General features: G+C 54.5%; 3 protein-coding genes across 4 annotated transcripts; 2 read left to right on the forward strand and 1 right to left on the reverse strand.

Moving 5' to 3' along the window:
- The first annotated feature begins 12,022 nt into the window (after positions 1–12,022).
- LOC134525730 (uncharacterized) lies at positions 12,023–24,173 on the forward strand. The gene is made up of 6 exons (XM_063356861.1): positions 12,023–12,156; positions 14,052–14,175; positions 19,671–19,755; positions 20,265–20,364; positions 20,558–20,744; positions 21,867–24,173. Exons 1-6 carry the CDS (start codon positions 12,023–12,025, stop codon positions 22,212–22,214), a joined length of 978 nt encoding a protein of 325 aa, XP_063212931.1. The 3' UTR covers positions 22,215–24,173.
- A 17,348-nt stretch (positions 24,174–41,521) lies between these two features.
- Positions 41,522–46,001, reverse strand: LOC134525501 (green-sensitive opsin). Its single transcript, XM_063356411.1, has 5 exons — positions 45,641–46,001; positions 43,643–43,811; positions 42,219–42,384; positions 41,866–42,105; positions 41,522–41,653 (listed from the first exon to the last, which is right to left on the reverse strand). Exons 1-5 carry the CDS (start codon positions 45,999–46,001, stop codon positions 41,522–41,524), a joined length of 1,068 nt encoding a protein of 355 aa, XP_063212481.1.
- A 9,526-nt stretch (positions 46,002–55,527) lies between these two features.
- Positions 55,528–64,995, forward strand: LOC134525628 (promotilin-like). 2 transcript variants are annotated; one of them, XM_063356655.1, is made up of 6 exons: positions 55,528–55,555; positions 57,050–57,120; positions 60,797–60,922; positions 62,437–62,559; positions 63,949–64,057; positions 64,873–64,995. In XM_063356655.1, the coding sequence occupies exons 2-6, from the start codon at positions 57,088–57,090 to the stop codon at positions 64,878–64,880; spliced, it is 399 nt and encodes a 132-aa protein (XP_063212725.1). In that variant the 5' UTR covers positions 55,528–55,555; positions 57,050–57,087; the 3' UTR covers positions 64,881–64,995. The 2 variants fall into 2 exon arrangements, with proteins under 2 accessions (XP_063212725.1, XP_063212726.1); XM_063356656.1 differs by lacking the exon at positions 55,528–55,555 and adding an exon at positions 56,528–56,603.
- The last annotated feature ends 3,215 nt before the right edge of the window (positions 64,996–68,210 follow it).

A 68,210-nucleotide genomic window follows, 5' to 3' on the forward strand; every position in this document is an offset into this window, starting at 1 on the left:
GTCCCGGGGCCACCAGCGGCTCACTGAAGCCAAAATGCACAAACAAACCAAACCTCCTACAGGAGTTTCCATCGTTGTGAACGTCACCGAGGTCCCCGCGTACCCGGGGACAGCGGCTGGCCACCCCCCTGGCGGGGGGACTGAGTGGTTATAAATAGAGACAAGGCTTTGCAGAAAGCAGACTCAGGCCGGTTGTTGAAATGATCTTATTGCAAGTCTAGTGCAGCCTTACATTTCTCCACAAATTATTTATCAGGATAAATAATTATATATTAGGGCCATAGTGGATGCAAATGATTTAATTAATAATACACGCTTCAAGAGTAATTTGCAATTTAAAGTGCTGTATAAAAGCCTGGTATTAGCAATACTTATTTTTATTTATTAATTGCTGGCTCTCAAAATCTCCGTGGTGAATAATTTCCCATCTCTTTCATTTTTTATTTGTTTCTGTGGCTCTGGGGAGAGGAAAGGCGACCTTGCAGTGACCTTGTATGGAAGGTGGTGGACCGGGGGTCCCTGGCCCTGGCGCGCTCTTGGCTGGGCTGTGACTTACTGGTTTTAATTGTTGCTGGAGACTTGGGAATTGGAGCCCGTGGCCTTCTGAATAGTTCTGGTTCACTGTTTTTAGCTTGTACCTCTTACCTGGGAATGCCCCGCTGCTCTCTTGAACTGCGCATTTGGCTAATGTTTGGTGAAACTCTTTCCAAAATAGGGACGCGGTGCTTGTGCCCATTCCTTCAGCACAGCAAAAATGAACCCTGGGTGGGATTTACAGCCTCGGAAAGCCCCGCCGCCTGCCTCGCAGCAAGTGCAGTGCTCCAGAAGCTCAGCCTCAGCTTCCCCCTCCGCTAATGCATGGAGACCAGGACTCCAAACTCTGCCTTTCTGGTCTGGGAAATGCAGCCCCCCCCAGGTATTACATCTGCCTTTGGTGCTGGAAGGGTCTTAACTGGTTTTCTCACGGAGGCAGAAAGGTGCTGAGCACTGGGAGGGCCATGATGAGGTCAGAAGGGGCAGGAATGGGTGCTTTTTCCCTTTGCAAGGCGTCTGAGAGCCATTCTCTCTCCTGGCATCCCGCGGGCAGGCTGCCGGGAGCTGCGTGGCAGCTTTGTCCTCTTTCTGCTATGGAAGCGCTTGGTGTAACATGCGCGTCCTGACACTTCGCTGCCTGCTTCTCAAAAGCTGGCAGAACCTGGTGGGCGCTGGGATCCGCGGCATATGGTGCGAGTCACTCCCAGTGCACCCAGCAAAAGCAGTCCCGGGGAAATGGGTCGGGGAGCGGAGGAGGAGGGGAGCGGTGCCAGCCCTGCCGGAGCCGACCCGTTGGCAGCCGCCGCCGGGAAGCCGTGCAGTAACCGCGGCAGTAACGCAGCCAGGCGGGGAGCTGCGGGGCGGCTTCGTGAGTGGGTCTGGCCACCGCTTTTGCTGTGGGGCTGCCAGGGGTTTTGCCGAGTCCCTGGGGTGGGAGCCCACCTTGGCAATGGGTGCCAGCCACCACCAGGTGCCAGGAGGTGCCGGTGCCTCTGGGTGCTGCAATGTCCCTCTGCTTGCAAGGGTGGCACCCACTGTTGAGGACTGTGCCTCCGAGCATCCCACCCCGCGGGCAGAGCAGCAGGCTGAGGATGACCCGGCCTTTGCAAGCCGTACGTGCAACCAAGACCCCAAAAAAGTCAGATCCAGGTGCTCAGTGTGTCACGAAGTCCCACGGCCTCTGCAGCACTGCTCTCTGCAGGAGCCGTAGCTGCCGCTGTGCGGAGGATCGGTGCCGGCTCGGCGTGGGAGCACGGTGGGACTGCTGGAGGGTCGGTGCCGAGCACGGCGGTGGCGGCGATGCAGCTGCTGGCCCATCTGGCAAAGCAGCTGCCGGTGGGAGCTGGGGCTTTGCACGCAGACGGCTGGAAATAGAAACTGGGGAGAGAGGAGGCACCCGGCGGCGTGAGGCCGGCTGGGGAGCTGGGGGGAGGCGTGTGGACATAATCCAGCCATGCTTCATGCTGGTCTGGTGCTGGTGATGTGCTGACCAAGCTGGTGGCCTTGGGGGTGAGCGAAGTCACCCCAGGGCAAGCAACAGCAAAAAAACTCTTGGAGTTTTGGCAGATCATAGGGTACCTGGCTGCTTCTCGGTGTCCCTTGGGTCTTCTTGGTGACTCCTGGTGGGGTGGAGGGGGATGCGATGCTCCAGGCAGGGTGATGGTGGGACCAGAAAGAATCTTTGCAAACATGTAGCTTGGACCTGGGGCATACCTGTGCGCCCAGCACAGCACGCTGGGTGAACTGGCCTGCCCGAGGAGCGTATGGCAGGCTTAACGAACCTGATGTGGGTGCATGGGTTAAATAGCCCTGGTCTGGCATAAAGTGTTTTAATGCTGTTTCTGTGTTGGCAAGTTAAAAATGGCGCATCCTCGTGTTTCCAAAGCCCTGGCATGGACACAGCGCTGCCACTCGTGCCCTGTTGGGGGCCAAAAGCCATCCCTCACAGGTAAAGATTTCCACGCGAGCAGGGTGCAGAGCTGCAAGTGTCTCGGCAGGGGCTCTGCAGGAGGCACAAAGCCTCGGGGAAACACATGCATGGCGCACAGTAACATCCTGGCTTGCTAACGAGGATGCGGGACTGGCAGCGGACCCAGATGCCCGACACCAGCCCGTTCATCCCGTCCCCTCGGCAGCTCCTTCCCCTGAGCCGCCGCAGCGCATCGGGGCACATGTGCTGTATCATGGCATGACGAGGACCCCCGGCTCACCTCCACGGGGCACGGGGGGAACATGGCGGGCAACAGGCCTGTCAAAGCGCTTGGGGTTAGGGCCCGTCACAGCCGGCGCGTTGACGTTTTCATTTCAGACCGCCGCCTGCCGCTCCTGCTCGCGGCCCCGGGAGCTGGGGCTGGGACGCCACGGGCTGTCCCCACTCGGGGCTGGGACGCCACGGGCTGTCCCTGCTCCACAGCCCGGCTGCCCGCGGGGCGCAGGCAGGGCAGGACCCTTCTCTGATCCGAGTCCTCGCGTTTCTCAGAAACTCAGCTCTGTCAGCTCCTGTCTTACAGGGCGATTTTTTTCCTGCTGTCGGCAGGTCCATTAATCCTCCAGCAGCTGAAGCACGGTGTGATTTTCCAGGCGGAGTTGGGGTTGTGAGGTCCTGATGGAGCCTGGAGGGATGTGTCTGTCCAAGACTATCCAGATCCAGAGCTCCAAAATTCCAGAGACCATCCCCAGCCATTTTCCAGGCAGCGCGGAAGGTGATTTGCCTCCTGCCGCCGCTCCAGCTGCTCTAGGGAGGCCAGAGATTAAGGAAAGTCTCTTTTTTTAAGGTAAGTTGGCTTTGCCTGCCCTAACTTTCCAAAGTTGGAAGCTCAGTCAGATTTTTATAGGGATTTGTCTTCTGCAGCCTGTCTTCTAGGAGCTGGGATCTCTTGGCTGGATCCTCCTTGCAATTTGTCATCCCAAGTATCGTTTACCCTCCAAAGCCACGTCTTGTTTTTAATCAGTCTTCACCATTCAGGCACGCTGCAAACTGCTCCCTGGGTGGCAAAGTGTTATCCTTCTTAATGAGCGGGACTTGGGGGACACGGGAGAGCAGAGCAGCCCATTTCTCTTCATCACCACCGATAGATCAGAGCAAATCAGTTTTGCAACAACTTTAATAAATTGATTCAATTTGGTGAGCCAAAAAAAAAAAAAAGAAAAAGAGGGAGATTAAAAAGAAAAGGAGGAAATAACACGGGATGCTTCCAGCAATTGTGGTGGATGGTAAATCTCTTCTTTATTACTCCTTTATTATTTCTAGAATCTGAAGTTTAAATAATTAAGTAGAATAAATGGTGGATGAGTATTATTTTCAAGTTTTATTTATTGGTTCGCGAAGGACAGATGTGCACAGAGACCCAGGCGTAGAGGAAGCTAATTTCTCCAGCGGTGTAAATCAGGGTGAGATCATTAACGTGAACACCATTTAAAGGAGATTTACACCAGCTGAGCATCCAGCCTCCTAATTTTAGGTGGAAAATATGGAAGACTACACAGATTGTAATAATTTTTTGTCCTGTCTTCTGTGCGATTCATTTATTTTCCAATTTAAAAGCGCATCAGGTTTGGGTTGGTTTTTTTTTGTAATTTAAATACATTTGTTGACAGTGCTGCTCACGCTAAAGGTCTTTTCGGGAGCCTGAGACTGGAAAAGCTCCGTGTGCCGGCGGGTTTGTGCTCGCAGCATCCGTGAGCTGGTGCCCTGGCAGGGGAGAAGGTGCTGCATCGCGGCCGGTGCCGGACTCCCGGTAGCCACACGAGCCACCAAATCCCGGGGGCTGCTGGAGGCAGGTCAGGGCCGGGAGCACCGGGGGCTCTCGCTGGGGCAGGCTGAGAAGGTCGGGGGCGTTTGCAATGCCTGGGCAAGGATTTCCCAGCGCCAAAGGCTTAATTCCTGCTCAAGTCTGATGTGCAGCTTCTTGATAATACCCACCTTAACAGCATATTCATTCTCTTAAAAACCCCAGCGCACCCTTCTGTGCAGTCCCGAGTGCCAGACTCCCGAGGCACCGGGTTGTGTTCAGGGGTGAACATCTCATCGTGCCTTCGCTGTTCTTAATTGCGGCTTCAATCTCAGGTCACCGCTGATCCACCGCACGCGCGGGGTGGTCTCGCCTTCCACAGGGGATCTCTGGCACAGCGATATTTTTGGCAGGCGAAGGAGGTAGAGGCAGTTACAGCAAGAGCAAGAGACCTCAGAGAAGCAGAGGCATGTGAGCTGGTGTAACAGCGGGGCCAATTAAGGAGACCAGGAATTAAGTCAGTCTGACACCTGTAAGTAAATTAACCCAAAGGAAATACGACGTTACATAAAATTTCTGCTACGCGGGGAGTGACATACGGATAAAGCAGCCCTGTGAGCAGATAAATAGGTGGTTCTCTTCGTTATCCAACGTTGCCCGTGTGTTAAAACCAATTAGGACCCACCACCGGTGCAGTTGTAGCTGGTGGTGATGGGCACCGGGGCGGGAAGCACTGTCAGTTTTCAGGAGTCCCCAGCTCAGCTCACTCCGGGCGAGTTTCGTCACGACAAGTCGCGGCATCACGAGGAGGAGTTTCTCGTGCTCGAGAGAGTCCTGAAACACAAACGCCAGGAAGGCGAGGCTGGGTGTGCGGCTCCGGCTTTTATGGCTTCATTCTCCACTGATGAGCTTGGATGGGGTTGTGGGAAGTTATTTTGTTCCAGCGAGATGGGGAGAGTCTCAGGCGTCGGGCGCTTGGCTTGGCTCCCTTCTCATCTATTACCAGCCTGGAAATGAAAAACCTGGCTGTGATTTGTAGCGACTGCAATGGAGCAGAAAAGCTGTTGACACCTCTGATCCATCGCCGTTCTTCCTTTTATTTCTGTGCTCTCCGGCAGGACTGGCAACGGGTGTTTGGGGGGTGCGAGAGAGGTGGCGGTCGTGGCCTTTTCAGCTCCATCAGTAGCGCTTGCACCACACTGGGCTGCGAGGTTTGTTTGGGCAGAGTGAAGAAAAATTCGGGAGTTTATAAGATGTTTCAGAGGAGCGCCTGAAATTTGGGAACTGCCATCGCAAGGGTGCGTTTGCTACCAAATGAAGGAGGATGCATTATTGCCCTCGGAGATGTGTGGGTCTCGTTATCATCCTGCCTGGAAAGCAGGAGGGTGGGCTGCGTTCCTGTCTCTGCCAAAGTATGTCAAATTAATCTATCTAGCAGCTTCTCTGCGAAAATTTTTACCCAGCTTTGAAATGGGGACAGTCATCACCTGCCTTTTTTTAGAGGAGGTTCATGTGTTTAGGAGGAACGGTGCGGGGGACTGAGTTTTGCTCCCACGCCCGCAGCACGGGTGAGATTTGGTCCTTCAAAATGTCACTTGATAAACAACAAGTAATGATAAACACTTATTGTTATTCTCCCCCTTTTATTTTTTTCTCCCCTCTGTGGGAGTAGATGATATTGCTAAGTGACCGAATGCTCATTTGACCCTTGAAAATGCAAGAGTCATGTTTAATTCATGTCTTTTATTTATAGGTTTGGGCTCCTCCGGTTTCTCTCCTGCGATGCGCGGTTGCTGCTCCGGAGCAGAGGGAGGATGCTCGGCCGGAGCGTCTCTCGAGGAACAGCCTTGGGGATCACACCGCGGCAGGAACGCGATCGGGCACTGGGTCACCTCCCTGCAGGCTGATGAGGGCTTGTCAGAAGGTAAACGTGGGAAGTTTTGCAGCCAGATCGCATGGTTGGTTTTGGTGGAGCAACAGCAGCTCGCTGCCCACCCGCCTGCCATCGAATCGAGGGTTTTCCAGTGGTATCGCCATCAAGCAAGTCCCTCCAGGAGACCAACCCAGCAGGATGGGGAGGAAGGGGGCCGCGTCTCCCTGTCTCTCTCCCCACCAGCCCCACGGTGTCCTGCTGAAGTGGGTTGGAGCAAACTGTGCTGGGGGGAAGCTCTGCCCCGGGACCGCGGCCCAGCACAGCCGCGCAGGGAGCAGAGTGCGGCGCAGAGATGCGTCAAGCTGGGAGACCATTAACCAGATTAATGAGGACGTGGATCTAAAAGCCTCATATCGATGATAAAAAGGATTGAGAGGCGCTGGACAGAAACGACGTGGGCAGGGCTGGCTCTGGCGCGGCCCCTGGGACGAGCGCTTGTTGGTAGCAGGGAAAGACGGTCCTGGGACGTGATGCCAGGGGCACCCGAGCAGAAAGCAGGGACATAATCCTTTCTCCCAGCACAGCGCTGGGTAAACCACTGTAATGCAGATAGCTGTGGGCAAAGCATCGCAGAAAGGAAATGGAGAAGCAGCAAAGGGAGGGAGTTGCAGCCTGGGGGAAGATAAAGGGTTTAGAAAGGATGGCTGTGAAGAAAGCGATTAGAGGAAATTAAACACGGACAGGCTGGAGGTGGAGGCTGGGGAGGGGGAATCTGGCCACGCTGGTGCGAGGGCACATTGCGGAGCGGGGGAATCGCTCTCATCACTGAACCGTGCAGGCACTGGGAAGAGAGAACGGCAGTAGACGGAGCAGGAGGCTTACGTGCGTCAAAGGCCAGCCAGGCGCTCCGGCACTGGGACCAGTTCTGGGCTGAAACCAAGCAGCACAAGAGCAAAGGGGTTGGAGGAGGCAGGAAGGTGTTAATTCCTGCCTGGTGAAGCCCTAATGTGTACACTTCGTGAATCCAAAGGAGCTTTTCGTAGAGCTCTTCTGCCTTTGGTTTTTCAACCTAGCGATTAAACATCCAGCATGGATGTGCCACTTCCCTTGGACAAACCTCTTGCAAGGGACAGACAACCTGAGGCATCGTTAGTTGCCTTGAACTTGGCTTCTTCAGCTGGGAAAAGCTACGGGAGATGGATGTATCGTCCCCAGTACTTTGGTGCGCTGGCTTGAAGCTTGCCTTGTCCTAGAATATCGGAGGATGCTGGAGAACCGATCCTTGTCGTACAAACATTGAGGGCCGGACCGGGGTTTGGGGACAGGTGAAGGTGCTCTCGCATGTCCCAGCAGTGCTGTCAAATGTGCTCCTGTTGCTTTGAAGAGGGAGAGGATGAGACTGGCTCCCGCATGCGCTCCGGCTCACTGCTGCTGCTCCTGGGAGGTACACAAGGGCACGATCCTAAAACTTGCTTCCTAGAAATTGCTGCCAGCCTGTGGGAGCTCTGACAGAGGCAGCGTCCCACCGTGCTGTTGTGCTGATCACCGGCGGCTGTGCCACATCTCAAGAAGGATGAAGAACAACAAGGAGAGTTGAGAAGTTCACCGTGAGCCTTGTCTGAAAAAGATGCTGCTGGGAGGGGAAAGCGCCAGATCGTGGTTTGACCCCTGGTTCTCCTCTCCCACTGCCCCTTTTCTTCTTAAAAAATAGGAAAGAATTAAACCCCATCAGTGGCTTTTAAAAGCCAACTGAAAATGTCCTTTATTAAATTACCACCTTATTGATCTAGCAGTCATCCGAAAGGGGATTGATTGAGAACTTAAACAGACGCGCAGCCGGGCCAGACGTTCAATTAATGTGCATAAACAGGCAGTGGAGAAGCAATTTTCAGAATAAGTCAAGCAAAAGATCAGTCCTGTTTTGCCTTCCATGCCAAAGTTGCTTCTGTATTTATTTTTATGTTATTTCATCTTTTTTTTTTTTTACCCCGTCCCTCTTATGATAAGCATGTCGTCGAGAGGCAGCACTCAAAGCCCAGCTCACACCACGCATGGAGCCATTGCTCCCTTATTTCGGGCCTTGGAGAGGACATGTTTGCAGAAGGGTCGAGGAAAGCCATGTCGTCTCAAAGGACTCACACCTGAGGGTGTTTTTAGCAATGTAAATCCCAGGTTCTCCATTAAATGCCTACAGAGAAGGCAGTATGCAGGAGACCCGTCACCTGCTTTGAGTATGCACGTGTCTGGTGAACCTTGAGTTCTTCTTTTTCCAAGTCTGGGGAAGATTTGGGGGAAAAAAACGTCTTTATTGATTGTTCCCTTCCACCTCTTCACCATATGATAGTTCCATCTGGCTGCCAGGGGCAAAGCAACTGTGATGGATCTACAAATGTTCAGCTTCGCCCGTGGACATGGCTGGAGCGTGGCACAGAGGAAACCATTTGAAGAAAAATCACTGCTCTGTGTCTGGTTGCTCTGTGAGTAAACCGCAAGAAATACTCTGGGTGTTTGGTTTTTTTTTCTCTAGACTTAGCAAAAAATCCTGATAAGAAATTCTGGTCTCCGAAGGCCTCCAGCCCAGCTCCGCTGGCTCTGCTTCTGATCTCTCATAAGCCAGAGGTAGGTGGCATCACCCCATGCACATAAAGGGGATCACCTGTGGTTTGAAGCGGCCTAAGGGGACCGCAGAGCCCGGCTGCCGAGTCCCGGCGTGTGGGGAAACCTGAGCTAAGGCGTTTCGTGGCTCCAGACAGACCTGAACCACGGACATGGTGAGCTGGAGGTGCTGAGGTTTCCCTGTGCCTGATGCACCATCAGTGCAAACCTGCCGGTCCTTCCCTGGGGAGCCAACGGGACTTCGCAACAGTGACGCTGGGGACCTTGGTTGTACTGGTGGACACACTGGGGCAGAGCTGGATCCCAGTCCCCTCCTCTGGTTTCTGTTCATTCAGCCTTTGCTAAGCAGCGGCTGACACTCCTGCGTCTCTGTCAAGCAGCAGAATGGGAATTTGCTGGGGTGAAGGACTCTTGATCTACTGCGCTCGGGGAATACGGGCTCAAAAACATCCGTGTGAGCTCTTCCACCTTTCACTCTTGTCTTTGTCCTCTGCTCCTCCTGGTTGGGCGGATGTGGGGTCCCCGAGATGTCCATGGTTTGGGCACACGGAGAAGGATGCTTTCCCCTCGCTGACCTGTCTCCTCCTGCCCTGCCAGACTCAGCCGTCCCCTCGTGCTGCTGCTGCTGCGCCATGCGACAACGTGACTTTGTGCATCTCCTGCGGGAAGGGGGGACCGTGTCCTGACCTGGCATCACCAGTGAGTCACCGCGGCAGATAGCCTCCCCTTTCCGTAACGGCATGGCCCCGGCGCTCGCAGCTCCTTCCCCAGTGCCGGCGGGAGGGAACGCACTCCGAGCTAAAGCCATAAATAGCAGGAGCTCGTTGCAAAGGCTGGGACCGAGGCACTTTTCCTGTCTGTTACGTCTCGGGAAGCCTTTCATTATGTGGATGGAGAACTGTTATTCCTCTTCCCCTTTGCCAACTTGGGGATTTCCTCTCCCGGCTGGACTGTGCTGGTCAGAGAGCTGTGCCGTGCGGAGGGGTGAGGGTGCCCTGGGGTTTGCTCTCCTCCTCCTCCTCCTCCTCCCTGAGGAAACACGGTTGGAGCCGCTCATGGCACGGGGAGGAGAGGACAGGAGGAAGGGACGAGGTGGGGCCCGTGGGAGGAGAGTTGAAGGGATTCGTTCAGTCCATATTTGTTCAAGTCCAGTCACTTAGGAGCCAAAAAAGAGCTGGTGGGGCAGCAGGAGCGCAGCCCCTCACCAAGGGCTCGGGTCGGGGTGGAGGGAGGGTGGGGGGCGCGGGGGTCCCGACCCATCTCCCCTCTCCCACAGGGCCCATAGGGAGCGGCGGAGAGGAAAAGGAGCTGGCGGCTCTTTTTCCCTCTCTCATCTGTTCGATACAGTGACTTTTGAGGAAGATAAATTATTGAATGGGTGAAATCTTCTGTGAAGAGTAATAAAAATGTATCTTCAATTAGAATGTGCTGGGGCTTTTTACAGCACCTGAATGGGAGCTGCTCCTGCGGCAGATAGAGACCTCTCATCTCCTTTTCCTTTTCTTTTCTTTTTCTTTCTTTTTTTTTTTTTTCCTCTTTTTTTTCTCCCCAAGATCGTTGTTCCTTCCCTGCTCAAGAATGAGCTGTACGGGAATAGACCCGCACCCCAGCAGCAGGCAGGAGCCGTGCCAGCGGGGGGGAAGGGATGATCTCTTTTAAACCAAGAACTGGCCAGCAGTGAAAAAGGTATTTTTTTTTTTTGGGGTGTTTGTTTTTTAATTTTTAATAGCTCTGCTTTTTTGATTTTTGGAGCCAGTATTTTGGTTTAGTGCATTGCTTTGTCCCTCGTAGTACAGGCTGTAGCTTAATGGGATTCTGTGTTAATAAAAGAATATTCATTCTCTGTCTCTTACTTCTTCCTTTGGTCATAGTCAAATGAGTAGAGCATGTCATTAACGGGCTGGGGGCACCGGAGCGTGCCTGGGTGCGATGGGGCCCCCATCGCTGGTGCGATGGCTCACTCCGACCGATGCTTGCATTCCTTTTCCTTGTGTCTTTACAGCTGTTGGGTTTTTTTTCCTTCCCCAAAAGGTGGTCCCTGCAGCATTCCCACCCTTCCGGGACAGAGATGCCGAGCACTTGGCTTTGTGGTCTGCTGCTTCGCCAGGCGGCTCCCGGGATTCACCCAGTCACCTTGGGCAGCCCGAGGCGTGGGACGGTGAGTTCTGGGGCGCTGGTTTCGATGCTGCCCATCACCCAGCAGCCCGGCAAAGGTCTGTGGCTGCAGGACCACCAAGAAAAGTCACTGCTGGAGGCAAAACCCTCTGCCAGGGTCTCCTCGGGGTGCTGAGATCATCCCAACTGCTCCTGTGATGGCGAACAACCAAACCGCTTCCCCTCCTAAGGGTAAAAGCACCAAAGCTCGTCCGGAGCGGCGTCACAGCCCCTTCATGACTGTGAATTTGGGGGCAGGGGGAAAGAAGTGATTTATATGTATAGTTGGGATTTTATTTGCATTTTAAATCGCACTCTCTGCTAAACTAATGGACCCCCTATTTATAGATGACTCCAACATAAAGTGACTGCTAATTACTACAATTAATATAGCGTTAAAGGCTTGCCAGCCAACTCCACTGCAACTTGTATCGCCTACTCATTTTCAATTAAGGCACATTGACAAGTAAAATACGCAGTTATTAAGAGCAGAGCCCTGTTGTGTAATTACATTTTTTCTAAGGTCATCAATCTCCTGCGATATTCATTTTTGCTCCCGATGGCCGGAGTGGAGACAGTTTTGAGGACAGCCCATCGGGGGACATTTAGGGAAAGCAAAAAAAGGTGGGCTTTTTTAGTTTCATGGTGCCCTCAGGTTGAGGTGTGCACATCCTTGGAGGGGCATCCTTGGATAACCCATAGGACCATCGCATCTGTGGCCAACGGGTGCCCTGCTAAGCACGTCCCTGCCGTGCTGCGCCCCTGGGTGCTCTGCCTGCCTGCGAGATCTTTCTGTGTTAGGGTCAGGCAGAAAAGCCCTATGTTTGCGGAGCTCTCAAGTCAGCACTATCCCACTTTAATCAAGTTTCTGCGGTTCATCCCCACATTTATTATTATTTCCTGAGCTCTTTGGAGACACCCAGGCTGGGCTGCCTCTTGAATAGGGCTTTTTCCTCCCCCGTGACCAGGGCGCAGGACGGGAAGGGCTCCGGGCCGTACCCTGTGCACTTTTTGGGGTCAGAGGGAAAGCAGAGGAGCTGGGGGGGATGGAGTCCCCCCTTTGCTTTCCTCGCTGGGGAGCCAGAGTCCCCTCCTGGGCCAGGGATTACGGCGAATGCCAATAAAAAGGCTGAATCCTCAAGTTGGGTCTGTGTACATTAATGCAAGCCCCCAGCGGCACCCGTCTCTCCTGCCCTGGGTCCAGGCCTTGCTTGTTCGCTGGTTTGTGTACTTTTTGGCTGAGTGTTGGTAAAGGCGCTACCAGCCATGGATGGGGCAACCGCTCTGTAGAGCAAAAGGAGAATAAATAAAGAAAAGTCAGTATAAAAAGAGGCTTAACTGCAAACAAGCAAGCAAACACCCAGAGCAGCGAAGGAGCATCGGCTCCCTAATGCCTCCAGCAGCAGCTGGTGAAATCATGCGCAAAATATTGCAGCATTAGGGCACACGCGGCGACAAGGTGTAGCGCTGTGATTATAATAAAGACAGACACGGGCCTTTAACACTTTCAAGCTGATGCTTTGATTGACTGCCTGCGACGCGGTGCTGGCAAAGCGGCTGGAGCCTGCTGATTGCCGGCGTCTGCCCGCTGCGGGCAGCGGGGAAGGAGGGCTGGGGCGGGGGCCGGTGCCTGCACGGGGCTCCCCCCATCGCTGGCTGCCCACTGGGTGAGCTGCCGGGCGGAGCTTGGATGTGCTGTGCGAGGCTCAGGGTCTAACCCAGCTCCCACCCATCCCACAGGTGTCCGGGAGCTAAAACTGTTGAGCTGTTCCTCACCCCCCTGCAATAAAGTCCCTCGAAGGCTTTGCGGGTCTTGCCTGGTTTACGTGTGGTTTTTGGCATTCTGGGAACTGAAGCTGCTTCTCTGAGCTCTGTCTCCTCCCTTTAGTCCGCGGTTTGGGTTTTGTCTCTGGACGCTGTGGAGTTCTGCATCTCCTCCGACTCCCTGGGCGCTTTCTGAGCCAGAACCGTTCGCCACGGCAGCTGCTCATCTGTGTCTAGCCGGGTATTACAGCGCTCCGCTGATTCCATAACTCCAGGGTTTAAGCACCCAGCATGGCCCTTAGCACTGAACAGCATAAATCTCCAGGTCCTTGTTTGCCTCTGGCTTTATTGACACAGGGAGGAACGGCCGGGGCCACGTGTGAGGAATGAAGATGTCCGAGGAGCCCTGTGCGGAGGGATGGCCAGCAGCACATGGTGTTTGTTTGGGCTTTGGGACACCTTTCTGCTGCTCCCTGGAAGGGGATGGCTTCTGCCTTGGATGGCAAATGCAGGAGTAGGACCTCATCCAGCCCTGGCTCACCAGATGGGGGTTTTTGATGTTTAGATCCTTGCAATGCAGCGGGAATTTGTAGGGACTGCACCGTGGGGTAGGACTGCTGTACGAACAAGGCTGGCTGTTCTGGTGTCTCCCCTGCAAACGCCGTGTCCTGCAGAGATGTCCCGCGAGAGCCGGGCATGTGGCTGTCAGCACAGCTCAGCAGAAACTCCCCCAAACCCCGTGGCCCTTCCCAGCCGGCTGCCCCCTCCGCTCCCCATCCCCAGCGCAGTCCTGGTGTTCCCATGGGCTGGAGCAGCCCAGCGGTGGGCACACGGGGCTGTGGCCGTGGTGGCCGTGCTCTTCCCTCGTGCCCTCTTGAGGTTGCCGTGAACTATGGATGGGCCCCGGAGAGGAGCAAGACGGGCCCGGCATTCCCCGTGCTGGGACAGGTTGCTCTCTCGTTGGTTTGCCCGCCGTTTTGCCTTCTGCAGTAATCCCCTAGCTCCCCTCTATCCCTCCCGTACACACAAGCACGTTTGCTCTTTCATAGACGGGAACGGAGTCCCTGCATGGGCTGTAGCAAGCCTGGCTCTTGAGGTGGGGGCAGCCAGACCCGAGCGAGAGGGGCAATGCCACCCGGGAGCACGGGCACGCATGAGGACCGTGCCCTGGTGCCCGAGGAGGCAGAAAGCCCGTCCAGCAGCCCAAGGGGTGGTAGGGTGCCCCATCCCTCCCCATCCCTCCTGGATGTGTCCCTTCTCGCTGCTTTGTAGTAGCTATGGATAAGGTTTTCTCAGATTTATGGCGCTTTTGAGGAGGTTTCTAGGAAGAGATGCCTTGTGCCCGCTAAATTACCAACATCTCTCTCTCCTCTCCCCAGGGCTCAGCTCCATGGCTTGACTGACACAAAAGCGTTCCAGCGTCAGAGACTGAGAGAGACAAACGAGCAATTTGCCAGGAAATTATCCTTTGGGATTCCTCGTCTCTCCAGTCGGTTTAATTGGGTGAGCTCAGGGTGGCTTTAATTGCTGTGCTCAATGCGCAGCTTCACCCCCTCCTCTCTTTTTTTGTCCCCCATCTCTCTCCTTCTCCCTCCTCCTTCCCGGCACCATTTATCTTCCTGCTCCTACAGTATCTCCCCTTCTTGTTTTTTCCCCAATATCTCTTGGAAATGGTGACAAGCTGAAAGCTGAAATGCAGTTCGAGTCCCTCGCGGCTGACAGGTTCTTTAAGACTTTCGTGCTTCCCAGAGGGTGATGAACTGGCGCAGAGGTGCCTTGGATTCGCCTGGGGGATTTGCGATGGCTGCGGCAGTGAGTGGCAAAGCATCTGTTGGTGGTTGTGTGCCGTTTGGTGAAGGTGGTGATGTCTGGAGGGGTTGGAGGCTGTGTTTTCACATGAGTCACCCCTCCTGCCCGTGTCCTTTGGGGCTGGCATCTCCCAAATGTGCCCTGGCATGGGCTGAGGTTGCAGCAGAGGTTGTAACAACCCGGTATGGGACTGGGAGCCCCTGGCTGTGGCTGGAGCATGGAAGATGCTCCCTTACCCCTGCTCCTGCTTCCCAGTTGCTCATAATATTCTCAAGGGGTTGGAGACCATGTGGGGTTGGTGGTCATCAGGTTGGCATATGGCAACTGCAGTGCACAAACTACACCCACTCAGTTGGTCTTGGCTTTTGCTTGGTCTCATCCCAGAATTACCTTCAGGGCATTTGCAGGGTCAGATTCTCAGCGGTGTGAATCAGGAGCATCCTGGAGCGCTCCCTGCTACGGGAGGGTGGTACAGCAAAGGGCTTGCCTAAACGGCGCTGGGGAGGCCCGCAAGGACATGGGGGGATGGAGGCAGTTGAAGTCCATCTTCCCCTCCTTCCTCTGTGGCCTGGGGGCCTTCTACTTGTTGCCAACATCTCCCTCCTCTCTCCTTTGCCTTCGCCAGAAGACCCCCCCCTGCTCCCCCCGCCCAGCCTGGCTGCAGTGCTCCGCTGCCCATGAAGGCAAAGCTCATTGCCGGGGAGTTCGCAGCGCGTTTCAGATCCGTGTCTGAATTTTATGTAGTGTTTGGAAATGAGAGGGAATAAGCAAGCCCACTCCGTGGCCGGCAGACGCCAGATTTGTGGCTCGCTCGTGGTCCCCAAGGACGCAGCACGAGCATCCAAGCAGCACATGCAGCACTGTGATGAATGAGGGATAATTTAAAATGGCAGCTGAAGTCCAAATTCTGTTTGTAATAAATACATAAACCAGTTAAAAATAAATTGATTAGCCAAGGATATCCTCTTAACACTCTTTAAACTCTAACATCTGTTTGTAATAAATAATTCAAGCGGTAGATATTAATGAGGAGGCCAGGCACGGTGGGAGAGAAGGCTGCTCAGAAGCTCCGCAGAGACGCGGGGCTGCCAAGAACCAGGGGCCGGAGGCGCGGCGGTGGCTGCGGCCACGTCTGTGTGCTTTCCTGGGGGCTCGCCCCGTGCGTGGCAGCAACACGCGTGTCCAGCCGCGTCCCCGTTGCCAGGGGTGTGATTGCAGAGCAGAGAAGCTGCGCGGCAGCACACGTGTGCTTGGCGTGCTCCCGCCCGGCACGGCACAACCTGGTCCTTGCGTGCGGCCACACGCAGCCCCGGCCTACGTGGTGCTGTGTCCCTGCTGACCGCGGAGCTTGTTGCATTCGGTACGTGCGCACTGTGGGCGCGGTTGGTGTGGAAGTTGCACACACATGTGTGTTCTGGCACATCCCTGTCCTGCTGTGGGATCCGGGGGAGCAGGGGGGTACCCAGCCTCCCTGCCCGGGCTGGCCGGTCCCCCCAGCTTTGCCTCCGGCAGCCCTGGCTGTGGGCAGCAGAACTGGCTGTCACAGCCTGATAATTGCCGGGTTTCTCCTTTTTTAATCAGTGCTAACAGCTGCTGTGCCCAACGCACGAGGGGCTGCTCCTGGCACTCGTCGTGAGCCGTCAGCCCAGGAGCGTCTCCCCGATGAGTCGAGGAGCCAGCTGGAATCGGACCAAGGCTGAGAGTGAGTAACGCGCTGGGGGGAGTGGGGGGCACCCGCAGCTCCAGATTGGAGGGACGGGGATGAGGGATGGACCCTCTGGTACCCAACCAGGCTGCTCGTGGTCCTCCAGCTGAGCCAGTGCTGATGGCGTCGCTCTGTCTGTGGGAAGAGCAAGTCCTTCAGCGTGGATACGTCAGGAGAGGCTGCACAGCTCCCAGTTCAGCCAGTTCTGCGCCGGTCTTGCAGGCAGGGCCAGAGCTGGATGGGACCAGAGGCAGGCGAATGCTGGAGCATCAGCCCAGGCGAGGAGCCACGTGCCAGGGTGACGGGTGCCCTGGCGGGGTCTGTCCTGCTGCAGTCTCCGGGGCTGTGTTTCAGTTCCCCCTCGGCAGATGGGGAGCAGGCGGGTGCCCGTGGGCAGGGACGTGCTGCGGGTCGCTGGGGCAGAGCTGGCTCTGGGTGTTAAGGGTCTGAATCGCTGCGGTAATGAGTTGCTCAGTCTGACAGTTGGTTAGGCCGGTGGTTCCGCTGCTGTCCCATGGCTGTGCTGCGGTCGCAGAGCCACATCCCGCCCAGCACCTCCTGGACATCTCCCATGGGGTCAAATCCAGTCTTGGTGTAAGTTTTTATTGCTTCCTGCAGTCCCTGCTCCCATGGGCTCCAGCTGCTGTTGGCTTTCAGCTGAATGAGCAAGAACCAAGTTTACTGCCCTAAAAACTTGGTTCCGAATGCATTGATTGCCCTTTCCCTCTCCAAGCTAGCGGATATGTTGCCCGTGAAGAGAGGACATCCAAGGGCTCAGCGCTCTGCCATGGCTTGTGGGGACAGGACTTTCCCAAACTACCTCTTGGCGATGCAGTGGTGCTTGCACCGAGGTTTCCCCCTTGCGCACGTGGACCTTCTTGTGCAAACCTGGGCATCGCTGCACTGTGAGGCCACCCAAACCCAGCAGCAGCTGGGGCGGTTTATTGTTACTGTGAAATAGCGGCCGATGATTGCAGTGTTAATCAGGCTCTTTATGGCCCTCTGTGAAGCTACCCGCATGAAATATTTTGCCTCCTGTATTTTCTGCTGCTCTTTCAAGCTGTTCGGCTTCAGCCGTAGGGTCAGCCAGCAGCCTCCCGCGGGAGCAGGCATCCCCATCGCTTTGGGTGGCTTGTCCCCTGGCTGGCATCTCCCCCAGGGAGCAACAGGGTTCCTGGCAGGAAAAATGAGTGAAGGGTCTCAGTCTTGCCCCTGAACCTCTGAGGAGGACCCAGGCCTGGCAGACGGTCAGAGGGACAGAGTGGGCGGGAGGGAGATGGGCTTTGTGCGTGGTTGTCACCTCCTTGTCCCCCAGGTGTGAGGCTGGTCTCTAACTCGGTTCCCAGCCTGCCGCCTCCGAGCATCGGTCCCTGCCGCTCCATCCTCCGCCAAAACAGCTCCCTGAGCTCCCGAGGCTGTGACGAGGTGTTCCTCCCATTAATCACCCCCTCCCATCCATGTCTGCCCAGGAATTAAACTCATTTGTCACTGCTGCCCTGTTCCCCCCCGCCCTCTCCCAGCGCGCTCGTCTCGCAGGGCCGGCTGCTTGTGGCAGCCCCACAGCCTGTGTGTCCCGATGTCCTCAGGCACCGCAGGTGTTATCCTGTCTCCATCTGCTTAGAAACATCCTAGGGCATGCACGGAGCCATTTCTTCTGGCCCCCACCTCCACGGCCCCATCACAAGTTGGGACCCGCCACGACCGGCCGCGTTCAGAGGCAGCCCCTGAGCCCGGCACTCGCTGACGCCGATGCACCAGGGCTGAGCGAGCCTGAGCCGACCCATTTCCTGCACCAAAACCCGCTGGCAAATGCCAATGAGCCTCTTCTATCCTCCCTTTCCCAGGGCTGAAGTGGCAATTTGGCCTGAGTTGTTCTATAGCCCAAGCCTGAGCGTTTCACCCCCCCGTGCCCCACGCCGAGCCTCAGCCGGGAGCGTCGCTGGCAGAGTCACGGGTTCGTTCCCGGCCTCCTCCGTCCCCCCGTGCTGCGCTACCCCGCCACGCTCGCTCCAACCCGCTCTCTGCCGGCATCGCTCTCTGCCTTGCAGCACAGCCCCTGGGAACGTTCCCCCGGCAGCCAGCAAGAGCTGCTCGTTAATTAGCCTCCCGTTACTCCCGAGCATCCCCTGCAATAACACACAGCTCCTGCCTTTTAACTACCTACAAGTAATCACTCAGTCTCCAATAAAAAGGGAAAGAACAAGCCCTTGGTCGTGTTGTTAGCAATAATTTTCCTGGCTGTTAACCTGCTCCCGTACTCTTAATTTTTCTCTGCGAAGCCCCAGATGCGGTGGGGAAGGACGGGAGCCAAGCGTGGCTACGATCCTGCCGCTGACTTGCTGCCAGCCGGCCATCCCCACGCATTTAGCAGTTCCAATTCCTCCCTGCCCATCCCACGGACTGATTTTTAAGGGCACGGAGGGTGCATCCATGCGGGTCTGTGCAAGGGAGACTCCCCGTTGCCGAGGCTCCGAATTTCTAGGAGAAAAGATGGAAAATGTGAATGACTGCGATGGAGGTTTTTTTTGCATTAGTCCTAGAAATCCCGTATCGGCCTCAGAAAGGCAGTCGCTGCCCCTAAGCATCATAGAGCACAAGGAAAATACAGTCCTGTCCGAGACGTCAGCCTTGCCGGGCTGTTCCTAACGAGCTGGCTGTTTTCTTCTCTTGTCGCCTGTAAATCCCCGACACGCTTAAAGCCTCTCTCCTGATAGGGAGCCTAACGCCTGAGCCCTGAATAAACCTGCTCAAACTCTCCGGCTTAGCACGCCGAATGTAATGTTCTTAGCCAGCCTCATCGCGGCAAATCTCCATATTTCTCAGGGATAAACACTCACCTCTCTCCTCCCTCCGTCTTCTGCTTTAGGACTGATTTTCCCGGCGCGGGTGCGGCGTCGGGCTGTAATTGCTGGAGGGATGCTGAGGCCACCAAAAAAGTCTCTTTGTTTCGCCCTACCCCCTCTCTCGCAGGGGGGTCACACACCCGGCGGTGTTTGCAAACAGCTCTTTCTTTAATGGGAAAGGGTTTTACAAAGAAAAGAGCCGGGGGAAATACCCCGGAGCACCTTTCAGCGGGGCTGGTCCCGTCCGGCGGTGGAGGTGGGAGGATGCTGGTGAGCCTGGCAGCCAGTGACGGCCGCTGAGGTCGCTGCACTGTGGACGCGGCGATGCTGAGCCCAGGACTGGGATCTCCGTGGGCTCCCAGGCATCGTCGTACCAGTAAACAGCCGTCGGTGGTGGTGTGACAGTCTGTCCTGGGTGGGCTGCTCTCCTCTGAGGTTCCTACCAAGGGTCTGGGATCACTTGTGCTGGCTCAGGCAGGAGCTGCTCAGTTTTACATCAATTCACCTGCATTGCTGGTGCTGCCTTTTGAATTTCAGATACAAACGGAGCTGAAATCCCCACCCTGGCTGATGCCACTGCATTTCCCCAAGCTGCTACCGGTGTGGAAAACCAAACAGGACTCAAAACCCGTGCACCATAGAAGGCTGCATCGAAGCAGGGCCCAGCTGAGCAAGCTCGGAGCCATTCTGGTCTTGCAAACGTCTGGAGTTGTGCTGTAAAACAAGGTGTGTTGGGGCAGGGTTCGTCTGAGGCTGTTTCAGCAACCTGGGTTGGTCCCAAGAGAGGTGCCGGGCTGGCACGGTGCTACCGGGGGGCCAGTAGTGGTCTCCCTCCTGCTGCATGGGGGCTTGTGCTGCTGCGTGGCTGCAAAAGCGGTGGGTTGGAGCTGTGGCCATGGGCTACATTTGCCCACAGGCTACATTTGCCCATGGGCCAGTGATGCTCACAGCTCTCCAGCCCCATCCCGGTGTGGAGCATGGGTGGACAAGGGGGAAAAGAGCTGCTGGAAGGGGAGAGACTGGGGGGGCTGGTGGGAGGAGGAGAGAGACGGGCAGGGATTGTTCCTAAAGCACTGGGTGGGGGAATGAGGATGTAAATCACCAGAATTGGCAAGGGACAGGCCATAAAGTAAAAATAAAAAGGTATTATAATTTATGATGCACAGTAAAAATATCCTGGGAACTGGGTTATGAAGAAGAATTCATTCTCTCGCCAACTCTGCGTATCTTTAAAGATGATAAACGACATTATGATTCTTCCTTATATCTGAGAGCTGGAAAATTCACTCCACCTTGGAGCTCTGACCACGTCCCCTCCGTGCTCCTGCTCCCCAGGTGAGACAGGCTGCTGAGCCCTGACCTGGCACAGTCACCCTGCGGGGAACACGCAGGTCCCCCAGAGCTGGGCTGGGGACGCCGCTCTTGGAGCGCCGTGCCTGGGGTGCCAGAGCAGAGCAGCCATCCGCCCACACAACGCACTGAGTTGCGTGTGGCCTCGGCATTGCGTGTGTACCTGTGTCTGTTATAGGGCTGCAGCCAGGACTTCTGCCAACGCGTCTGGGGGCTGTGTGTCCCTCCCAGCCGCAGACACAGATCCTCCTGCCCACCTTGAGCGGGTGCTGTTGTCCTCTGCGTGGTGCAGATGGTGTCCAAGTGTTTCCAGATACCACGGCAGAGCTGATCAGAGGAACCCCTGGATCACCATCCTGTACAGGGTGTGAGTATTTGGGGTGAGTGGGGGAAATTTCCGTTACCCCGTAGAGCCGTGGGGCCTTTGAACCCAGACCCTGATCCAGAGGGAGAGGAGGGCGCGGACCACTTCCAGGTGATGGAGCTGCTCAGCCACGTGCTGGGGCTGGCTCCGACTGCAGCGTCAGGAGTTGGCCTCTACCCAGCTAAACGCTGTGGGGCAGCATATAAATGTGGATTAGTTGTTCACAAGGTGGATTTAAAGAGTTAGGAGAGGAGAATGAAGCCAAAACTTTCGTTAAACCGGCACAGGCAGCCTTGGCATCTCTTCCCTCCCCTCTGCACAAAGCCAGCCCGCTGGATTTCTTCTTTGATAAGAGCCCTTGATGCCTCCGTGCCTCCAGGCACTGAATAAAAGGCTTTAATTACCCACTGCCAGGCACCGGCAGCGCTGCTGTCAGCAGGGAGGTGCCTTCTGCCCACACCTTGGGAAGGAAAAACTTCCTACAAAAGGAGCCATTCCCGTTTCATGTGCAGAAGAGTCCTCTCCTCCGCCGGCTGCTCTGGAGCTGGTGGGCAGAGCCCCTGCTCGGCCCTCCACACCTCCAGGATGCATTTTTCAGGGAAGTGGTTTCCCTCTGCTCGCTTTCTTCCATCTCTGGAGTAATTTCTTGTCCTTCCTAAAGGATGTGGCTGCAGCAGAGCAGCTCGTGCGAGCTCCTTGCATGGCTGGGGCATGGGCTCTGTGGGCTTCCTGCCTGCGGGTGGCTCTTTATGGTGGGGTTTCAAGGCACCACCTTGCTGAGTCCACCAGTACCGACGCCTTCTGCGCAGTGGTGGACACTGGACCTCTCCCGGCGGTGCTGTCTGCCCCGGCACAACGCGGTTGCATGGCGCTTGCAGGCTGGCCGTGCAGCAATGCCTCCCGCTAACGGGTGGGCATCCCCACGGATGGGTTTTCAGTGGGATAAGCGGGATGAGATGGAGCCTGCGCCCAGCAACTGCATCACCCCAAACTCTCTCGCTGCCCCAGCGCAGGGAACAGCAGGTCGCTTGTGCCTGGCGAGGCAAGCGCTCAGGGGACTCCCGTCTTTCACCAAAAATTCTTATTAGGAAGGAGATAATAAATGTCATTTTTATCACTCCAGGTGAGCGCTGCGAAGGTCAGGAGCTGTCAGCTCAGCTGCCTGCCGACCGATTCACCCGCTTGGGCTGGCTGCGAGGCTTCCTCGGCACCTGGAAATTTCCAGCCTTTCCCAAGCCCATCGGCAATGCAGCCAGCTCCGCTGCCGGCGGCCGGCCGGGAACACCTCCCCGGTGCTCCTGCTGAAGCCCCGCTGCGGGATATGGTCTCCATCCCTGCAGGGCGGAGCGGGGCCGGGGGCGAAGGCAATTGCTTCCAGCAGCAAATCCTCATGGGGACCCACAAACCCCGCTGCTGCCAGGCGCCCTGGTCTCTCCTGGATCCCCTCCTCTGCTCATGCAAAACCTATTAAGCCAAGAAGAGCCTCGAGTATTCCCCAAATGAGTCATTAACCAGGTCCTGGTAACAGGTGTTCCTTTAAAAAGGCCTCCGAAGTCTTCAGAAACAAGGGGAGCGGGAGTGCTTGGCTTTAATCATACACCAAAAGCAGATTCATTTTCACAGCGGGATGGCAAGCTGCCTCTTCCGATAAAAACACACAGTACCGTGGGGAGGTGTGTGCTCCGGTTCCAGCTGCAGAGGGACCGTGTGCCCAGCCGGCGCTCTGCCTTCACCACTTGTAATTTCTTAATCTAGTTTTGGAATATTTTATTACTCCCGGCTCTCATCTGCTTTTTGTTTGGCGTGGCGCTCCTTCTTCCCTCCTCCCTTCTCGCTCCAATTAAATTACGTGCTGCAACCCATGGCTTTCACCTGGGGCTGCTCCACCTTCTGCTCATCCGTCTCGGCACGCGATGCCAGCCAGCGTGGCGTGCCCGGGGCTGGGGGGCAGAAAAAGGGACTGTGTGGCATCCTCCAGGCCATGGTCCCTGATGGAGATGCTCTTCTTTTAGGCATTCCAAACCATGGGAGTCCCGGTGCTGTGCCTGCATCCCAAGCCCTGCTCTGATGGGCACCTTCACCCCCCTTTGGGTTCCCCGGCCCAAAGTCCAAGCACGGGGGTGAGTTCAGCCCCGCCGGGGGAGTAGCATGAACCGTCTGAAAGCAGAATCGGTGTTTTCTAAGTTGTATCAGAGAATCTGCTCCTGTCTCTGCAGTTATCCTCTAAAAAAAGTCGTTATTTCCAAGCAAGTGATGGATGTGACAGCAGGAATGCCCCCCGCCGCCGCCCCTCCTGCTGCCTGGCTCTGCCTTCCCTGCCCCAAGGTTTTCGCCTGCTTTTGTCCATCTGCCGCAGCGAGGACGCTGTTGGGGACAGGCAGTGACGCTGCTGGGGCTGCGAACTCAGCTGTTGATCAGACACTCCCCATCTTCCCGGTCCTTCCCTGAGGACCGCAGCCCACTGAGCACGAGGGACCGATGTGGTGTGCTGGCTCCGGCTGCTCATTCCAGCAATTACCGGAGTATCCGTGCGGTGGGGGAAAGATTTAGGAGCTACAAGTGAAGAGGGGAGGGGGTGGCTCAGGCAGGGAAGGTGGATTTGGCACCGTTCATGCCCCTGCAAGGAGGTGGTGGAGCCAAAATGTCCTTTGAGCCCTGCATTTGAGCCCATCCGGGCCGTCCCAAATGATATTGGCTCTATTCCCCATTTCCTGCTAGCCGGGAGCCCATCCCCAAGGAGTCATGGCTGGGCTCTGCTGCCTTCCAGCCATGCGAAGGGGCTGGAGGTGGCTCCCCATGCCACACTCCCGTCCCCATCCCCTGCACCGCTGCTCCCTGTCTCCGCTGTGTTTCCACTTTGCTGCTCGGCATCCGCAGGTGCGGGTGCACCCATCGATTCCCCGACGGCTGCGCAAGACGATCCCATGCAGCCGGTGCCGGAGCCGCCCAGTGAGTCCCCCCGCCACCCCCTCCTCCGCTCTCAGGGCCGTATCCCCGTGGGATGCACCCCTTGGGGGCTGATTTAAGAGCCACGAGGCTGCCTTTGCATAGAAGTTATTAAGAAGTCACCCAAAGCCACCCATCCCGCAGCCTGTCATAACCCCGGGGGTCCCTTCCCGGGGTCTGGATCCTCTGAAATCGATGTCGAAGGTGTGGAGCAGCTGAGGGAGGCGGCAGGGAGAGGCTGTTGCGATGCATCGGCTTGTTCTGGAAAGGGGCTGTGGCCACTTTTCTGCAGAGAAAGACGGAGAATTTTCCGCATTTTTATTAACTTGAATTTTAGCTGAAGAAACGAGAGGGGGTAAAGACACTAAGGATGTTTGGCAGCTGAGCGCAGACCCCTTCCTGCCTCCCGATGGCTTCTCAGCCACAGGGATTCGAGCTTTTGATTTCATTTTGCTGCCACCAATAAAACACACGTCGAAGGGGAATTGTGGGGCAGAGGGAGGGAGGGAAGAGGAGCATCACGAGCTGGGAACCAGTGCAGAAGCGGAGGGTGGGGACCAGTCCCATCGGTAACGGTTAAAGAGGGAGTGAGTAATAAACAGGGGTGGTGGATATTTGGCAAGATAAATGGTGCGCAGAAAATACGCTTCTTGCAAACTTCATGGGGATAAAAATGATTTAAAGAGACGCCGTCAAGATAAAAATCATATCTATTCAAGAACAGCTCCTTACAAGTGTTATTAATAGTACCCGAGATATTGTTACGCTGGGAAGGACTTTAAAATATTGTGTTTGCTTTCCGCTGTCGGCGCTGCTGGGTTTAATTTCTGCAGTGCGCTCGGCCGAAGAGTGCAACGCTGCCTGGGCTGCTCGGCGGCGGGCGTTGGAGCGAAGGCGAGATGGCAGGGTCACACAAGCCCTGGTTGCCCTGAATTCAGCTCCTCGGCATCCCTGGGGACATGGTTTTGGGGTGCGGATGCATTTCTGTGCCCTGTGCTCCGGCCGTGAGCATCTCCTGCATGCCGAGCCACCCTTGCACGGTGATGGTGAGGGCTGGGTAGACGCAGCGGGTACTTTGCTGTGTTCATCCTGATGCTGCCGGACCCTTACATGGAGCCTTTCCCCCCTGGAACCCCATAACCAGAGCCAGGCTGGGGGGAGACATCAGTGAAAGCCTCCGAGCACCGGTGCCTTCCCCGCATCCCTTGGGAAGCTGCGCTTTGACTGCTGGATGAAAGGCTTCTCCGGCATCACAGACCTCCTCCCGGGGTGTTTAATTACAGGCTGTGATCCACTTGTCTCCTAATCTTCTCTTCGCCAACATCAAGGCGCCGCTCACCCGGGTCCCCAGGCCCCACTCGTCAGCGCTTGTGGGATCTGGGTCTCCATCGTGGTGGTTCCTCCGATGGACAGGGAGCAGGGAGTGGGGCAGGGGAGCTGGAGCTCCGTGTGGAGATGTTGGCTCCAGCACAGGAGCGGGGACAGGCTGACGTCCCACTGTGTCCAAAGAAACGTGTAGGGGAATCTCTGCTGCAGTTTGATGGAAACTTGGCAATAGGGGAAACCGAGCCGTCCCCAGTTTCTCCTGCTTCCCCCCAGCCCGGTGGCAGGGGTGGCTGACTCCACCACCCCATTTGCAGCTCCGGACTCGGAGGCTGGGAGGGAACACGGGGGTCGGAGGGATGGGACGAGGTTGAGCTTTGCTCCTGCCTCTTCCCAAAGAGCCCAGACTTCCCCGTCTGCCTCCCTCTCCGCTCCTTAACCCTCCGCGGAGCTTCTCCTCCCGCCCAGCCTAAATCGCTCCATCTCTGACCCCCCCGTTACTCCTTTCCTTGCACCCGGGGGACGGATTGTACCTCTCCTCTCCCGCAGCCCTCCTGCGTCTTGGAAAGTCGTGATCGTGTCTCCCCTCTGTCTTCTTCGAACCGCTCAACCCCGCTGCTCTCCATCCCTGCCCGCGGGTCTCCCTGTGCGTCTGTCCCCCCGTCCCAAATCATTTCTGTTGCTCTCTCTGGGCTCGTTCCCAGCGCTTGACATCTTTCAGCCACGTGAAGATTCATTTTTGCTGCCTGGCCCGCTGGTAACGCCGGGAAAAGGGGGATCACTGCTGTATTTTAAGCCGACTGGCTTGAAAGCTGTGAAAGCAGAACTGAGAATTTAATGGCACGTTAAATATACGGCTGATTGTTAGGTACAATTCTGATTTCAAAGCAAATACGGGCTTGGGAATTAAGGATGAAGATGAGTTTCACTACAAGGTAAATAAAAATTAACTGATGGTGATATAAATATACCCGCGGATTAAAAGCGGGCATGTGTTTTTTGAAATACACTCAATTAGAGAAGTGAGAGTTTGGGGTTATTTTTAATAAAAGCTTCATAAACATGGCAAAATTTCGAGGACTTACAAACAATAAAAGTACCCCCAGCTCCAATATCTAACTCTGGATGTTTATGACTGTTTAGTGCTCCTCGCATAAAATAAAAGCACCGCCACAAATTAAGCCGGTTGCTTTTGCTGCCTCTTGTCCCTGATCTCTGCAGGCGGCTCTAAACCCTGCCCGGGAGTGAGGAGGCAGCGAGGGGACACCGGGACACCCCTGGGGACGATGCCTGGCTCGCTGCGACATGGAGAGGTGGCCCGAGCTGGGAAATGGGGCGGAATGGAGTAATTGCAGGAATTAATTAGGCAGGGCCACCCCTCGCATGCAAGTCCCTGGGTGTGGGTGCAATTAAGCATCCCCCTAATGATGCTCTCGCGGGGTTTATTTATACTCGAGGGTGTTTGGAGTGAGGACTGACGGTTTCCAGCCAGCCCTGTGCTGGAGCATTGATGTTACTGTAACATAAATACGTGGAATAATAAAAATGGCCTAAACCAGCTTTTTACCAGCTAGATTTGCATGTTGTGTCTGCAGCACTTCTGGAAACCTGCTTCTGGTTTGGGTGCCGAAGTGGTACCCGGCCCTGGCTCTCCGGCAAGGAGGGCTCGGGGCTTGCAGGGTCTTGCCCGGCTGGGGCTCTTTCTGCAGCTCGCTTCGGTCCGGAAAAAAATCCCGAAGATGAAGCAGGAGGGAGAGAGAAAGAGAAAACAAGAACAAGAAAAACTCCTGCTTCAGGGAACTGTCGCTTCTGATTGTTACCAAACTTCCCGCAAACACAAAGCAACAAAGAAGTGAAACGCAGAGATAATTAAGGACGTAATTGTACACACACAACTGCTTAATTAAGCTTTTCCTCTTTAAACCTGACAGAATCTGCTTACAAGGTGCGAGCGCGAGGGGAGGCTGCCCATATGCTGGGCCATCTGCACCGCAGGCGGGGGAGGCGAGACAGCCCCATCCGGGAGGAGGTGGCCCGAGAGCCAGGGAAAAGAGCATCACGGCCCCGAATCCAGGCACATACCAGTGGCTGTCCCTTGGGAAGGACACGGAGCTGTTGGAGCGGGGCCGGAGGAGGCCCCGGAGATGCTGGGAGGGCTGGAGCCCCTCTGCTGTGGGGACAGGCTGAGAGAGCTGGGGGGGTTCAGCCTGGAGAAGAGAAGGCTCCGGGGAGACCTTCCAGCCCCTGCCAGTCCCTAAAGGGGCTCCAGGAAAGCTGGGGAGGGACTCTGGAGCAGGGAGGGGAGCCATGGGACGAGGGGGAATGGCTTCAAACGGAAAGAGGGGAGATTTAGCTGAGATCTGAGGAAGAAATTGTTTGCTGTGAGGGTGGTGAGCCCCTGGCCCAGGTTGCCCAGAGAAGCCGTGGCTGCCCCATCCCTGGAGGGGTTCAAGGCCAGGTTGGACGGGGCTTGGAGCAACCTGGGCTGGTGGGAGGTGTCCCTGCCCGGGGCAGGGACATAGAACTGAATGATCTTTGAGGTCCTTTCCAACCTAAACCATTCTATGACTCTCTGCCTGCCGGGGATGGCGCTGGCAGGTCGCCATCTCCTTTGGCTGCTGAAAAGCACGGAGCCATCCCAGCTCCAAGCTCCTCTCCCCCTTTACCCCCACAGCATCCTCCTTCGTGGGATGTGGGGGATGAGGGCAAATGTACAGCAAAGATTAATAAAGAAAAAGAGAGGGGGACACCTGACCCGAACTCCCTCTTTCTGAGAGGCAAATTGAAGTCGTAATGCCGTTAGGAACATGATTCAGAGTTTATGAACATGTTAGTTATATTGATTTATCCCCGCAGCCCTCAAGACTTCTTGAAAATAATTAGGGTTGACATTGCCAACGCTGGAGCTAAACGTTGATATCATATAATGAAAATTGCATGCCTTGGCTCCGCCTGGCAAACGCAGCGCGTTAAGGCAAATACCAACATCTGCAGATTGCGCCTCGCGCGGCTCCTAAATCAGACGCTGCAGCTGCTGGTGGCACCCGGGAGGACACGTGGCCATGGGACAGGGCACCTGGAAACCCCGACCTGCGGCTCCCGCTGCCTCCAGCCCACAGGAGCCGGTTGTCCGAGGGGCTGTGGTAGCCCCGTGGCCACCGGGATGGCCCCACACCTCGTTCCATCCCGCTGGGATGCGCAGCCCAGCCCTTCCCAGCCCTTCCACCCAGGGCTGCACTGCCTGGGCAGACATCTCTGTCAAGCACTGCTGCTTTTTCTTTGTGATACAGTAGTTTTATTAAATTTTTTCCTTAGCGTGGCTCATAACAAGATAGGACACATGTACCCAGGCTAGGAAGGTCTATTATGACCTAGCCTGGGGCCAGGATACGTGGCTGCAGCTTTAGCACACGTGCTCTCCCTGTTAGGGCAATATTTGCTTGAGCTGCCGGGGAAGTGGCTCCTCGGGGACGGCCCATCTCCTGCAGCGATGGCGAGGGGCCGAGCTGCATCGGCTGCCTCTCCCGTCGCCGAGGATGCCCTCCCTCGAGCTGCTCGGGTACTTTGAGATAAAACCCCATCAGTTTTCCAGCTCAGGGGTATCAGTTTCTTTCACCACCACCACTCTCAGCAATGGGCATCGTGCCTTAACTCAGCCCCCATGGAGGGGCCACCAGCGCGTGCTTTGTCCCCATGTTTGGGGTGTCACATCTCACCATCCACCCCGTCTGGGGCTGATTCCAGAGGTGAGAAGCCAGCTTTGGGATCGCTGGGATGCCTGTGCACGCAGGCAGCGGAGCAGCACGTGGGGAACGGAGACTCCGGCGCTGGCTTTGCAAGGCGAAGCCGGCAGGATCAGGGGAACAACTCAATTAGGCACCTGACGAGGCGAGGAGAAATGAGACAGGTTGTGGCTGCACCAGGTACGCGCTGGGAGAGGCAGAACTGGCGTAACAGGAAAAAGGCCTGGATCCTGGGAATATGCATCTTTAGCGGCAGTAAGCATAGAAGAGATGACAAAAGATGCAGCTCCACTCGCCTCCAAAAAAGCTTGGAAGAACCAGTGTGAAGCTGCTGGGGAAGGGCACGAGGAGGGCGAGGAGAGCCCAGCTGGGGGCAGCGGGGTGAGGGAGGGGGCTGGCAGCCCTGGGGGCTGGGTGGGGGGAGAAAGGGGCTGAGCCCCAGCTGGGGTGATTTGGGGATTAGCAGGTGGCCGGGCACACCTGGGGCTTCCCCCTTCATAAAGGGCTGGTCGAGCCATGGAGGAGGGTTGCAGGGAGAGGAGCTGGTGAAGCCATGGGGAGACCTTGGGGATGGCAGGATGCTCATTTGGGTTGGCTCACATAGGACCCGCTCGGGAGACTCCAGCAATGGGGTTGGGCACTCGTTCCTCCAGCTGAGCTCTTTCTGTGCTCAGGGGCTGGGCTCGAGTGTTTTGGTGCGGGCTGAGCTTGGCTCCAGAAGTCGGTTTTAATTACGTGCCGTGCTCGGTGCCGTCCCCGCGAGCAGGACTGTTGGCAGAGCCATCGCTCATCTCACCCGGGTTAGTCGCGTCCCACACGCGCCTGCTCTTATCTCGCTGTTTATTGCTGTAAATTATTAAAGTCGGAAAGGCTGACTCAGCAACGGAGGCTGGAGGAAATTTTTACGCATCTATCAAAGCGCCACGTCCCGCTCCTGTCTGTGTTTATTGCTGGCTGTGTCACCTTGCGGTGGGCTCGTCCCTGGGCTGAGACTGGCGGTGGTGGCTGCATGAGTGACTTGTGCCTCTCTGGGGCTGCCCGAAGTGGGGTGAAATTTGATGTATGGATCCAGCTCCGCAGCAGGCAGCAGCCCGCGTTGTGCCTTGTGGGATGCGGCGGTGACAGACTGGTGCACCAGGGCCACGAGCGTGGATGAACTGGGAAGCCAGAGTGGGTAACCCGGAGGTGGGGGTGTTGCAGCTGGGTGGAGAGAAGGGGTAAAATTTTGTATTATTTCTGCAAGAAGAGGAGGAAAGCCTTGGCTGCAACGGGAAGTGTCTGCTGGAGACCCCCTGCACAGCTGGATTTTGGGGGTGCTACTGCCCTGAGACGGCGGAGGGCTCGGGCCGGGGTGGGTCAGGGTTGGGGCTGCCCTGGGGCTTTGGGGAAATTTTTTTGAGCCAGCTGCAAAAAAAGAAACCCTCGTCGTCTTGGGGAAATGCGGCTCATTCCCAGCACCACGGTGCCTGCCCTGTGCTGCTCTAATCCTGGCACTCAGCCGCGTGTTGCCATCGTGGAAGTGCTCTCCTCCAGGGATGCCATGGCTCAGTCTCCTGGGGGCGTCCCGGGGAGGGGAAAGCTTTGTTTGTCTGCTTGTTCCACTTTAATTTATTGAAGTGGCGTGGGGACCTGCTAATGAAGTGTTGAAGATGGATTGTGGCCGGCTTCTGTTACATGGGGCTCGTAGGATAGTTAATTACCTTGGGAAGCTTGAACGCAATGAATACTTCATAAAGCAAAAGCCAACAGTGAATTATTCATTATCCATTTATCAGGGGCAGCTGTGATAAACCCTCTGGGACAGGGACTGAGCGTGGGCTCCCCTCCTCAGCCCTTGTGCAGACATGGGCCCGCTCATCTTCCCCATTGGTGTGGGACCCACGGGGTCAGGGACCCTATGGGCTCCTCCAGGGAGGGATTTGAGGGGGAACCTGTTCCCTAAAGCATTGCTCCATGTGTTCAATCAAGTGCTGAGACGCAGCAGGCACCCCAAAAAATTCAGCAAAGGGCTGGGGAAGGTGGGTCGGAGACATAGGGGGGGAGCAGGGTGGGTCATCTCCTTGCGAGGGGACAGGAGGGCAGGTCATCCACATCGTGTGTTCCCGGAAAGGACGGGAATTGTCCTCCCACCAACGTGAATTCAAGGTGGCAGCTTGGCTGCTGCTGGGGGGGGGGGGGGGTACCCAAGGGTGCCCCGCTCCGGGGGCGAGGGAGGGAAGGAGCCAAGCACCGGGCACAGTGGCATTTCTGTACGGCTGGCTGGCTCAGGGGGTGGCAGAGCCCAACCAGGGAGAAATTAAGATCCGTCCTGAGCTCTGAATCATGCTTAAGGAGAGAAACCTGGGGAGAAGGGGCCATGGTGGAAAACTCGGGGGGTGGGTAAAGCACAGGACTGGACCCCTCTGTAAATACCCGCTCGGTGCCATGGCCCGCACGGCTGGATGGTGCCTGAGCGGGGACTGGGCTGTCGCATCCCGCCTGCCGCAAGAAATAGGCTTTGCTGCCATCTACCTCTCCTGGGCTCCCCGGCAGCCGGCCTGGGGCCGTGGGGAGGCTGCGGGTGCCGTGGGGAGGCTGCGGGTGCCGTGGGCTGCTGGTGGGGCTCGGGGCTGCCCTGCTGCTCTTGGGAGTCCCGAAACGTCCTGACCTGAGACTGGAATGGTGCTGGGGAGGTTTACAAGGGGCGCGCTTTGGTTTCTCCTCTCCATCCTTCCGCTTCGGTCAGCGGTGGCTCTTGCACCGTGGTCTTCCTCCGGCGCCAGCCCCAAGGCTGCTCGCTCCCCTCCAGCGCAGGGTGTGCGTGCCTCCCTCGTCTCTGTGCCTCGGGGGGGTTTCATGGGGGACAAGGAGCAAGAGGAGGGGGAAACATCCCCTCGACATCCCATTTCATCAAGCATCTGCTGCCAAGTTGCCGTGTCCTTCCAGCTTGGCCCCCAAGGGCACCAGGCTGTGCTGGGCACGTTTCGGGGCTGCTCCACACCAAGCGTCAGCGTCATCCGAAGTGAGACGTGGCTTTGCTCCAGCCCTGCCAGGCGAAGCAGCATCCCCTGCCTGCGCGCCCTGGGTGCGCTTCTCCCCGTTCTTCCCTCCCTACTTCCCGTTTAATAAATTTTTTTGGCACAGGGAGGGCATCCCACGCTGCACATCTGCATTGCACAGCTGGCAGGGCACATCTGGGTGGGATATTCCCATCAAGCCCTTGGCTGAGCCTGCTCCCTGCCCTGTCTCATCCCGCTGGATGGAGGTGAAGCAGCGATGGGATGTCCCGGTCTTTCCCCTCCCGTGGCATCGTCTCCGCTGCTGCTTCAGCACGAAGCCAGTGGCAGTGCCCAGTTCTGGCCATCCCCCCCTTTTTTTTGTGCTCAATTTGTAGTTTTGTGTTATCCCCGAAATCTGTGCTCCTGCTGATGTTCTCTAGACCTTAAAGAATATTTAACCACCTGTTAAATTATTTATCCCTCTGAGGTTTCATGCACCCGGGGCAGCTCACAGGCCTCCTGGAGAATTAACTAGAGCCATAAATCAAAGAGACAGTTGAGAAATTTCCCATTGCTCGTGCTGATGGCGGCCTGGCCCCTGAAATGCCGCTTGCAGGTTGGGAGCCAGGCGCTGCCACTTGCTGCTGTTACTTGTTTAGGAGCTTGTTAAATTTAGAAGTTAAATAGACTCCAGGAACCAGATGAGACGCACCAAGTGCTGGCGATGGGGGAAATTGGGTGGCTGCCACCCCCTGATACTGCCTTTTAAGGTGGGTTTTTTTCAGGCTTTGCAAAGCACCGCCATCAATCCAGTTGGGAGGGCGAAGGCACCTGAGGGTGGTTCGTGGGCTGCAGCGGGGTGTTGTGCTGTAAGGGATGGAGATGGCAGTGCCACCTGCTTGGGGGGTGGGAGCTGGGATGGTGGCAGCTGGGACGGTGGCACTACAGCAGCTCCACCTGCATAAAGCGCAGGGGATGTGCCTGATGCAGAGGGGGGGTGGCGTGATCCCTCGAGGGGCTGTGGGTGATGTAGAAAGGGGATGGAGGAAGGTCCTCGCCATCCTTCTGCGACGCTCGAGCCACTCGGGAAGTCTCCTGCGCTTCCGAGGGGGCCGATGTGCAGAGTCACTTCCTTCATTTGGCAAAGCGAGCCTTGCCCTGGGCGTCCCCGAAGGCTGCGGGAAAGGGTTAGGAATGAAAGGAGGCACAGGGAGGAGAACCCCAGCGAGGGATGAGGCTGCCAGCCTCGTGGCTTGTTCTCGCTCTGCGCCGGTGCTGAGTCGAGGATGGGGATGCGGGTGGTCTCCGCGGGGCAGTGCGTCGGGTTTTCCACGGGATGCTCTTGCCCGTGTGCTGCAGCAGCAGCAGCCGCCCCGCTCGGGCACGCACGCAAAGGCCGTGCAGTAAGGCAAGGCAGGGGACGAATCCTGGCGCTCTGATGTCTCTGTGCAGCGTCACAGGGAGTGAAATGTGTTTAGGAGTCTCCGCCGGGCAGGGCCTCTCGGTAAACAAGCTGTCGCGCTGCTGGCACGTCCTCGGCAGGGAGCCGGGATGCGGCGGTGCCCGCAGAGCTGCGCTGATGCCAAGCGGCACCCGGGGCTGGGGGGGGCTGCACTGCAGGGACATTCCCATCTCGCTGAAGATCCTACAGATTGCCCTGTGCCCCGAGGTCTGCAGCTCGCTGCTTCATGTGGCTTCTGTGTGTTTATGGCTCTTTTTGTAGGCTTTGCAGTGCCTGAGTGCTCCCGATTGCGTTGCGGGGGCGAGTCAGGGGTGTCTCTCCTTCTCTGTGCCCCCAGCAGAAGCTGAGGGGGTCTGTGTGGACCTGGGAGCTCAGGGCGCCCTGGGTTTGCGGGAGGCGGCTGTTCGGCTGCAGCGCTACCAAGACACCATCCCCTGCCAGCGTGGGCTCTCCACCTCCCAGAGGTCCCAAGCTGGACATGGTTGTCCCAGCATGGGTGGGGGGGTCTCCATTTGTAGCCCCTACCTCAACAATGCCCTTTCCTTTGGGTCCCTCACCTTGTGCCCCTGGCAGACAGGCGTTCCACCTTTCCCGAGACATCACGGCTTTCTCTGCCATCAGCGTTTTTCCAGCAGAAGCCACCTGCATCGCTGCTGCTCCCCAGCAGAAAGGAGCTGCCTCGGGAGCCCGCTTTCGCTGCTGACCGCAGCGCAGACCACTTTGGTGACGCCTTTCCCTCTGCCATCGAACCCTCCTGCACCACCTCGGTGAGATTTCAAGCGTTGTTTGTCCTTATTCCCTTCCTGTGTCAAATCTCAGTCCTTCCCCAAGGTGCACGGTGGTGCCTGGCATAAGCCCAGTTGCACCAGCAGCACTGGGGTCCCCAAGGACTGGAAGCCCCCTTCCCCTTGGGACCAGGGCAGGGTGTCCAAAGAGAGGACCAGGCAGTCAGAAAAGCCCCGATCCCACCTTCCCTAATAAACTAATTAATTTGCCTCCCTGTGTGACGACGCGAAGTTTCAGGCAGACCCCAGAGAAAGGGGTTTCTCCCCTCCTGTGCTGCCCCCAGCCCTTTGCAGCACCCCCCCCACCCCCCCCGGCTCTGTCCTGCTGTTTATCCCCCATAGAAATGAGAATTTCAGTTTATCACGTCTGCCTGGCGGGCAGCAAGCCACCAAGCGAGCGAGAAAGAGCCTGCAGCAGCCAGCCAGAGCGAGCTGGGAGAGAAAGTGCTAGGTAATAGAGGTATTTATTAAAGGAGGGAGGAAATTTATATGCTATTCCTGCTTCTTCAGCTCTCAGTCACCGCCAAGGGGAGAGGAGGAGTGGGCAGCTCGCGCAGGAAATAGCCAGAAGTCTGTTTTCTGCCCATTTGTCAGTCTGATGAACAAGAAAAATATAGGCGGTCTTGATGAAGGAGAAATAGAGAGTCTGGAGGAGGCTGGCGCGTGTCTCTCCACGGCCGTTCGCAGCCACCAGCAGCCCCAGGTTCACAGAGAAGCCACCCTGGACCCCCCCCGGGCTGGGGGGCTTGTGCCACGGTGGGGTTGGGGGTCCCAAGGCTTCCAGTTGGTGGCAGGGAGCTGTGAATGGGAGGGCGGGGGTGAGGAGGGGATGGATGGGGTGGGGAGGAGATGGGAGAAGGGGGTACAGGGAGGAGAGCCCTGGCGGTGGGATGGGGATGGTCTCGGTGTCCGGAGCCATCCCCACGAATCCACACATCTCCCCTTTCGCAAGGGCCCCCCTGGTTTTGGTTTATCGAAAGTGCTTGGCATCCACCAGAGAAGAGCAGTAGGGAGTGAAAAACCCACCAAGTATTAAGTGCTAATAATTCCCTACTTTTATTTGCAGTTATCCACCTACATGAAAGAGGCTGGGTTTTTGCTGACACTTTCTTGCTGGGAATTGAATGCTGCCTGAATCATCCATCCAGGGCCATTTGTTCGTAAAAGTAAGGAATTGCTGTTTGAATCTTTTTATTGCTGCTAACGTGACACAGGCAGCGGTGATGGATTCGGGGAGCCTTTGCACAGGCTGGCGATGGCCATGCTGGGAAGTGGCACAAACGTGGGTGCTCCTGCACCCTCCCGGGGTGGGGGCAAACACTGCCTGGGTCTCCCCGGGCTCAGCCGGAGAGGGCTGTGTTGGGCCTGTGTCCCTCTGGCATGTCCCCTGGCACTGGCTGGGGGATATCTTGTCCCCTCCCAAGCTTGAACCCCAACAGCTTTTCCCCTGAGATGCAGCTTCTCCCCGTGGCACCGGGGTCCACGCACCCCACAGAGGGGTTGGGGTGGGATTTGGACCCCCCCAGCCCTGTGAATTGTGATGGCACAGAGGGAAAAGAGTTTGGGTTTTTTGTTTTTTGTTTTTTTTTAATCTTATCTTGTTTTTTCCAGAGCTGCTGGCGTGGCCAGACAAGGAGATGCTTTTCCTTTGGCAGAGACAAATAGACGGAGCCAGACCCTCCGGCATCCCGGCTGCCGCTCCTGCACTCAGATGTGATAAATATCTCCCAGGAGAAACCCAAGAAAGCCATGTCCCAGCCTGAAGGGGATCGGCCGGGGGCAGGATGAGCGCTGTACAGTGTGGCACTGGGCCAGGACCCCGGCTTTAAACCCTGCAGCCTCACACCCCACCTCTGTCCCCGGGTTTTGGGGCAGGACCCCGGTCTGTGCCCTGCAGCCACCGCGGGACAAGGACTGAAGAACGGCCCCTTGCTGAGATCCCCCCCCTCATCCCTGGGGACGTCTCCAAATTAGGGATGTTATTAACTACAAGCTGCTTTTCCCCGACTGCTGCTTGCACAAACGATAACTGATTTAAAATGAATTGAGCCAATTACTGCAGTTTTCCTAAAACAGATGATGGCAATACTCGGGTAAGGAGGAGCAATCCCAGCTGCAGTGGGGATAAGAGTTAGACACTGAAATGCCCTTTGGGCCCAAATTTCCAGCTGTCTCCGTTTCCTGACTGAGTCTGGCTCCTTTCCTCAATTGCACGTGAGTTTAGGTGGGAGGGGGCAGGGGCAACCTCAGGCTAATGGTGCCAGAGAAGGTGCCGGTACCTGCTCTGTGCGCGGTTATCTGCTATGAATTATAAAATCACAGAATGGTTGGGGTTGGAAGGGACCTTAAAGCCCAGCCAGTGCCACCCCCTGCCCTGGGCAGGGACACCTCCCACCAGCCCAGGTTGCTCCAAGCCCCGGCCAACCTGGCCTTGAACCCCTCCAGGGATGGGGCAGCCACAGCTTCTCTGGGCAACCTGGGCCAGGGGCTCACCGCCCTCACAGCAAACAATTTCTTCCCCAGATCTCATCTAAATCTCCCCTCTTTCAGTGTAAAACCCATCCCCCCTCGTCCCATGGCTCCCCTCCCTGATCCCGAGTCCCTCCCCAGCTTTCCTGGAGCCCCTTTAGGGACTGGCAGGGGCTGGAAGGTCTCCCCGGAGCCTTCTCTTCTCCGGGCTGAACCCCCCCAGCTCTCTCAGCCTGTCCCCACAGCAGAGGGGCTCCAGCCCTCCCAGCATCTCCAGGGCCTCCTCTGTCCCCGCTCCAACAGCTCCATGTCCTTTTTGTGCAGAGGACTCCAGAGCTGGACGCAGTGCTCCAGGTGGGATGTAGTGATGAGTGATTCTGGAATGGTCCTTGCTGATTGCAAGCAAGCAGTGCCTGAAAATATCAATGTATTTGTGGAAAAGCAGACAGAAATAACTCCCGAATGATTTTTTTTTTTTTTTCAAGGGTGGGACCTTGGGGCTGGGTTTGGGGGTCTCCCAGTTCCATGGCGCATGTGGGGATTTCCCATATGGGAAAGGTGTGGGTTGTCCAAGGGCTCCTAAAGGGTAGCTCCTGCCCCAGGACGTTTAACCAAATGGGTATTCAGAGCTGTGCCGACCCGATCTGCTGTGCCCAGATCTGATCTGCATGTGAAGTTCATCAAACTTTAAAGAACAAATAATTGCCACGGGATGTGTTGTCCTTGTAATATGAGGAGCTTTAGTGAAAAGGAAACATAATGAAGATGGATTAAAGCTTAACTGTGTGAACATGAGTTAAAGAATCTTGAAATTGGGTTCCCATTTGTCTGCCTTTGCAAATCATGGGAGATATTGACTCACGCCAGCGGCGGAGACAGCACGCCCCGGTCCCAGCAGAGAAGGGGAGGAGGGATGTGTGACACCGGCTCCCCGGGATGGGGATGGGTTGAATCCTGCGTGGCTCCTCAGCTGGCTCTGTTTGCCACGACGTTGGAGCCCTTGGCAGTTTTGGGCAGGGAACGCAACCACTGAAGGCTGAGCCGAGGAAGAGTCGGGCATGACTTGTCAAGGATGGCGAGTGGCTGGTACCCAGCTCTGTCTCGCCGAGGATGGTGGGACCAAGCTCCAGCTCTTCCCTGTGCCCATCCTGCTCCCCACTTTGGCTGCAGCCCCCCAGCCCTGGGTTTCCCTCTGCCCAGAGATGCCCCTTCCATGCAGCCCACCCAAAAGCCTTTGGAACTGAGATTAGATGAGCTGTTGCAAAAATCAATTAGTGATAAAAAAAAGCCTGTGGGCAAGGCGCAGAATTGTGTTGTTTTATTATGTTGCCATCTGAGCAGTAAAAATACAAAGATGTACACGTATAGAACAATCTGAAACCCTGGGTCAGAAATCTGGGCTCCTGCTGCTTCCCTCTTAATTTCTTATTAAGTGATATATCTTCTGATTGCTTTTGTCAGCTCTCTGAATTTAATAACTGAACTAACCGTCTTCTGCTATTGTTCGCATATAAGTAAGTGTTGGATCAATAAAGAACATCTTTAAAAGCCCCTGGATTTGAAAAACGAGGGGAGCATGGCCTGGCGGGCAGTTGCAAGAGAATTATGACTTCACACCTCCAAAAAATGGCGTTTGAAACAAGGAGGGAGGGAAGAAAAAGAAAACCCCTTGAATGAAATGCTTTCTGCTGTGGAACGGTTGAGTCAATGAGGGCTGGATGAGGTTTTCGCTTTTGGCTGCAGATTGCCTGGCTGCTGCGCTCCTCCCGTACCCCTGCCTGGCCAAACTGTGTGATTTTTAGGGATTTTAGGGAAACCAGTGCTTGGGTGCTTTAATTTCTTAGAGGGGATTTGCTTCAGGAGAGGTGAGCATCATCATCAGCTGCTGTGGGGCCACCTTAGATCAGAGAATCGTGGAATGGTTTGGGTTGAGTGGGATCTTAAAGCCCCCCCAGTGCCACCCCCTGCCCTGGGCAGGGACACCTCCCACCAGCCCAGGTTGCTCCAAGCCCCGTCCAACCTGGCCTTGAACCCCTCCAGGGATGGGGCAGCCACAGCTTCTCTGGGCAACCTGGGCCAGGGGCTCACCGCCCTCACAGCGGATAAGAGAGGGGCTGGCGGCAGCAGCAGAGGGGTTGCTCTCTTGGCATGGGTTTCTCTTTTTTTTTGTATTTTTTAATTTTTTTTTATTCCCATCTGCAGCCTTGACCCCAAATAAAGCAGCTCCTCCTTTGCCTCGTGCCTGATGACAAGCTGCCTGCACCTCAGAGCATCGCCGGCCAGCCCAGCTCGCCATCCGGCATCTGCACAGCCTGTCCGGGCAACGTCCACCTCGAGAAGGCTCCTTGCAGCAGGGTGGCTGCGCCAGGGAGGTAAAACTATCGTTGAGGAATAGTCTTCTCCTTTAGCGCTCTTCTGCTGGAGATGGCTCCCTCTGCAAAGCACCCTCAGGGCTGCGGGGACAGGCCGGGTGCTCCTGACTTCCCCTGCCTTTGCGAGCGATGCTCGCTCGTCCGCTGAGGTGTCGCGGGGGTTGGCATCTGGTTCGTGGCCGGTGACGCACCTGGCTCATGGGTGGTGACACACCTGGCGAGGCAGCTGGCTGCTGAGCGAAGGTGGGGATGGCCAGAAGGCATCGCTACCGGCATCTGCCATTGCCCAGCTAGCCGCGGCACTCAGCTCCATCCCTCTCCTACCCGGGGGGAATGCAGCTGCAAAGCCTCAGCCCACCCTGAGGTGGTCCCCGGCTCTCCAGAGCTCCCCGTTAGGGGTCCTGGGCTGCTGTTATCCCCCTCCAGGGTCAGCTACATCGTTGTGAATTCCTCCAGCATCCCTGCGCAGCAGCGAAAGGCGAGCAGCTCTCACCTGTAACTGCAGCATTTAAAAAATCAGAGAAAAAAAAAAAAAAGAAAGTAAGTGTGTGTGGGGGGATACGCAGCCAGGCACCATGTTCTGGCGTGCGGTTATGGAGGGTTGCGTTCCCGTGATATATTGCACTCCAAAGTCCGGGGGGTGAGATAAGCAATGCCGGGGAGGCCTCCTTCGCGCGCGGCGTGTTCAATCACTCGCTATAAAGAAGCCCCGGTGCCTCCACTCCTCTGCTTCCCCCTCGCTTCAAAGAACAAAAGGAAATGGGCTTGTTGCTTTGTAGGCGAAGGAAAGGAGGCTCCCGAGACCCGGGGAGAGCGAGCCATGAATTATTCAGCGCGGCTGTCGGCGCAGGAGTGGGGCCGAGTCTTGCTCCTGCGGTGATCCCGGCATCGGGCGCTGGCCGGGAGCCCCGAATTCGGATGGGTGCAGGTGCAATCCTGCTGGGTACAGGGTTCCTGGGGAGGTGGGGCTGGGGGCAGCATCCTTCCCACCCTCCCCAGGGCACGGCTGCGCTGCTGGTTTGGAGCAAAAGGTGGTTTCTAGTCCTGCATCCCCATCCCAGGGGAGAGCCTTGGGCTTCCCGCCGAGTTTTGGATGCTTTGGCCCAAAAAAAAGGAGGGAAAACGGCTAAGAGGGGGACATGCGTGTGCCAAACGGGGAGGGTGGTGGGGGGTGAGAGCCCCAGGCAGTGAATGCGCCTGGGATCGCTCTCCAGCCGGCTCGGTAACAAATTCCCTGACACAGGGAACAATATTTCCCTGACTCTGCCAATTCCTTAACGACGCCGACTGGAAGGGCCCCGCAGGGAGGAGAACTTGAACTCTGCAAAAAGCTCTTCTGCTGAAGCTTTATTTAAGGCTGCGTGGGGGATGCTGAAATATTAAAGGACGGAAAGATAACGGCCGGCGGTAGGCTGGGCCGGGGGGGGAGCGGTGCAAGCGGTGGCAGCGGCTGCCCTGTCTGTGTCTCTCTCTGCCTCTAAACCCCTTCGGTGCTCCAGCTAACGGGGCTGTCACCTTGCTGGGGCCGGTCACTGCTCTCCCCTCGGTGATCCAGGTCCCCTTTTGCGTGGTTTCCGAGACGGCTCCGGGTTTGCGTCTCCACCAGCAGCACTGCGCTGTCTCGGCTGGACACCAGCATCTTGTGGCCGCAGCCCAAGAGAAAGGACAAGGACTGAGCACCTGTGGTTTTTCTCTGTGCTGCTTCTGTTTATTTCTTATTTTTTTTAATCCCTACTTCTTGACTGTAGAAGTCCTTGTGCTGACACGATATTATTTATTTATAAAATATGTACAGGAAAGCGCTCGGGTACCGGTCCCACCCTCCAAGGTTGGCTGTGTGTGCCCGGCCGGCAGGGGCGGAGGTGAAAGATGGTCTCTCTGCCTCGGAGTTGGGAGGAGGAGGAAGGAAAGGGCTGAGAAAGATAGAGACTTCAAAGTACGTGAGCAAATATTTACAGGTTCCAAGACACACAAAAAAAAAATAAAATATATATCTACAGTGTTGTCTTGGGGATACGGGGAGTCGGGCTTGAAGCGAAGCCCGCTCCCAGCTCCGTTTGTTATATTGATTTATAAAGACTACGGGTACCGATTTCCATCGGCTGTGCCGGCAGCGGGGTGCGTGGCTCGGGCGAGCCCCAGGCTCGGGTGCCGGCAAGGGGCAGCCGGGACCGCTCCAGCCACGGGTTCGTGCTTCTGGGGTTTTTGCGATGGGGTCTGTACGCTTAATTCTTGCAAATGAGGGCCGAATGCTTCTCAGCACTCCCTGGAGCGCCGGGGAAAGGGGATGCTGGCAGGGAGCGCGTTTCAGAGCGGCAGGGAGGAAAATCCTGCAGTTTGGGGTTTCCCACTGGCCGCTGCTGATTTAATATGATGCGAACAGAGCGGGAGGGGTTTGCTGACACGTGCACGGTCCCCAAAAGCTGGCCGGCTTCTGGGAGCTGGGGAAGGGACCTGTGTCAGCGTGGTCGTGCCGCGTTGGCACCGGTGGGTGCAGGGGTGCCCCAGCGAGCGTGCCTGGGGCTGGGGGTCTGCACATGGCGGGGGGAAGCTACCGCGGTACGTGCACAGCTAACGGCTTGTGCCGGGGAGGGGGTCGGTGCACGAGGGGGCGACTGTGTGAAATGAGACGGTGGGTGCCTGGGTGTCTGTCTCGGTCCCCGAGCTCGGTGGGTCGCCCCAGTTCAAACTGTCCATGGTCTATGCAGGTGATACTTGGCTGGAGGAGACGGAGGAGACCTCGGTCTTGCTCTGGGATACGGCGGAGGAGACATCGTCGTCCCCAAAGGGGTTCTTGCCGCAGCAGATTGTGGTGATCATGCAATTACGGAACTGAAGAGGAGAGAGAAATGGAGAACGATGGCACCAGGGATCAGCGGGGACGTGCTGCCATACTGAGAGTCCCCCCGCAGCCCTGGAGCTTGCTGCTCCCCCCAGGCTGAGATGCCATCCCTTATGGGGAGGACCAAGGTGCCTGCGGTGACCCCAGGCGTACTGGTAAGCCAAGGGCTGGGGCTCACCCTGCGTGACACGGGGCATCTCACCTGTTTGTTCATGAGGACGTAGATGATGGGGTTGTAGAGGGAGGAGCTCTTGGAGAAGAAGGCAGGCACTGCCATGAGTGTGGCAGTGAAGTCCGCTCCCTTGTTGGTGAAGATCCAGAACGCCACCACGGCGTAGGGCGTCCAGGCCAGCATAAACCCCAGCACCATGAGGATCACCATCCGTGTCACCTCCTTCTCCGCCTTCTGGGTCGTGGCTGACTCCTGCTGCTGGGCAGCTGCCTGCGGGCAGGAGGGTGGTGAGGGGCACCCCAGAGCTTCCCACCCCCAGACCCACCTCCCTGGTCCTGCCCCAGCTGCACACCCTGTCCCTGTTCGTCCCCTCCCAACGTTACCTCTCGGACTTTGCAAATGAGGCGCCCGTAGGAGAAGAAAATGACCACGACTGGGATGATGAAGTGGATGACAAACATGTAGAGGACGTAGGACTCGTTGTGGTAGTCAGGGTTGTGGGTGTAGTAGTCAGGGCCGCAGGAACACTGCATCCCCTCCGGCATGTATCTGCCAGTGAGAAAGGTTAGGATCTTCCCCAGGACCCTCCCTGGGAGTAGTGTGAGAGGGTTCAACCTGAGGACCGAATTCCTCAAGGATGGAGGATGCTCGAAGAGTGGCAGGCATGTTTTGGGGCGGACTCCTCCCCGGCTTCTCCTCTGGCCATCATCATTGGCCCTGCAGCGCTTGGCACCCTTGGGGCTGGCGCAAGCCGTGCCGACGTGTTGCACTTGAGCGCGGTGCATGTGTGTGTTGTGACACTCGCTCCCTCCCACAGGGAACAGGCTATTTATTTCCTTCCTACGTGGCTGAGCACTTGCCTGCCCCGAGCCACCTGCTCTCCCTCTGCCCATGGAGGGATGCCAAGCAGGGACTAGAGCCACCAGCTTGGTGGGTCCAAGCTCTTGAGGGCTTTGCCCCTGCTGCTGCACAGGGTTCAGGGATACACAGCCGGTGTCTGGAGGGGCCCTGGCTCAAAGGGATGCAGCTCAGGTCTGCTTGGGAGCCAAGGACTGGCTGCCTGGGCAGGGATTCAAGGCTGGAGAAGGACCATCTGGCTGTGCCTCATTGCAGGTGGGTGGTAAAGGGGCTTTGCTGCCCCAAAGCCACATCCTGCTGCAGCAGGGTGTCAGGAGGAGCTGGGGTGGCAGCATTAGAGGGATCATCTCCATCTCCTCGGCTCTTCCCTTACACTCTGGATGGCCTTTGGCTGCTGCATCAGATCCTGGCCAGGGATGTGGGTGCGTGTAAGAGCCAGGCATGGGCTTCAGCTGCCCAGAGGACACTCGCTGAAGCCTAGTGAGCAGCCTTGGTGTGAGCAGCCAGTGTTGCCTCTGTTTTTGGTGGGAAATGCACTGTGGTGCTGGGAGCAGGACAGAGAGGGGTGCTGGGAAAGGTGCTGCAGGGCTCTCAGGAGCAAAGCTGGGGTGGCAGCATGTCAGCAAGGCCAGGTTTGCCTCCCCAGAGCAGCCTCGCCTGCTGGCCTGGTCATCCAAATGCTCTTTATGGTCAGCAGAGAGAAACGGGGTCTTCACAGCAGGGCGAGACGAGCAGTGCCTGTGGAAGCCCCTATTTGTCTGCTGAACATCAGGGGAGCACGAAGCTGTAAATGCCGAGCCTATGGCTGCCTTTGGTTAGGGGACACCAAGCCATCAAGAGATTGAGAGCTGAGGTCCCATTTCTGTCCTGGCTCGCCCCGTTGCCCCTCTGATCCGAAGCCCAGAGAGTTTCATGCCTGAGCTACATCCTCCCTGACCCTTCGACTCACCTGGACCAGCCGAAGAGGGGTGGAGCAGCACAGGAGAAGGCCATTATCCAGGTAAAAGCGATGCCTATCATGGCGTGGGTTGCGGAGAAGCGGAAGTTCCCCATGGGCTTGCAGACGACGATGTAGCGCTCTATGGCCAAGACGACCAGGGACCAGAGGGCAACTTGGCCTGCGTGAGGGAGAGAAAAAGAGAGCGTACGGTGGTGGTAAGAGCTCCTCTGGGCTTGATCTTCCCTTCACGGTGGCAGAGGGGACCGAGGGGTTGGGGATCAGCCAGGGATAACCAGCATCCTATGGAATAACCGAGAATCTCCCAGCTGTAACGTGCAAAAAGGTCTGGGAGCGTCTGTGCCGCAGCAGGATGCTGGTGGCAGAGGAGGGGACATGTCGGTTTTTTTAATCATTTGAAACTTGAGGGGGTGAATTCCACCTGGGCGCGAGGAAGCACAATTTCCGGCAAAGATGCCAGATGCGTCCAAACCTGTTGATGCCGTTAGATGTGTATTTCATGAGTCTTCCGCCGGTGCTGGATCGGGGTGGGGGGCAGTGTATGGGGGAGGCTGTGTGGGTGGGCATGCGTGCACATGTATTTATAAGGGATAATTAAACTTCAGGGGATTGGGAGCGTTTAGTCGGTGCTGTAAGCCTGCTAATGCCCCCAGCTGTGATAATCTGCTGATAACTACACCCTGTGCTAGGATTCGCTGGAGACCCGCTGCTCGCACAGTGGCTGCTTCCCATCAAACTTCCTTCCCTCTGAACTGGAGACTCCTTGCTCTTTACTGGATGCACACATTGGAGGGGCAAGTAATGCTTCCTGAAAGCCCACTTGGTCAGAAACGGTGCAGACCCACATCATCTTCTGACCCCAAAACCAAGCCCGTCCTTGGCTTCAAACAGAACATTTAGCTTTGCTTTTGCCTGCCAGCATATCCATCCTTTTTTTTTTTTTTTCTTTTTTTGGCATTTCCCCCCCCTCCCAGATCAGCATCACTGCAGGAAATTGAATTGCCCGTTTAGGGGAAAAAAAAGAAAAAAGTGAAGTCCTTGCAGTGGTTATGGATCTCTGCAGCAAAGATTAGCGGTTGTCAGATCCATCACGAGGTGTCGTGCGGGCCCGGCTGGCTGCGTGGGCACGGGGTGCAAAATGAATTTTCCCTGTTTTGCACGGGGGCTTTCTGCAGGGCGAAGCGTTAGCGGCTCTCGTGTCCCTGAGAAGCGAAATAAGGAAGCTCCCAAGGGCACCCAAATACGGCTGCAACTGGGACAAGAGCTGAGCAATTGCTGCAAAGCCTGGGCCTGGATTCCCTAGCTCTGTGCAATCCCAAATCTTCCTTCCCCTCCATGCTGCTGCTCTTCTCTTCTGAGTAAGAGCTGCCACATCTTCCTTTTGCCCCTAGATAAGCTGTCACCCTTCTCCTTGTCTTGAACTCCTCCTCTCCATGCCTGTACCCCTTCCGTGGGGTCCTTCTCCCAAGTTGTCCCTCTGCTAAGGTATGTCTTTTCCCTCCCCGAACCATCCCAAATGCTTCACCTTTTCCCAAGAAAAGGCTTTTGGCAAGGATGCTTGACGTTGATTCAAGGACATGGTGTGGTCATCCCCAGCAGGTCACTGCTAGCCAGGCAACTTCAGGGTGAGACCCCCTGAATGGACACGGGGCAGCGTGGCCAGATGACCCCAGACTTGATCCTGAAAAGAAGGATTCCTTCCTGGCGTTCATTGCCTCGCAGCCGCCCTGCTCGTTGTGAGATGGGCGCTTCCTGGCATCAAGATCACACTTGGATAAATCTCTTTTTATCCCCATTTTTAAGCTGCGGGGAAGCAGCACCTTGCATGGCGAGCGATGGCTTTCTGCACAGGAGGGACACTGCATGCATCGCAGCCATCCCAATGGCACGGTGAAGGGCTGGAACTGGGCTCCTAAAGCCCTGAAGAAGCAAGACCACCCACTCCCAAGCTTGGCCCTTAGACCCAAGCTCCCATTCCACAGCCCTTACCTCCCAGCGTGGCGAAGAAGCCCTCCACAGCACAGCCAACGGGGCCGAAGACAAAGTAGCCGTTCCAGGCAGTGTAGAAGGTGACCGTGAAGCCAAAACAGGCCATGAAGAGGTCAGCCACCGCCAAGTTGACCAAGATGTAGTTGAGCGGCTGCCGGAGCTTCTTGTGTTTGAAGGTGACCAGGAGGGTGAGGAGGTTGATGGGCAAACCGGTGGAGATGAGGAAGAAGATGTAGCAACACACGATGCGGTATTTCCAGGGCTCGGCTAAGTAATACTGGGGGTACTCAAAGGGGCTTCGCACCACCCCTGTCTTGTTGGACATAGGCACGTAAAAATTGATACCTTCCGTCCCATTCATTCTGCCAATGTTATGGCAGCTACTTTGCTTTTAAGAGCTTTTCTTTTTTAAATCAAATGCTCTGATTTTGTAATTAATTAGGCTTCAACCCCAATTAAAAAATAAAAAGGAAGCCCCACCCCCCCAATGTGGAAAAATACCCAACTAAAGGGTCCTCCCCCCTTCAAAAAAATGAATGAATTAATAAGAACGGCAGTAAATCCCGAGGGGACGGGAGGTGGTGCGGTGCCCCTGCTCCGTGTCAAGGGCTGGCAGTGCCCGCGTGCCTGGGGAGGTTTTATACCCTTCGGCCTCCTCGAGGAAGCGCGGGGGGAGGCCGGATTAGGGGCTCGGCTAACTTTGTATGACAAGGGCAACGGGATTGAGAGGGGTTGATGGTTTAAGCACCCTCTAAGCAGCCAGTTGGCCCCAAAACCTGCATTAAAGCGTATTAATTGCCATTAAGTGTTTAATATTGTTTAAGGAGTTGGGGGGAGGAAGGGATGGGGTGGGGAGCCCTTTGGAAGAGGAGGGTGGTGAGTTGGGGAGCGGCTGCTTTGGGTGATTGATGGGGAAATGGGTCCGTGCTCAGGTCCAAGGTGGGTCACAGCCTTTGGGGTGTCCCTGGCGCGGCTGAAGGACTCCATGGGAGCGTTGGGGGAGTGGGGAGTGCCCAGCTTTGCCCCACTGACCTTGGGGAGGTTGCTGGGGGAAGGCTGGACCAAGCTCTGCGGGTTGGAGCTGTGGGCTTGGCTCTGGCTGTTTGGCTGCTCTGTGCTTTGGGTGCCTCCTCTGCCTTGCCTCCTCTCTGGGCTGAAGGATATACGTTATGCAACTGATCCTCCAAGGATCTCCGGCAGGGATGGATGGGGCATGGCCAGCCTGGGGGCTCCCTGTCTCCTGGGGAGCTGCTGGTGCGTGTTTCCCCCCTGATCCTCCTCCCCATCCCAGCAAGCAGGAGACCAGTCTGGGTTACAGCTTTGCAAGGATTGGTGGGGTTTAGGGAGGGTCCTTAGCCACAGCTCTAAAACCAGCCTGACAAAGTGCCGCTACTTGCTGGAGAAGCAGCACCTGAGTGTCCCTGGGAAGAGACGGTAAAGCCTCAGCAATGCTGATGTCCTGAATTCCCTCCAGAGACAGTGCAGAGACACCAGCACCAGCCTGTAGGCACACTGGGAGGGCAAGTGGGTTGGAAAGAAGCTTCTCCTGATCTCTTAATGCTCAGTTTGGGGGGTGGGATCCCCATCCCAGCACACACGAGACTGTGAAACCCTTCTCAGCAGGGTCAGTGCCAGCTTGGAGCACCAATGCTCCATCCCAAGCTCTTTGCCCATTTTTTCCTTCTGGGTCATGGGTGCTTCTTCTCCAGGAGACCTGCCTAAGGCGTCTTAGTGAAGCTCTTCCATTAATCTCTGACATCTGGTGGCGTTAATGGCCCTGATCTGTTAATGCGGTAAGCTGTTAGCCTCTTTCCCACCGCTGCCCTCCACCAAGACAAGGTGGAGGGAAAAAGTCAATGCTGTCTTGCTGGATGAATGAGGTCTTCTGCAAGACTGGAGTGTCTCAGAGCTGGAGGGCAGGAGCGGAAGGCTAAGGGGTGTGGAATGAATGATGTCCTAATCGCTGATCCGTCTGTACAGGTCCGAGAGGAGCAGAACTAGGACGTGGCAAGAGTAAGTGGGTCACGTAAACCTCAGGTGCCCTGGGACAAGGAATCCCCGTGGGATGGCTGTGGCTCTCAGACGTATCTCACCACACGTCCCGTGTAACCGCCAGTCATGAAATTCCCAGTCCAGGTCTTTTCTAGTCTGACCACAAGCTCTTCCTTGAGGGGAAAAGTTTCTTGTGGAGAAGTCCCATGGCCTTACTCACAGAGTTTTCCCCTGAGGTATTTCACACAGAATCATCACAGAATCACAGAATGGTTTGGGTTGGAAGGGACCTTAAGGATCATCTAGTTCCAACCCCCCTGCCCTGGGCAGGGACACCTCCCACTAGACCTGGCTGCCCAAAGCCTCATCCAGCCTGGCCTTGAACACCTCCGGGGATGGGGCATTGACAACTTCCCTGGGCAACCTGTTCCAGCGCCTCACTACTCTTACAGTAAAGAATTTTTTCCAGATATCCAATCTAAATCTACCCTCTCTCAACTTGAGGCTGTTACCCCGTGTCCTATCATAACACTCCCTGGTAAAGAGTCCCTCCCCATCCTTCCTGTAGGCCCCCTTTAGGGACTGGAAGGCTGCTATAAGGTCTCCCTGAGGTCTTCTCCAGGCTGAATGAACAACCCCAACTCTCTCAGCCTGTCCTCACAGCAGAGGGGCTTTAGCCCTTGGATCACCTTCGTGGCCCTCTGCTGGCCCTGCTCCAACAGGTCCATATCCTTCTTGTGGTGAGGACTCCAGAGCTGGACACAGCACTCCAGGTGGGGTCTCACCAGAGCAGAGTAGAGGGGCAGAATCACCTCCCTCGATCTGCTGCCCACGCTTCTTTTGATGCAGCCCAGGATGCAGTTGGCTCTCTGGGCTGCGAGCGCGCATTGCCAGCTCATGTTGAGCTTCTCATCCACCAGCACCGCCAAGTCCTTCTCCCCAGGGCTGCTCTCAAGCCGTTCTCCGCCCAGCCTAGATTTGTGCCTGGGATTGCCATGCCTCTTGCCATTTCATGCCTCTCCTGACCATAGCAAGGCTTCGGGATGTACAAAAGTTAGGCATGGCTTTGCAGAATTAGTTGAATATTAAAGGAGAAGCCAGAAAAGCAAATACACGTAAACAGCCATGTACAGATGTGCGTCTCAGCTCCAGTGTGTTCCTCCCAACTTCCATGATAGAAAGCACCTCTTTTCAGCTAAAAGATTTCACTATGATGGCCCACCTTCAAAGGACTTGGACCTTGCTGTCAGTGCCAGCAGCATCTGAAAGCGCTGGTGCTTCTCCAAGGTTTTGTATATGAACACGGTTATCTCATGGGAAAGCTAATTTTCATCTCCCAGAGAGTAATTTTCACCTCCCATCTCTGTGAGACTTTCTGCCGCATCTTTGTGGTGTCCCATCTTCTCCTAAAGAGTAAAGGGTTGTGCAAATGAAGCACAGCTATGGGGAGAAGAGGCGAAACGACAGTCTGTTTTGGGTGGTGGTGGGAAGGATCAGCAGTAATTTTTGCACAGATTTTTTTTTTTTCCTTGGCCAGCGCAAACCCCCTCCACTCCCTCTTTCAGCCAAGGTGTGGTGCAACTTTGGCTTCATGCCTGGTAGGCAGAAACCTTTCATACAGAGGAGTGCCAACAACTGGACCAAGAGGACTTTCACCTGACCTTCAACTAGGTCTGGACCAAGACCCTTCCCCTTTCTAGGAGCTGAACACGGAGCAGGTAAGCCCGAGTTGCCTCTGTCGTGCTAACAGGAGCCGGTGGATTTAGATCTCTGCAGGTCAGTGATAGCCGGAACAATGCCCAAGGCCTCGAATAAACTCAGCAGAAGAAAATTACACCGGAGAGGATAGCTGGTTCCTCCAGGACGTGTCCTGAATGCAACCTCGGTTCCCTCTGCGTCTCTGTCGCAGAAATGGAAAGTGATGGCTTTAATTTGGTGTCTCTTAGCAGGGAAACTTTACGGGCGTCTCCCAGAGAGCTCTCAGTTGTCTTCTGTGCTGCTCTACGACAAAGGCAGCAGTAGCAAAATGCAGGCCCTGTTTAATGCGAGAGGAGAGCCTCGCTTTCTTTGCGTTTGTCCTTAAGAAAAGGAAGGGTTTTGTTCCTTCTTGCAGGTTTGTTTTTTTTTTTTCTGCTTTGCTAAGCTCTTTGAGATGAGATTGTCTCTTATTCATTGTTTGTCAGCACATTGCGTGACGGAGCCCTGAGCTGCTCTGGGCTTTCATGTCCTGTGTAAAGCAAGAAATGATAATTATAATCAAATAACTAACTTGCACTGAGCTGATACGGTTGGTTCGCTGGGCTGGAGCGACAGGCAGAGCAAACCACAGGGATGTGCCTGTCCCCATCCCTCTGAGAGGCTCCTCATTGCTGGGCAGAGGCACCGGGGCGATTTGCCCGAGGGCACACAGGGAATCACTTGCAGAGCGAGGCGTAGAGAAACACAAAAGCGATAGGAATCAGTCATGAAGCAAACATCTGTGCCTAAATTCTGGTGATGGACTAACGCACAGGACCCTGAACCTTGGCCACGAGCACCCACGCTGAATGCAAAACGGTGCCGAGCTCGCTTTTGTGCTTCTGGCTGGTTTTGTAACGTGCTGCCCTGAATCTCCCTTCTGGAGGGGCTCCTTCCTCCCAGGTGGGGTGGAGAAGCAAGAGGAAGGTGCAAATACTGCAGTGCCTCCCAGTACCTGCAGCTGCCCTGGGAAGACCTCGTTTCCCCGTATCAGATAGCAGCCACGCGTGGCCGCTGCGCTGAGCCGCTTACGCCGGGCTTGTGAGCCCCCTCGCCAGGAAAGGGGTTAAAGAAAGATAAAGCTGGAGCGTTATAGAGACCATATGGAGGGGAAGAAAACCCTTTATCCTGTAATTGGATTCGTTCCCGGCGGCTCCCGGCGGCGCTGAGGCTGAGTGGAGCTGACAGGTCGTGATGGGCGATGCGCTGCCAGCCGCCCCGTCCAAAGCAGGATGTGTGTGCACAAACTTGTAGATCAATCCATTAGAGTGGATCAAATAGATTTAAATGTGTGGCAGGGAGAAGGAGGACACAGATGTATTTACAATTTGGTTTGGTGGGCCGGTCCTCCCCCAGCGGGGATTAACTCGGCCATGGCTGGCGGCTCCGTGGAGGCAGCCGTGCCCTCTGCCGGCAGCCGCTCCTCCGGGCTTGTATGGTCGCATCCATCTAGGACAAGGATCTGGTGGTGCAGAGGAAAGTTATTTGTACCATGCCCTTGCTTCTTTCCCAAAAAATAAGGGTGAACAGAGCCTGTTTCCTGCCTTGCTCACAGCCCCCGACGGGCTGCACTCATGGGCTTTGGGCAGGAGGAACCCCAGCTCCTGTTTTCTGGGCAGGTTCTCCATCCCAGCTCCTTCTCCAGGCTCTCACCACCATCACAGCCTCACAGGGGGGATGCACCAGAGCCAGAAGCTAGCTGGGAAGCAGCTAGAGCTTCACCGCTGCCAACCTCACCTCATGTGCATGGTATTCACAAGCAGGCAGGCTGCTGTCACCTCCCAGGCTTTTCCTCCTGCTGCTGGTCCAGGTAACTTCCCTGCAAGCACTGTAGGATTTCCTTGGAGCGATAGAAAGTCTTTGGGACCTGTCATTTCCTTGCCAAGGAGCTGAGCAATCCCGGCTCAGCTGTGAACCTGCACTGCTCCGTGTGGTGCTGTCAACACTTTTAAAGAAGTGATAAACCAGGGCTGTGCGGAGTAGGCAGGTTTGCAAGACAGTCTCACCGGCCACGCAGCACCGGGGGACGAGCAGCCAGCACAGCCCAGCAAATCCAAGCAGCGCAAGTATGTTTCATAGAATCACAGAATGGTTTGGGTTGGAAGGGACCTTAAGGCCAACCCAGTGCCAACCCCTGCCCCGGGCAGGGACACCTCCCACCAGCCCAGGTTGCTCCAAGCCCCGTCCAACCTGGCCTTGAACCCCTCCAGGGATGGGGCAGCCACAGCTTCTCTGGGCAACCTGGGCCAGGGGCTCACCACCCTCACAGCCAAGAATTCTGTCCTCAGATCTCATCTAAATCCCCCCCTTTCAGTGTAAAACCCTTCCCCCTTGTCCCATGGCTCCCCTCCCTGATCCAGAGTCCCTCCCCAGCTTTTCTGGAGCCCCCTTTCTTTGTATTTCTCTGTACTTTAGCAGCTGTGCAAGGGAGCGAGCCATTCTCTGACGAGGGTGATGGCCAGTGCAAGGCAGAAGATGCCGTCTGCTCCTGTGACATCTTCCTGTCTTGCAAAATGCAGTCAAACCCCTGCTGGATTTTGTTCTGTTTTATGGGCTATTCGAGCCAGGTAGGTGTTAACAGGGGGAGCTGGGAGTCAGGGATCTGTGTCCTGCTCTTCTCTCCAAGCTCTGCTTTGCTCAACCAGTGGCAGGTGCTTAACTGGGACGCCAGGGAGACAAGAGAAAGGCATTTATTTCATTCCAGAGGGATGCAGGAGCACGGCACCACCACCTTCGTTCTGCATTGTCCAGCAGCGCCTGCCGTGGCCCAGCTTTGAAGCAGCTGAGCGGTCAGAAAAGCGGGTTTAGGCAAATAGAAATAATCCAGCCCTCTTATTTTTAATTTGTAAATCTCATTTGAAGTTGAACCCTATTATTCCTGAGGGCCTTATTGTGGATGCTCGTAGCCCTCCGCAGCGATGCTTTATACATGCTGTTTCGTTTTGTCATAACTGGGTCAATTTTTTTTTTTTTTTTCATTTCTAGTGCAGAGCCCTTGGTTTTCTCTGTGGAAGCCCGGAGACTGCTGTGACGTGGCCAGCTGGGTTATAATCTTTTGGGAAACAGTACAGAGGAAATCTGGGAGTTGCTTGCTTGTTTTCTGCTTTCCAGCAGGGTTTGGCTGGGCTGGCTCCTTGCCCTGATGCCCCCACAGGACCACAACAGCCAACCTGGTGTTCCAGCTCCCAGAAAAGCCACGTCCTGGTGGTACTTTGGGTCTCCCAGGGACAATCCCTCATGTCACTGCCCTGGCCACGCTCTCAGCCAGCAGAAGAGCCCCGTTCCCTGCCTTTTGCCCCATTTTGAGGCCCCTATTCCTCTTGGTGGCAGCTGCGTGTCCTGCATTGGAATTCGGTTTTGTTCTTTTCTCGCTATCCCTGCTTTAAAGCCTGTTAGGGATTTGCTCCAGACCAAACGTGTCCTTCTCTCCCTTTGCCCTTCATCCTGTAATTGGATTCATTTCCTCCATCCAGCCCATCCCGGGCTTCTCCCCATCCCTTTACGTAACGATGCTCTGGGCTCTGCCAAGCCCCGGCGCTGGGGGCTTGACCTGCAGCCACTGGAACCAGCGGAGGGATTTGCACCGATCGATTCCTCTTGCACATTGAATCCCACATTGGCGCAACAAACCTTTTCTTTAGCAGTTCCTTTTGCTCCCTTCCCGTTTGCTGCATCTTTTCCTTCCCACCTGCGGTGTCTGCTCCCTCCAAGCTCTGCATGAGCCCCCGGAGCACGCGGTCCTGCGAGAGGAGGGGTAAATGCAGCAGCTCCGCACAGAAGAGCAAAGCCCACGGCAGGATTGTCTGGAAAAATTATTGATTCCCCCCCCCTTCATTAATATTTATTTTCCTTAATTCCCAGTCTTTACTGTTTAGCTCTCTAAAGCCTTTGTGGTTGAGAGGCTTTCACCTCAGCAAAATATCCATGAATTAAACAGGCATTTTATCAAATTCGAGTCCTGTGCTGGAATCAGACTTGAGGCTGGATGGGCCTAAAAGTCTTTGCAGATCTTTCTGCTGGAGTCTGAGTTTTCCATTTGGTTTTCCTGGCCCCATGTCCCAGCCGGGATGGATGTGCTGCTGTGTTTCGCTAATACCAGGTTTTTCCCCTGGGAAACGCTTGCCAGCGAGCACATTGACTTGCCATGTGCTCTGTCTCTTTTTCACCCTGAAGGCATCTGACCCTGTTTCCTTGTTGCCTCGAAGAATGAATTGGTGCCTTGAAAGCCTGAAAGGAGATAAAGCAGCAGCCAACTCTTCTCTCCTGTTGCAGATAAACTGCTATTAACTGCTGAGGGTTTCTGTAATGAGCAGGGTGACTCGCCATTGAAAGCGTTGATAAATCCTGGGCATCCAGCATAATCCAGTCCACAGTATCAGGAAATCTCTTGGGAGCTGGCAGCGCTGAGCACAGCAATGCCTTTTTCACGCTGCAGTTCTCCCACGGGCGGATAATCTCCATGGACAACAACTGCAAACGCTGGAGGTCGGATCCTGACTGCTGTAACCTCCCCTTTTCTTCTCAGCAAAAACAACCGCTGCAGCCAGACGGGGTTTACCTGCAACGGTGACCGCGGGACTGGGTTTTGCATCCCGTGTGCGAGCGAGAATATCATACATCATCCTCCCGCTGATTTGACAGTGCGAGCGGCCCCGCAAAGCAGCGATTTAATGCACTTCTCGGTGCCTTAGCGTTTCGTCTTGCTATGCTTAACCTGATATATTGTTGTTTGATGCGGGAACAGTAGGGGGGGTAAAAGGAGGTAATAAGAAAATAAAAGGTCAGTGGGTGCCTGGTGTGTGTAAAGGCTAAATTGCTCTTTCATCAAATCTAATAAATATTCCCTGTGAGTGGGGTAGGGAGCTCCTTTTCTGAAATGCTAAGTGATTTCCCTGCCTGAGAGCCTCAGCCCAGGACTTGGATTATCAGATGCGGGCAGGGTTTCCCACCGCCGGCCCCTGGGCCACCACCAGCCAAGCCCCACAGCACCCCGGGGGGCCAGGGCAGCAGCGTGTGAAGGGAGAGCAGCCACCGGGAGGGAAAAGCCAGCCTCACTGCAAAGGAAACTGCATTTTTTTTTCTACTGTTCCTAAAAATATTCCTGAGCCTTCAAGTGAAAACACGGTGGTTTGGATTTGAAAACCAAAATGGAAACAGATGAGCTGCATCCCAGCTTGTTTTCTCACCTCCTCTCCGTTCTCTCTTCGCTTCTTCCAGATTGGGGAGAGAATGGTAAAGGAGTGACCAAAAATGAAGAAAAAAAAAAAAAAAAGCAAGGAAACATGTTTCTCTTGTGGTTTGTTTTTTTTTTTCCTTGTTTGAGAGTCTATAAAGTTTTATAAGCACAGCAATTGGTTTTAAGTGAAAAAGGGATGTTTTTATTTTTATTTTTTATTTAATTCTAATGAAAGATGATTGTTAGGGGATAGGACGTGTCTCCACCACTGGTAGAGAAGTTAAATCCATCCAGGCTGTGGCCAGAAACATGTGCTTTCTTCTTTCTTTTGTCCTTCCATGGAGAAATGGAGGCAGCAGGCAGAACTTCCAGGTGTCCCCAATTTTGGTGTGTCCAGGTCACCTCAGGCCTGGTTCCCAGAGAGGCTTTGGCATTACGGGGTGCAGCACTGGTTTATCAGGCTCTAAATGCCCATGGGCAGCTCTTGCAGGTGTGTTGCAGACCCAGAGGCGCTCAGCGAGATGCTGAGGATGTAAATCGGTGTGATCCTACTGGAGCTGGGTCCGCTGCGAAGATGCTGCTCCATCTGGGTGTCTCTTGGAGATGTTTGTGCTGAAGAGCTCCAGAGCTTTGCATTTACAGGTAAAACGAGATCACTGGATCCAAAAGGTGGGCGGTGGGATGCTCCCTACCCTCTGCCGCACATCCAAACCTTCACCTCCTTCCCTGTGTCCGACCTGCACCTCATCCACCGCTCGCTGCCGTCAGCAAGAAGAGCCTCCAGTCGCTGGGTTGGCTGTAGGAACCCGGCAGAGTGGGAGGAGAGAGAAACAACACGAGACAAATTCCCCGTTAATCTAAGAGATCATTATTTGCTGCTGGAGCCAGGAGGGTCAACTGGTTTGGGGAGCCAGCAGGAGTTAAATCCTTGCTATTGATTCTTGCCCAGCCTGGCTGCGCAGCCCTGAATTCCCGTGAATTACACTGCCGAGCAGTGGGGAGAAGCTGAAGTGGGTGCCAGGCAAGCATGGGGGACGGGAGGGGGAAGCCTGCGCCCTTAAAATATTTATGCCGCAAATTAACATGTGTTTTAGGCCTGTGATTCTTCAAATATTTATCTAGCGTTAATATTTTGAAAACCGCATTAAAATTTGCCACTGGTGCTTTATTCATTAGGAGCGTTCGGCAGCCACAGACAGCAGCGCCTGCTAAATCTGTAACGCGTCCATGCAGAGACAGCAGCTGGAGGATGGAGCCTGGGCTGGGAGAAGGAGATTTCTGCTCCTGCTTCCAAAGCAGGGAGCCTAAAATGAACTAAAATGAACTCCAAAACCACACTGGCTTCAGCTATGTGGCTGCAGACGTTCGGTTCAGCAGAGAATGAGCCGTGGTTTTGACCCATCTGACTCCAAGCAAAAATAATTTAATGTGAGCAGGGTGAGACAGATACTCCTGTGAGCAACAGGAAAGGGAACTGGGGCTGGGGGACACGTTTTTTTCCAAGTTTGATGGCTGCTGTGGGGCTGGTGGGGCTGTGAGAGCCTTGTGGACTTGCACAAAGTTGTGTCCTCCCTTCCCATGTGTGCTAGCCCCATCCAAGGAGGTTGTTGGAGATGGGGGAAGAGTGGGTGATTTGGCCCACGGTGGCTGTCAGGGCTTGTGCCGCGGCTCTGACGCTCACCCCCGAATTGGAAGCTTTGCTGGAGGACCCCCCCATCGCCTGACCAAGAGCCAGACGGAGCGGCAGTGCGGGATTTCGGTCCCTCACACTCTCTCCGCCCGCTGCGTTAGCTCAGGGCTGAAATTCAACTTCAGATTCCCATTGGCTTCTATCTCCTGTTTTTTATGCAACCCGCTTGCCAAAATACCCCGAGCACAGAGAAACTTGGAGGGAAAAGTACAGGACATGGAGACAAATGTTCAGTGTCCCTGGCACAGGGAGCTCATTTCCCCTTGATTCCTTGACATTGCAATTGATACACGGCTTAATGGGCTTCACTGCTACTGCCAGTTTCCTCTTAAAATTACTCCCAATTATGGCGAATGTTTAACTTTTAGGTATGAGCAGAACTGCAAGCAACTCCATTTTGTACATCATATTTTTGTTAAGCTCCTAACCTCTGCTGCAATTTTGCTTCATAAAACAAGGAGAGTTTCAGGGGGCCTGCAGATTGCAAATTGTTACGGGGAGTGCAGCAGGACAGATTTTTTTGCATTATAATGCTGGGGAGTGAGATTTCCAGCTGTGATTTTTATTTTCATTTATTCTCATTTTGCATTGGCAACGGGGACGTGCCAAAAGCTGCTTTTATGGACTGAGCAAACCTGGAGCAAAAAGGTGCCTGTTGCTTCCACTGAAGAAATCTTGGGAGTCGGGTCCCGTATTTTCAGTTCTGTTTCCTTTTCTTTTTGAGTACTCTTGCATAATTAAGAGGTGAACCTGGCAGACAGCATGCAGCTAATACAGATATGATTAATTTTAATCTTCCCTTTTTATTTTAAAGGTTATCCATCCCAATGCAGAAAGCTGCATCGCAGATGGATGGGAAACCTGCCAGCCGGCCACATTTTTGAGGTAAAAGGGGACAAGACATGGGAAAGTTTAGTGCTTTGAAAAAGTGACCTTTCTTGGTAATTAATTTGTCACTTCCCAACACCATCTGCTGACTCGTCAGCTGCATCCATCATAACCATGCGAAAAACACTGGAAAAGTCAATTAAAATGGGAACTGGTGTCAAATGGCCTTTGCGCAGATTCTTTAGCAAAGGGAGGAGGGGAAAAAAAAAACCACCCCACTATCATGTAATGTCCTTTTCAACAACACACGTACACATGGTCCCAGGGAGAAAAACTATGTTGACCTCTCTGGAAGTTTTATATCTAGGGCCGCTTCATTGCCCGGCGATAAGCTGCAGTAAATGCGCAGGGATCTGGGAAGCATCTTAGTGATTGCCACATTTTTTAAGGAGGGGTTGGGCCCAAATTGAGCGTTATTGACTGTAGTAACAGCAGCGAGTCCCTTGTGAGGACCAACATGTGCAGTGTGTACACGTCGTATTGACTAGCGGTGATGGAGCTAGGTGAGAAAAGTCATTTTACGGACTTGGGTAATAGCTCTTTTTCCCCTTGTCTCCAGCAAATAGTGCCAGTGCTTAGCTTTCAACCAGCCAGGCGGGAATGCCGCTGCTCACCTCTGCTACAACACCCCATAAAGCCATTTGATGGAGGAGGATTTCATTGCTTCCCCAACTCATTTTTTCCTCTTTCATCTCGCCTGGTTGCTTTCAACTTTCCTCGTGCGTAGCCACCCATCTGGGAGAAGCACCAGGACGTTTCTGGCCTGATCCCAACCCCTCCAGCATCAGTCTGACCGTCTTGAGGGGCCAAAGATGAGCTCGTACGCAATTCGCTTCTTCTCTCTGCACCTCATTTGTCTGGAGAGAGATGTCAGCGCACAGTTTTGTGTCCCTGAGGGGGATCAGTATGTCCAGGACTGGGAGATGGCGGTAAAAGGGGCTGCATGGAGACTCAAAATGGACAGATAAATCCCCCAGACTGCTTTGACATCTCCCCACTTGTCTGCTCAGTTTATAAAGCTTTTTGGTGAGAGATTTAGCATGTATAATTTTATTTATTATTTTAATATTTAGCTCTAGATCCCGCCAGGGGATTTATTACCTTAAATCTATGCTTTTTGGAATGCTTGTGGGTCAAACTTCATTCTGCATTACGCTTATTTTGTGGCACCATGGTTATTATTGTGATTTGTCCACATTTCAGTAGGAATATAATTAAGACACAGGCATCAATTTACCACTGGTACGCTCCCATCAGAAATGCTTTATCCTGGAGGGCTCATGAGCTAAATAGAGAAGCTGGGAGAGAGGAATTTTTCCATTTTATAGCTGGGGAAACTGAGGCAGAGATGCTCTGTCCAGCTGCGGGACCCACTGAGAACGGCTGCCAGCCTAAAGAGAGAAGCCTGGGGAGAGAGGAAAAGGGATCTGCCTGGAAACGAGAAACTCCAAAAAATCCAATGCAGATAACAACGTTCCCTCTCTGGCAAACCCGTTTCCACGCACACCAGGTAGCCGTTCGTCAGCTCCGCTGGAAGCGTGGCACCCGCGCAGGGAAGTGATTGCGTACCGGTGCCTCTACACCTATATAAAGGGTGGGAAAGCCAGTGGGAGCATCCAGGCGTGATCAGGAGCAAGGAGAGATCTGACCTCCAGCATCCCGCGGCTGCGCTCCCCAGGTAGGTGCTTGGTCTCTGCTCCCAGTTGCAAGCTCTGTGGGGTGGGCACCTCATGGGTGCTGAGATCGGCGCTGGTGTTACCAGCACGTGTTGGCTTCAACCGAGAGAGCTCTGACAAGAAAGAAGAAACAAATCGATGCTTAAACAAGGGGAAAGGTGCTTTGTGCTCATCCCCCATCGTAGGAGCATCGATTCCACCAGCTCCTGCCTCCCTGCTTGTTGTGAGCACCCAGCAGACACCGCAGTGTGCTGCAGAGGCGCAGGGAGCCCTGGGTGCCCTCTGCACTCGGGGAGCTGCTTTGAACAGACAGAAAATGAGTCACAGACAGTTCCTATTGACAGTAACGATCTGATTTTTTTTTTGGAAGACAGCTCAGTAGATAAACGTACTGTCTTGTCACTGTGCTCACGCCAGTACCAGGTGGATGTTCACCCCTCCTGCGCCCAAATTGCCATTTCACCCCATTTTACGCATTTATAAGCAGAGCTGGGAACTGCTGCAGCCGCCCCATGCGACCGTGGTACTTTGTTGTGCTGATGCTGAACTTGGGATCCTCCTGCTTTATGCTTTCTCTTTGTAGCTGGGAAGCAGATTCACTAACAACAAAGTACGTATCTGCCTGGAGAGGCATTGAACTAGAGATCTCAGGTCTGAAAGACATGTCCTGCTTACAAAATAAGGACAGCACATTCAAAAATTATATTTTTTTTGACCGGAGTGATGTGTGGGGGTGTTTCTCCAGGGGAAGAGGGAGCGAATCAATTCACAAAGGGATAGTCAATAAGAGATGAAGGAGGTGACTGGGTTTATTTCTTTGTATATGGCAGTATTTTATTGTGGTGGTAGAATAAATGAAAAGGCATGAAAGATTGATGCTACTGAGATAGCATCGTGTTATCAGCACATATGCATATCAACATGTTGTATTACAAGGGGAGAGCCCGAGAAATCCTCTTTTGATCACTGCAGCAAACAATACATCTCGCTGGGTCACAGTTGGCAGCTTTTGATGATGGGTGGGCAGGGGGTAGATGGCACCGGTGCCACCCTAAAGCGGTGCCAAGGCAGAGGAGAGGGGCTATAGCCACCGTCAGCCCTCCCCTGGCCTGGCACACAGCGGAGGGATGTGACTGGCAAGTGCTGCAGAGGGGAATATTTATTAACTTCCACTGGCCTTCAGTTCAATACTAGCTGATATTTATGGGAAATCTAATTTAGGGGTCAAATTTGACCTAACAATGTCTTTTCAATAACGTCCAAATGGAGAGGTTTCTGAAACTAATTAAGGATCAGGCTCCAATCAGGTAGAGTAGTTAAGCTGTGGGACAAGACTTCATTAAATTCGTCCAGAGAGAATATTTTAATATTTAAAGAGAACATTTAATGTTTACGTAAGTCCTCTTCTGACGTGAAGTCGCTGTTAAATCACCTCAGAAGGTAGTTTTTAAAGCCTTTTATACTAGGCTTTTATGGAGCCGGGCAGGCAAATGCCCTTCCCAGCTCTCCTGGACCCAATGAGGTTTATTAAAAGATTCAGTCCATCAATGCAGGTTTTCAGGAGTGAGGAATATGAAAACAAAATTTAACAAAACATCTGTCTTAAGGCTTTTCTCTCTTACAGCATCACTCTGTCTCCCTTGCTGTCAGCGGGATTGATGGGAGCGTTTTGCTCTGGATGTGTGCGGGTCTTAAACCACTACAGCTGGAGGGCTAAAGCTTGCAGAACAGAGCGAGTCTTTAACAGTACTGAAGGGCTGGGCTTGAAGTCCCTGGAGACATTGCTCAAGAACAAATCTGTTTACAGAAAACGGTTTGAGAGGAGAAGTGTCAGTCAAGACGCTTCTATTCTCAGCTCAGGAGCAACTGGAAGAGTAAATATACCTCTAGTTAGCTGGTGGATAAATTGGATTGCAGCTGATCAAAAACCAAAGGGATTTCTTGTCAAATGGCCCTCCCCACTATCACCCTGGTATCTTCTTTCCTGTGTCATTCAGACTCTCACGATGGTTTCAAAGAAGGTGGTGGCCAGTTTGCTCTTGGTGTACGTGGTGTCTATGCTGGCTGAGCAGACCGAAGGCTTCGTGCCCTTTTTCACCCAGAGCGACTTCAGGAAAATGCAGGTAACCCCAAGAAACGTACTGTAGGGGCTGGAGTCCTGAATTAACCAGGGAAGGTGTTAATTCTTCCCTAATCCCCCAAGCTCTGCCACCACACGCTGTGCCACTGTCGTCCCCGTCATCTGCCCCTTCTGCTCAAACAGATACTGGCAGTCCCTCACTCGTCCCAAAGTTAAGGGCTATGGGAGAGGGCAGAGACAAGTTTTAAGATGTGAGACTAGAAAGGAAGAGCCTGGACTCCTTTAGATAAGAACTAAAAGACCCGCGTGGGTTATCATCTGCAGCTGGTGGGGCTCGGTTTTCTTTCCTCCGTGCTAGTGGCTGTAATTTTTACTGAGAAGCTGCAGCTTCCCATCACCATGCTGATGGGTCTTTTTGTTGTAACAAATAATTAACCATCCTCCAGATGGTTGTCACCTCTGGGATGTGCAGAGAGGAGAATGTTTTTTCTTTTGATGTGAGACTAATACTGTTGAAAGGTGTCAGGCAGGCAGCCTCAGAGACTGCATCTTCTTAAACACAGCCGAAGTGAGCTTCCCCCGCACGATGCAACCCGTTGATACTGGGGAGAAATCTTGTTTCCAACACCTATCCGCTTGCTGGACAGCAATTGCTTTTTGTGGGGAGCACAATCATCCTTTAGCCTCGTTGAGGAAGATGATGGGGACCCACGCACGGTCCCCAGATTGATTGTTCTTACATCATGACCCTCGTAGCTATGTGTCTGCTAGTGATTGAGGGTCTTCTAGATGTACATGGGTGAAATCAGTCTTCCAAAGGCTGCCTCTCCTCCTCTGAGCGTGCATTCAAACGAGCGCACAGCAAGCAGTCGGTTTGACACTGAGCACAGCCTTCACTGCATTTTACACGTCCCGTCATGTCTGTCATATCCCAAAGCAACTTTGGCTTTTCTCTTTGGGCTGGGAAGAAAGGGAGGGTCCTGAAGCCAAGTTCAGCCCCATAAATGGGAAAGGACTGACGTTACAGACCTGGCTGAAAGGCTGGTAATGCATAATGTCTGCACAGAGCTCTCCATTTGCAATGAAGCTGTGCAGGCTTTGATTCAACTTCACTGCCACTGCTACAGAACACAACCAGGCTTCTGGAATAGCTCTGCAAGGTCGGTATATTTGGCTACCACGTCCTGCTGACAATCTTATCTTGCACAGATCAAAGGAGTCCTCTGCAAGTGTCATGTTTGCTACAGATCTTTACATGCAATCCTGTAACCCAACTTTACACCCAGCATTGCTGCCTCTGGGGCATGTCACAATTACAGTCCCCAGGGCGATGCTGGCCGCAGTTGATGGGTCCCTTCCCAGCGAGTTGTGGCCCTGGGGAAGGATGCTGCACTGGCTCCAGGCAGTGGTTAGACCTCCAGTCCCTCTGGCTTTGAGCCCAGCTCCACAGGCTCCTGGCTGCTGGACATCACTCTGTTGATATGGTGCAGAGTGGGTTTGGTACCCAGACAATACTGCATCCCAGCATCACTGCCCCATTTTCTCTCTGCTGTGAAGTTGCAGGAAAAGGAGAGGAACAAAGGAGGGCAGAAGAAATCCCTGACCTCGCTGCAGCAGCTGGAAGAGGAAGGCTTCTCTGAGCAATCCGGTGGAGATGTCAGCAAGGTCAAGACCATCCAGGTATGTTAAACCATGCGACTCTAAGCAGCCACGAGGATACACAGGGGGACAAGTGGCCCAAGAGTCAGCCCATGGGGCCTGGATACAAAGGAGTGTTTGGCGGTGCTGTGTGACAAGACAGTGGGTGTTATCAGGGAGCTCACCAGGCAATATTAAGGAATATCACCCGCTTCCTGACAGGCAACTGAGCAAGGCTGCATCAGAGAAAAGTCTTATCTTCACCCTATAAATTATCTGGACATTCAGCAGCCTGGTCACCCTCACCAGGCTTCTCCCTTGGTACAGGGAAGATGGAAACAACATGAGGTCTTTCTTTGCCATTCAGTGAACACCAGGCAACTGCAAGGCAGGAATTTGCAGCTCTGCTGCAGCTCTGGGTTTAACTTGTCAGTTTTTCACCCAGCTCCAGATTAGCTGCCCGGTGTCACCTCCAATCTCACAGTCCTATGCACTGGCAAGACCTTATTTATAAACTTGGGCCCATACAGACGCACCCCCCCCCCCGCCAAAAGTCTGTATACAGAGCAGAAAATTGACAATTTTAGGGATTTAAGTGCCAGTCTAAGCCCTCAAAGGCATGCTTACCTGGTTAGCCAAGTCTGAAAATTGTTCTTTTCCACTTGAATACAGGGAACTCTTTGCCCTGTCCGTGCAGCTGCTCCCTCCGCCAGCAAAAGGAGCGTGTAGGTCCACCCCAAACTGCGGGAGAGACTGAGCGGGACAGGCAGTGGGGCTGGCTAGGCTGGAATTTGGCCAAGACGCAGGTTAATGTGCAACTTACTCTCACAAACGTGGTGCACCAACAATCAATAATAGGATTTAAACAGCAAGGATTCACAGTTCAAAGCATTAAATGACTGGCACATCCCAGTGTCTAACAGTCCCCCGCTGCAACCGCAAGCCCTCCCGTGCCTCCAGCCATGACCAGAACAACTCTATTTACTTCGGGTACATCTGAGCCACAGCTGGCTCAAAGTCAGTCGGTCTGGAGGCAGGATGATGTCTCATCCTCAGTCTTTACTAAGGCAGGGTGCTTCACCAGCATCAGTAAAGCTGATGGCTTGAAGGGTCAAGGTGTGAGATAGTGGAGGATTATAAGGTTCAGAAATTATTTTCTTCTTTACAGTCTCTGTTGCCAGGAGGTAGCTTTATCTGTGTTTCTGAGTCAGCCCATAGATGATCCAATGCATGAAAACTTCGGCACTCTGAACAGCACAAGATTGCGTTGACTTCAAAATGTTGCTTTTCCCTGTATAAGGATCACCCTCTTCCCTTCAAATCAGCCCTAGACCCTCTACTGACCTGAGCAAAGTGGGGTCAAAGCACCCTGACCTGTCTCCCTCTGCTCTCCTCAGCTTTTCCTTCTGACTTTTCTGGCTTCCTCCACAGCTAGCTGTTCCTGTCAGAGCTGGGATGTGGCTCACCCCAAGGCAGCTGGAAAAATACCAAGATGTCCTGGAGAAACTGCTAGCAGAGATGTTACAGGACACCCCAGACGGTACTGTCAGGAGGTTGATTTCTGCCTTGGGAATTCTGCCTTTCCCTCCTCTCACCAGCTCATCATCACAAGATATTTATATTCCTCAGAAGGGCTTTTGTGTCATGTTTGCTCACTTTACGGAGTCCTCAGATACCCCACCAGCTCTCTTGCACACGCTCTTCTTCCTGGAAGGTTATTCACTCTCTTAGGGTGCTGTCTGTGCCCTAGAGCTGATATTGACTGTTAGCAGCATTGCAACACTTCCCAGCAGCTCCACTTGGTGCGGCTTCCCACTTCCCCACTCCTCCTCCCGAAAAGTCCTCTGTCTTCAGGCTGCAATTTCCAACGGAGCTTATAATGCAAGCTACACCTGCGAGGCAGCTCAGCACCCACAGTCAGGCCTGAACACCTCGCTCCCTGCACAGGGGCTTACCACTAACACTTAATTACAGCTAGAATTAGCTGCAATTCATGGTGTTGAGTGCTAACAAATCCAGCCCTGGGCTTTGATTTTAGTGTACGGGAATTGCAAAAGAAAATACCCAGAGGCAGTATGTGATGCAGCTATTCCTGCCTGCAGACTTGAGGGGTGGTGGAATGGGTCTCGCTGATGTTATCTTTGGACTTTTGTCTTATCTGGGCTTAAATGTCCCAAAAAAGAGGGTCCCCTCTATCCCTGTGGGAGTCGTCATTCTGCTTTCGCTGTGCTGATTACAGTTTGCCTTCCAGCTTTTTAGTTGGGCAGCTGAGGAGGATGAAACAATATATAAAGCCTAGGAAAGACTGAATGACAAATTTAAGGACACTTGTTCTTTCCTCTCTTTTCTTTTTAGCTGACTGATATCTGCAGTATCAGAAGAGAAAGCAATGTCGCCTGCTGAAGCTAAAAGATTCCACTTATGTAAACGAAATCTGTAAAAGAGATTAACAAAATTCGAGGTGAGATAATAAAGTACGCAGCATAATTAAATGGAGGATTTGTGCCTTCTTTTCTGCATGCCTCTCAGCCAGATGGCAAGCAGCAAGTGTGGGAAAGAAGAGAGGGAGGGTTTCCAGTTCTAGAGAACATCACCGTCCTTTGAGAAGTGCAAAGCATGTTGCAAAGCCTGAGTAATTAATCTTTGTGGACTAATAAGTTTTAGCCCTCCCTTTTGGCAATGAGGGAAACCGAGGCAAGTATTTACCGGATCTCCTGGCCAAACTGGTGACACAGGAGTAGGATGATGAGTGTTGGATGGGGGACTCGGGCATCCCCACCAGGATCCCTGCTCTGGACGCGGGAGGGCACCCTCTCCCACGCTGCTGGGAGAGAGCAGGAGCCCTGATTTGCAGTTCCTACCTGTGCTCTTACCCAACCTCTTACTCACCCAGGCGATATACATCTAAATAACATGGTGAGGAACACCTCACCCCATGGCTATAATGCGAACAGGCACAGTGTGTGTGAAACAACACAGAGCTCCGGCCTTATTTCTGCCTCTGAAACAAACCTAGAGGTGAAATCGCAATTCCACTTGAACATATTGCTCTCCATTTACATACCTTTGGCTTATTTTAGAGCTGCTCCTCTATATTGGCAGCAGGAAATCCAACATATGTAAAGTAAGGACGGATGAGATCAATGGTATGTATGTGAATATATCCAATTTCAATCCAATTTTATCCTCCCAACCTAACACAAATTCTGTTCTCACTGTGGTTCATTTAAATAGCTGTGTTTGTGCTAGAACAACACTCCTTGGTACGTTCTCTGCTGCAAGCCATCCCTTAGGAGAAAAGAAATCTCCCAATGTATAATGCAACATCCAGCATGGAGTGGATTCCAGCTTTAACATTTGATTCAAAGGCACACTCCTAGTCCAGGGACTGATCAGCTCAGTGTAACTCAAAGTTTGCAGGGATTATTGCTGAGGCAGGCTGAGCTATGAAATCACTATAAATGAGTCTGAGCGGGAGGAAGATAGAAAATAATACATTCCATTAGGCTGAAAGTGAAATCAGCTGCACGCATTGCTGGGCTATAGGAGCTCAGCCAGTGCAAATCAGTCTGCAGTGGCGTGATACCCAGGGAAGATCTGGCATGGAAATCACTGGAGGAGCTGCACCACATTTACGCGGGCGTCCAGCAAGACCAGAGACGAGACTGTTTGCTTCAAAGGGGGCATGTTGGCTTGCTACTTCCGAAAGACCCAAACCTTTACCCCAAGTTTAATTTTGCCCTGCCACGGGAAAACAAGGAGAATTTCCCCTTGAGGGGCAAACAGCTCCTAAAAGCCCTACATAAGCTCCATGGCAGGTCCGAGTTGTGTCTCCAGCATATCCTTTTGCCCAGCTCTTTCACTCAAGTGGTTTTCCAGGCTGACAGCTCCCCTGTGCTATCTAGGAAGGAAAGTTTCCCAGTGACAGCAAGAAAGAAAGCGAACATGAGCCTCTTGGATTTGCTTCCTGGACCATTTCCCACCACAGTGATGGTGGGGCTGATGCTGCAGAGACTTCCATAAGGAGATCCACCAATGTGACTCTGCAGGGATGTCTCCCTTTGCTCTTACATTTTGACCCAAGCAAGCTGTAACAGCAAAGGTTTGCTTTTACCATGGCCGTCGGTTCTGCCAACGGCTCTTCCCAGTTGACCCAGCTATAAATGAGTTCAGGGATGTACAGTTGGTTGTGACAGCAACCGTCTTGCTCTGCAGCAACAACCGTGCAGTCCAAAGTACAAGGGGCCCTTCAGCTTTCGGAAGTAAATTCCCTCCAGACGCAGGGGCTTGAGTAGTGGGAAAGCAGCAGATATTCTTCTGCTGGAAGGAGAAGATGGATGGACCCCAACCATCCTCCTAGGCACAACTCCCACTGTCAGTGCTATATCTCTTGTTAAGAAGCAAAATGGTCTCCAAGTTGCAGGACAGACCTGTATCCCCAGTGCCCTGGAAGGCTGCTTTGGCAGCCAGCAGCACCAAAGTCCATGTCTGCAAGCAGGTAGGAAGAACTTTCTGCTCCAGAAGCTGAACAAGAGTTTTGTGGCAGGATGAGCAGATGAAAAGTTGGGGGAAAGAGGCAGGGAAAGGAGGAGCAGGAAGAGAGAAAAGAATGAAATCAGCACTGACTTTCTAACCTAATAAGAAGCTCGTCAGGCTGAGGACATGACATACGATCGGGAGGATGAGAAGCGGTGTTCTTGGGTCACACCTGTGCCGCGGCTGTGAGTGACAGGGTGTTAAATTGGCGCAGTCGGCTCCCAAGTAAGATTTGACACTTCCCCTGGTGACATATGCAGGACTGTTGTCCAAATGCCATGGGATAAGCAGAGGGGGTGGGATGGTGGGCTTTTTTCAGCAGCCCCTCAGTCAGGGGTGGAAGGGTTCAGCTGCTGCCCGTGCTTTTTGGGGTGCAGCACGGTCCCCTGTTCAGGCACCTTGTGAAGATGGTGCAGGTCTGTTTCTACCCCTCTGCTTATAGCAGTCCTGCGTTGATACTAGAAGAGGAGAAGCAGACGGCACAGCACGCCTGCTCTTCCCATTTGATATCTGAGTCACTGCCAGCAGTCCTAAGGCAGCTTCTGGGCTAGAAGGGAAGGTGGAGGCTGTCCCCTCCTCGCTGTCCCATCTTCCCACATCCCGCTCAGGATATTTAGAGCCAAGATATTCAAGAGCTGCACCGTGGGCTGGGAAACTGGCTTTTCACAGCCGAGCATCTCTGAGCATCACAGCCCATCTGCAGCATCAGCTGGCCTGTGCTCGCCCCGGCAGCCTCTGCTGCTGCCCGGAGCTGTGGCGATGACAAAGGGGCTGCAAAAAGCAGAAAAAAACGCCATCAGCCTCATCAGTGTCACTGTGGGCAGGGTGACAGGAACAAATAGGTGCTGGTCCGTGGGGATATAGGCTCTGAGAGAGAGGGCTGTCTTCTCCTGCTGCCTTCTCCGTGGTATCCAAGCACCTTCCAGGATGCTCCCAAGGGTTGTCTTGCTAGGGAGGAAGGGAGAAGGGTTGTGGATTTCGCTCCACAAAGAAGAGGCATCTGTTCCTGCTGAGCATCGGCACCGCCAACCTCCCTTCTGCGAAGGAATCACAGCTTTTCTCCAGTTCTCGAACACAACTCCCCTGTTCTCCACTCTGAAGGTCATGCAATGAGGCTGCTGGGCCAAACTCTGTCCTGGGGTAACTTCCGTGACAAC

This window comes from Chroicocephalus ridibundus, chromosome 20, assembly GCF_963924245.1.
Source record: "Chroicocephalus ridibundus chromosome 20, bChrRid1.1, whole genome shotgun sequence".
Classification (NCBI taxonomy): domain Eukaryota; kingdom Metazoa; phylum Chordata; class Aves; order Charadriiformes; family Laridae; genus Chroicocephalus; species Chroicocephalus ridibundus.

Bases quoted from the DNA above. Each gene is read 5' to 3' on its own strand.
- LOC134525730 (XM_063356861.1), top strand. From the start codon at position 12,023: ATGCCAATAAAAAGGCTGAATCCTCAAGTTGGGTCTGTGTACATTAAT. The intron at 14,176-19,670 runs GTGAGCTCAGGG...CGTGCACCATAG, and splicing joins TCTCCAGTCGGTTTAATTGG to AAGGCTGCATCGAAGCAGGG. The intron at 20,365-20,557 runs GTGAGACAGGCT...TGTCTGTTATAG, and splicing joins TCCGTGCTCCTGCTCCCCAG to GGCTGCAGCCAGGACTTCTG.
- LOC134525628 (XM_063356655.1), top strand. From the start codon at position 57,088: ATGGGAAACCTGCCAGCCGGCCACATTTTTGAG. The intron at 57,121-60,796 runs GTAAAAGGGGAC...TGTGTCATTCAG, and splicing joins CAGCCGGCCACATTTTTGAG to ACTCTCACGATGGTTTCAAA. The intron at 62,560-63,948 runs GTATGTTAAACC...CTTCCTCCACAG, and splicing joins GCAAGGTCAAGACCATCCAG to CTAGCTGTTCCTGTCAGAGC.
- LOC134525501 (XM_063356411.1), bottom strand. From the start codon at position 46,001: ATGAATGGGACGGAAGGTATCAATTTTTACGTGCCTATGTCCAACAAG. The intron at 43,812-45,640 runs GTAAGGGCTGTG...TCCCTCACGCAG, and splicing joins CTTCTTCGCCACGCTGGGAG to GCCAAGTTGCCCTCTGGTCC. The intron at 42,106-42,218 runs GTAACGTTGGGA...TCCTGCCCGCAG, and splicing joins TCATTTGCAAAGTCCGAGAG to GCAGCTGCCCAGCAGCAGGA.